Below are 72,089 nucleotides of genomic sequence, written 5' to 3' on the forward strand. Positions count from 1 at the left end.
AACAAGCCTATTTAATAGGCCTATTTCATAAGTCTAAGTTGATGAAATAAGCCTATTTAATAAGCCTATTTAATAGGCCTATTTAATAAGTCTAAGTTGCTGAAATAAGCCTATTTAATAAGCCTAAGTTGCTGAATGAGCCTATTTAATAAGCCTAAGTTGCTGAAATAAGCCTACTTAATGAGCCTAAGTTGCTGAATAAGCCTATTTAATAAGCCTAAGTTGCTGAATAAACCTATTTAATAAGTCTAAGTTGCTGAAATAAGCCTAATTAATAAGGCTATTTAATAAGCCTAAGTTGCTGAATAAGCCTATTTAATAAGTCTAAGTTGCTGAAATCAGGCTATTTAATAAGTCTAAGTTGCTGAAATAAGCCTTTTTAATCAGCGTAAGTTGCTGAAATAAGCCTATTTAATAAGCCAAAGTTGCTGAAATATGCCTACTTAATTAGGCTATTTAATAAGCCTAAGTTGCTGAAATAAGCCTATTTAATAAGCCTATTTAACAAGCCTATTTAATAGGCCTATTTCATAAGTCTAAGTTGATGAAATAAGCCTATTTAATAAGCCTATTTAATAGGCCTATTTAATAAGTCTAAGTTGCTGAAATAAGCCTATTTAATAAGCCTAAGTTGCTGAATGAGTCTATTTAATAAGCCTAAGTTGCTGAAATAAGCCTACTTAATGAGCCTAAGTTGCTGAATAAGCCTATTTAATAAGCCTAAGTTGCTGAATAAACCTATTTAATAAGTCTAAGTTGCTGAAATAAGCCTAATTAATAAGGCTATTTAATAAGCCTAAGTTGCTGAATAAGCCTATTTAATAAGTCTAAGTTGCTGAAATAAGGCTATTTAATAAGCCTAAGTTGATGAAATAAGGCTATTTAATAAGTTTAAGTTGCTGAAATAAGCCTGTTTAATAAGCCTAAGTTGCTGAAATAAGCCTATTTAGTAAGGCTATTTAATGAGCCTAAGTTGCTGAAATAAGCCTATTTAATAAGCCTAAGTTTCTGAACTAAGCCTATTTAATAAGCCTATTTAATAAGTCTAAGTTGCTGAAATAAACCTATTTAAAATGCTATTTAATAAGCCTAAGTTGGTGAAATAAACCTGTTTAATAAGGCTATTTAATAAGCATAAGTTGCTGAAATAAGCTTATTTAATAAGCCTAAGTTGCTGAAATAAGCCTATTTAATAAGGCTATTTAATAAGTCTAAGTTGCTGAAATAAACCTATTTAATAAGCCTAAGTTGCTAAAATAAGCCTATTTAATTAGCTATTTAATAAATCTATTTAATAAGCCTATTTAATAAGCCTATTTAATAAACCTATTTAATACGCCTATTTAATAAACATATTTAATAAGTATTTAATGAGCCTATTTAATACGTCTATTTAATAAGCCTTTTTAATAAGCCTATTTAATGTCTATTTAATAAGCCTATTTAATAAGTCTATTTAATAACTCTATTTAATAAGCCTATTTAATAAATATTTAATGAGCCTATTTAATAAGCCTATTTATTGAGCCTATTTAATAAGCCTATTTATTGAGCCTATTTAATAAGCCTATTTATTGAGCCTATTTAATAAGCCTATTTATTGAGCCTATTTAATAAGCCTATTTATTGAGCCTATTTAATAAGCCTATTTAATAAGTCTATTTAATAAGCCTATTTAATAACCCTATTTAATAAGCCTATTTATTGAGCCTATTTAATAAGCCTATTTAATAAGCCTATTTATTGAGCCTATTTAATAAGTCTATTTAATAAGCCTATTTAATAAGCCTATTTAATAAGTATTTAATGAGCCTATTTAATAAGTCTATTTAATAAGCCTATTTAATAGGCCTATTTAATAAGTCTAAGTTGCTGAAATAAGCCTATTTAATAAGCCTATTTAATAGGCCTATTTAATAAGTCTAAGTTGCAGAAATAAGCCTATTTAATATGCCTAAGTTGTTGAATAAGGCTATTTAATAAGCCTAAGTTGCTGAATAAACCTATTTAATAAGTCTAAGTTGCTGAAATAAGCCTATTTAATAAGGCTATTTAATAAGCCTAAGTTGCTGAAATAAGCCTATTTAATAAGGCTATTTAATGAGCCTAAGTTGCTGAAATAAGCCTATTTAATAAGCCTAAGTTTCTGAACTAAGCCTATTTAAAAAGGTGTATTTAATAAGTCTAAGTTGCTGAAATAAACATATTTAAAAATGCTATTTAATAAGCCTAAGTTGCTGAAATAAACCAGTTTAATAAGGCTATTTAATAAGCATAAGTTGATGAAATAAGCCTATTTTATAAGCCTAAGTTGCTGAAATAAGCCTATTTAATAAGCCTAAGTTGCTAAAATAAGCCTATTTAATGAGGCTATTTAATAAGTCTATTTAATAGGCCTATTTAATACGCCTATTTAATAAGTCTATTTAATAAGCATATTTAATAAGCCTATTTAATAAGCCTATTTATTGAGCCTATTTAATAAGCCTATTTAATAAGCCTATTTAATAAGCCTATTTAATAAGCCTATTTATTGAGCCTATTTAATAAGCCTATTTAATAAGTCTATTTAATATGCCTATTTAATAAGCCTAATTAATAAGACTATTTAATAAGCCTATTTATTGAGCCTATTTAATGAGTCTATTTAATAAGCCTGTTTAATAAGCCTATTTAATAAGTATTGAATGAGCCTATTTAATAAGCCTAAGTTGCTGAATAAGCCTATTTAATAAGCCTAAGTTGCTGAAATAAGCCTATTTAATAAGCCTATTTAATAAGCCTAAGTTGCTGAATAAGCCTATTTAATAAGCCTAAGTTGCTGAAATAAACCTGTTTAATAGGGCTATTTAATAAGCATAAGTTGCTGAAATAAGCTTATTTAATAAGCCTAAGTTGCTGAAATAAGCCTTTTTAAAAAGGCTATTTAATAAGTCTAAGTTGCTGAAATAAACCTATTTAATAAGCCTAAGTTGCTAAAATAAGCCTATTTAATGAGCCTATTTAATACGTCTTTTTAATAAGCCTATTTAATAGGCCTATTTAATAAGTCTAAGTTGCTGAAATAAGCCTATTTAATAAGCCTAAGTTGCTGAATAAGCCTATTTAATAAGCCTAAGTTGCTGAAATAAGCCTATTTAATAAGCCTAAGTTGCTTAAATAAGCCTATTTAATAAGGCTATTTAATAAGCCTAAGTTGCTGAATAAGCCTATTTAATAAGTCTAAGTTGCTGAAATAACGATATTTAATAAGCCTAAGTTGCTGAAATAAGCCTATTTAATAAGCCTAAGTTGCTAAAATAAGCCTATTTAATGAGGCTATTTAATAAGTCTATTTAATAAGCCTATTTAATAAGCCTATTTAATAAGCCTATTTAATACGCCTATTTAATAAACCTATTTAATAAGTATTTAATGAGCCTATTTAATAAGCCTATTTAATGAGCCTATTTAATAAGCCTATTTATTGCGCCTATTTAATAAGCCTATTCATTGAGCCTATTTATTGAGCCTATTTAATAAGCCTATTTAATAAGTCTATTTAATAAGCCTATTTAATAAGCCTAATTAATAAGCCTATTCAATAAGCCTATTTAATGAGCCTATTTAATGAGTCTATTTAATAAGCCTGTTTAATAAGGCTATTTAACAAGTATTGAATGAGCCTATTTAATAAGCCTAAGTTGCTGAAATAAGGCTATTTAATAAGCCTAAGTTGCTGAAATAAGCCTATTTAATAAGCATAAGTTGCTGAAATAAGGCTATTTAATAAGTCTAAGTTGCTGAAATAAGCCTATTTAATAAGCCTAAGTTGCTGAAATAAGTATATTTAATAAACATAAGTTGCTGAAATAAGCCTATTTAATAAGTCTAAGTTGCTGAAATAAGGCTATTTAATAAGTCTAAGTTGCTGAAATAAGCCTTTTTAATCAGCGTAAGTTGCTGAAATAAGCCTATTTAATAAGCCCAAGTTGCTGAAATAAGCCTACTTAATAAGGCTATTTAATAAGTCTAAGTTGCTGAAATAAGCCTATTTAATAAGCCCAAGTTGCTGAAATAAGCCTATTTAATAAGCCTAAGTTGCTGAAATAAGCATATTTAATAGGCCTATCTAATAAGTCTAGGTTGCAGAAATATGCATATTTCATAAGCATATTTGATGAGCCTAAGTTGCTGAAATGTCTATTTAATAAGTCGTTTTAATAAGTCTAAGTTGCTAAAATAAGCCTATTTAATAAGGCTATTTAATAAGCCTAAGTTGCTGAAATAAGCCTATTTAATAAGGCTATTTAATGAGCCTAAGTTGCTGAAATAAGCCTATTTAATAAGCCTAAGTTGCTGAACTAAGCCTATTTAAAAAGGTATATTTAATAAGTCTAAGTTGCTGAAATAAACATATTTAAAAATGCTATTTAATAAGCCTAAGTTGCTGAAATAAGCCTGTTTAATAAGGCTATTTAATAAGCATAAGTTGATGAAATAAGCCTATTTTATAAGCCTAAGTTGCTAAAATAAGCCTATTTAATGAGGCTATTTAATAAGTCTATTTAATAAGCCTATTTAATATGCCTATTTAATAAGTCTATTTAATAAGCATATTTAATGAGCCTATTTAATAAGCCTATTTATTGAGCCTATTTAATAAGCCTATTTAATAAGCCTATTAAATAAGCCTATTTAATAAGCCTATTTATTGAGCCTATTTAATATGCCTATTTAATAAGTCGATTTAATAAGCCTATTTAATAAGCCTAATTAATAAGCCTATTTAATAAGCCTATTTATTGAGCCTATTTAATGAGTCTATTTAATAAGCCTGTTTAATAAGCCTATTAAATAAGTATTGAATTAGCCTATTTAATAAGCCTAAGTTGCTGAATAAGCCTATTTAATAAGCCTAAGTTGCTGAAATAAGCCTATTTAATAAGCCTATTTAATAAGCCTAAGTTGCTGAATAAGCCTATTTAATAAGCCTAAGTTGCTGAAATAAGGCTATTTAATAAGTCTAAGTTGCTGAAATAAGCCTATTTAATAAGCCTAAGTTGCTGAAATAAGTATATTTAATAAGCATAAGTTGCTGAAATAAGCCTATTTAATAAGTCTAATTTGCTGAAATAAGGCTATTTAATAAGTCTAAGTTGCTGAAATAAGCCTTTTTAATCAGCGTAAGTTGCTGAAATAAGCCTATTTAATAAGCCAAAGTTGCTGAAATAAGCCTACTTAATTAGGCTATTTAATAAGCCTAAGTTGCTGAAATAAGCCTATTTAATAAGCCTATTTAACAAGCCTATTTAATAGGCCTATTTCATAAGTCTAAATTGATGAAATAAGCCTATTTAATAAGCCTATTTAATAGGCCTATTTAATAAGTCTAAGTTGCTGAAATAAGCCTATTTAATAAGCCTAAGTTGCTGAATGAGCCTATTTAATAAGCCTAAGTTGCTGAAATAAGCCTACTTAATGAGCCTAAGTTGCTGAATAAGCCTATTTAATAAGCCTAAGTTGCTGAATAAACCTATTTAATAAGTCTAAGTTGCTGAAATAAGCCTAATTAATAAGGCTATTTAATAAGCCTAAGTTGCTGAATAAGCCTATTTAATAAGTCTAAGTTGCTGAAATAAGGCTATTTAATAAGTCTAAGTTGCTGAAATAAGCCTTTTTAATCAGCGTAAGTTGCTGAAATAAGCCTATTTAATAAGCCAAAGTTGCTGAAATAAGCCTACTTAATTAGGCTATTTAATAAGCCTAAGTTGCTGAAATAAGCCTATTTAATAAGCCTATTTAACAAGCCTATTTAATAGGCCTATTTCATAAGTCTAAGTTGATGAAATAAGCCTATTTAATAAGCCTATTTAATAGGCCTATTTAATAAGTCTAAGTTGCTGAAATAAGCCTATTTAATAAGCCTAAGTTGCTGAATGAGCCTATTTAATAAGCCTAAGTTGCTGAAATAAGCCTACTTAATGAGCCTAAGTTGCTGAATAAGCCTATTTAATAAGCCTAAGTTGCTGAATAAACCTATTTAATAAGTCTAAGTTGTATTCTTAGTTTTTTCGGTAAAGTCACGTTGAAGAGAAACAACAAAATAACAAAATATATATATTTTGTTATTTTGTTGTTTCTCTTCAACGTGACTTTACCGAAAAAACTAAGAATATGAATTACTGCAGTCACGAAAGCTTTAAATCAAAATTTAAGTCTAAGTTGCTGAAATAAGCCTAATTAATAAGGCTATTTAATAAGCCTAAGTTGCTGAATAAGCCTATTTAATAAGTCTAAGTTGCTGAAATAAGGCTATTTAATAAGCCTAAGTTGATGAAATAAGGCTATTTAATAAGTTTAAGTTGCTGAAATAAGCCTGTTTAATAAGCCTAAGTTGCTGAAATAAGCCTATTTAGTAAGGCTATTTAATGAGCCTAAGTTGCTGAAATAAGCCTATTTAATAAGCCTAAGTTTCTGAACTAAGCCTATTTAATAAGCCTATTTAATAAGTCTAAGTTGCTGAAATAAACCTATTTAAAATGCTATTTAATAAGCCTAAGTTGGTGAAATAAACCTGTTTAATAAGGCTATTTAATAAGCATAAGTTGCTGAAATAAGCTTATTTAATAAGCCTAAGTTGCTGAAATAAGCCTATTTAATAAGGCTATTTAATAAGTCTAAGTTGCTGAAATAAACCTATTTAATAAGCCTAAGTTGCTAAAATAAGCCTATTTAATTAGCTATTTAATAAATCTATTTAATAAGCCTATTTAATAAGCCTATTTAATAAGCCTATTTAATAAACCTATTTAATACGCCTATTTAATAAACATATTTAATAAGTATTTAATGAGCCTATTTAATACGTCTATTTAATAAGCCTATTTAATAAGTCTATTTAATAACTCTATTTAATAAGCCTATTTAATAAATATTTAATGAGCCTATTTAATAAGCCTATTTATTGAGCCTATTTAATAAGCCTATTTATTGAGCCTATTTAATAAGCCTATTTATTGAGCCTATTTAATAAGCCTATTTAATAAGCCTATTTAATAAGCCTATTTATTGAGCCTATTTAATAAGTCTATTTAATAAGCCTATTTAATAAGCCTAAGTTGCTAAAATAAGCCTATTTAATGAGGCTATTTGATAAGTCTATTTAATAAGCCTATTTAATAAGCCTATTTAATAAGCCTATTTAATACACCTATTTAATAAACCTATTTAATAAGTATTTAATTAGCCTATTTAATAAGTCTATTTAATAAGCCTTTTTAATAAGCCTATTTAATAAACCTATTTAATAAGCCTATTTAATAAGTCTATTTAATAAGTCTATTTGTTAAGCCTATTTAATAAGTATTTAATGAGCCTATTTAATAAGCCTATTTATTGAGCCTATTTAATAAGCCTATTCATTGAGCCTATTTAATAAGCATATTTATTGAGCCTATTTAATAAGCCTATTTAATAAGTCTATTTAATAAGCCTATTTAATAAGCCTAATTAATAAGCCTATTTAATAAGCCTATTTAATGAGCCTATTTAATGAGTCTATTTGATAAGCCTGTTTAATAAACCTATTTAACAAGTATTGAATGAGCCTATTTAATAAGCCTAAGTTGCTGAAATAAGCCTATTTAATAAGTCTAAGTTGCTGAAATAAGGCTATTTAATAAGCCTAAGTTGCTGAAATAAGCCTATTTAATAAGCCTAAGTTGCTGAAATAAGGCTATTTAATAAGTCTAAGTTGCTGAAATAAGCCTATTTAATAAGCCTAAGTTGCTGAAATAAGTATATTTAATAAGCATAAGTTGCTGAAATAAGCCTATTTAATAAGTCTAAGTTGCTGAAATAAGGCTATTTAATAAGTCTAAGTTGCTGAAATAAGCCTATTTAATAAGCCCAAGTTGCTGAAATAAGCCTATTTAATAAGCCTAAGTTGCTGAAATAAGCCTTTTTAATCAGCGTAAGTTGCTGAAATAAGCCTATTTAATAAGCCCAAGTTGTTGAAATAAGCCTACTTAATAAGGCTATTTAATAAGCCTAAGTTGCTGAAATAAGCCTATTTAATAAGCGTAAGTTGCTGAAATAAGGCTATTTAATAAGTCTAAGTTGCTGAAATAAGCCTATTTAATAAGCCCAAGTTGCTGAAATAAGCCTATTTAATAAGCCTAAGTTGCTGAAATAAGCCTATTTAATAGGCCTATCTAATAAGTCTAAGTTGCAGAAATAAGCATATTTCATAAGCATATTTGATGAGCCTAAGTTGCTGAAATGTCTATTTAATAAGTCGTTTTAATAAGTCTAAGTTGCTAAAATAAGCCTATTTAATAAGGCTATTTAATAAGCCTAAGTTGCTGAAATAAGCCTATTTAATAAGGCTATTTAATGAGCCTAAGTTGCTGAAATAAGCCTATTTAATAAGCCTAAGTTTCTGAACTAAGCCTATTTAAAAAGGTATATTTAATAAGTCTAAGTTGCTGAAATAAACATATTTAAAAATGCTATTTAATAAGCCTAAGTTGCTGAAATAAACCTGTTTAATAAGGCTATTTAATAAGTCTAAGTTGCTGAAATAAGCCTATTTAATAAGCCTAAGTTGCTGAAATAAGTATATTTAATAAGCATAAGTTGCTGAAATAAGCCTATTTAATAAGTCTAAGTTGCTGAAATAAGGCTATTTAATAAGTCTAAGTTGCTGAAATAAGCCTATTTAATAAGCCCAAGTTGCTGAAATAAGCCTATTTAATAAGCCTAAGTTGCTGAAATAAGCCTTTTTAATCAGCGTAAGTTGCTGAAATAAGCCTATTTAATAAGCCCAAGTTGTTGAAATAAGCCTACTTAATAAGGCTATTTAATAAGCCTAAGTTGCTGAAATAAGCCTATTTAATAAGCGTAAGTTGCTAAAATAAGGCTATTTAATAAGTCTAAGTTGCTGAAATAAGCCTATTTAATAAGCCCAAGTTGCTGAAATAAGCCTATTTAATAAGCCTAAGTTGCTGAAATAAGCCTATTTAATAGGCCTATCTAATAAGTCTAAGTTGCAGAAATAAGCATATTTCATAAGCATATTTGATGAGCCTAAGTTGCTGAAATGTCTATTTAATAAGTCGTTTTAATAAGTCTAAGTTGCTAAAATAAGCCTATTTAATAAGGCTATTTAATAAGCCTAAGTTGCTGAAATAAGCCTATTTAATAAGGCTATTTAATGAGCCTAAGTTGCTGAAATAAGCCTATTTAATAAGCCTAAGTTTCTGAACTAAGCCTATTTAAAAAGGTATATTTAATAAGTCTAAGTTGCTGAAATAAACATATTTAAAAATGCTATTTAATAAGCCTAAGTTGCTGAAATAAACCTGTTTAATAAGGCTATTTAATAAGCATAAGTTGATGAAATAAGCCTATTTTATAAGCCTAAGTTGCTAAAATAAGCCTATTTAATGAGGCTATTTAATAAGTCTATTTAATAAGCCTATTTAATACGCCTATTTAATAAGTCTATTTAATAAGCATATTTAATAAGCCTATTTAATAAGCCTACTTATTGAGCCTATTTAATAAGCCTATTTAATAAGCCTATTTAATAAGCCTATTTAATAAGCCTATTTATTGAGCCTATTTAATGAGCCTATTTAATAAGTCTATTTAATAAGCCTATTTAATAAGCCTAATTAATAAGCCTATTTAATAAGCCTATTTATTGAGCCTATTTAATGAGTCTATTTAATAAGCCTGTTTAATAAGCCTATTTAATAAGTATTGAATCAGCCTATTTAATAAGCCTAAGTTGCTGAATAAGCCTATTTAATAAGCCTAAGTTGCTGAAATAAGCCTATTTAATAAGCCTATTTAATAAGCCTAAGTTGCTGAATAAGCATATTTAATAAGCCTAAGTTGCTGAAATAAGCCTATTTAATAAGTCTAAGTTGCTGAAATAAGCCTATTTAATAAGCCTAAGTTGCTGAATGAGCCTATTTAATAAGCCTAAGTTGCTGAAATAAGCCTACTTAATGAGCCTAAGTTGCTGAATAAGCCTATTTAATAAGCCTAAGTTGCTGAATAAACCTATTTAATAAGTCTAAGTTGCTGAAATAAGCCTAATTAATAAGGCTATTTAATAAGCCTAAGTTGCTGAATAAGCCTATTTAATAAGTCTAAGTTGCTGAAATAAGGCTATTTAATAAGTCTAAGTTGCTGAAATAAGCCTTTTTAATCAGCGTAAGTTGCTGAAATAAGCCTATTTAATAAGCCAAAGTTGCTGAAATAAGCCTACTTAATTAGGCTATTTAATAAGCCTAAGTTGCTGAAATAAGCCTATTTAATAAGCCTATTTAACAAGCCTATTTAATAGGCCTATTTCATAAGTCTAAGTTGATGAAATAAGCCTATTTAATAAGCCTATTTAATAGGCCTATTTAATAAGTCTAAGTTGCTGAAATAAGCCTATTTAATAAGCCTAAGTTGCTGAATGAGCCTATTTAATAAGCCTAAGTTGCTGAAATAAGCCTACTTAATGAGCCTAAGTTGCTGAATAAGCCTATTTAATAAGCCTAAGTTGCTGAATAAACCTATTTAATAAGTCTAAGTTGCTGAAATAAGCCTAATTAATAAGGCTATTTAATAAGCCTAAGTTGCTGAATAAGCCTATTTAATAAGTCTAAGTTGCTGAAATAAGGCTATTTAATAAGCCTAAGTTGATGAAATAAGGCTATTTAATAAGTTTAAGTTGCTGAAATAAGCCTGTTTAATAAGCCTAAGTTGCTGAAATAAGCCTATTTAGTAAGGCTATTTAATGAGCCTAAGTTGCTGAAATAAGCCTATTTAATAAGCCTAAGTTTCTGAACTAAGCCTATTTAATAAGCCTATTTAATAAGTCTAAGTTGCTGAAATAAACCTATTTAAAATGCTATTTAATAAGCCTAAGTTGGTGAAATAAACCTGTTTAATAAGGCTATTTAATAAGCATAAGTTGCTGAAATAAGCTTATTTAATAAGCCTAAGTTGCTGAAATAAGCCTATTTAATAAGGCTATTTAATAAGTCTAAGTTGCTGAAATAAACCTATTTAATAAGCCTAAGTTGCTAAAATAAGCCTATTTAATTAGCTATTTAATAAATCTATTTAATAAGCCTATTTAATAAGCCTATTTAATAAGCCTATTTAATAAACCTATTTAATACGCCTATTTAATAAACATATTTAATAAGTATTTAATGAGCCTATTTAATACGTCTATTTAATAAGCCTTTTTAATAAGCCTATTTAATAAGTCTATTTAATAAGCCTATTTAATAAGTCTATTTAATAACTCTATTTAATAAGCCTATTTGATAAATATTTAATGAGCCTATTTAATAAGCCTATTTATTGAGCCTATTTAATAAGCCTATTTATTGAGCCTATTTAATAAGTCTATTTAATAAGCCTATTTAATAAGCCTAAGTTGCTAAAATAAGCCTATTTAATGAGGCTATTTAATAAGTCTATTTAATAAGCCTATTTAATAAGCCTATTTAATAAGCCTATTTAATACGCCTATTTAATAAACCTATTTAATAAGTATTTAATTAGCCTATTTAATAAGTCTATTTAATAAGCCTTTTTAATAAGCCTATTTAATAAACCTATTTAATAAGCCTATTTAATAAGTCTATTTAATAAGTCTATTTGTTAAGCCTATTTAATAAGTATTTAATGAGCCTATTTAATAAGCCTATTTATTGAGCCTATTTAATAAGCCTATTCATTGAGCCTATTTAATAAGCCTATTTATTGAGCCTATTTAATAAGCCTATTTAATAAGTCTATTTAATAAGCCTATTTAATAAGCCTAATTAATAAGCCTATTTAATAAGCCTATTTAATGAGCCTATTTAATGAGTCTATTTGATAAGCCTGTTTAATAAACCTATTTAACAAGTATTGAATGAGCCTATTTAATAAGCCTAAGTTGCTGAAATAAGCCTATTTAATAAGTCTAAGTTGCTGAAATAAGGCTATTTAATAAGCCTAAGTTGCTGAAATAAGCCTATTTAATAAGCCTAAGTTGCTGAAATAAGGCTATTTAATAAGTCTAAGTTGCTGAAATAAGCCTATTTAATAAGCCTAAGTTGCTGAAATAAGTATATTTAATAAGCATAAGTTGCTGAAATAAGCCTATTTAATAAGTCTAAGTTGCTGAAATAAGGCTATTTAATAAGTCTAAGTTGCTGAAATAAGCCTATTTAATAAGCCCAAGTTGCTGAAATAAGCCTATTTAATAAGCCTAAGTTGCTGAAATAAGCCTTTTTAATCAGCGTAAGTTGCTGAAATAAGCCTATTTAATAAGCCCAAGTTGTTGAAATAAGCCTACTTAATAAGGCTATTTAATAAGCCTAAGTTGCTGAAATAAGCCTATTTAATAAGCGTAAGTTGCTGAAATAAGGCTATTTAATAAGTCTAAGTTGCTGAAATAAGCCTATTTAATAAGCCCAAGTTGCTGAAATAAGCCTATTTAATAAGCCTAAGTTGCTGAAATAAGCCTATTTAATAGGCCTATCTAATAAGTCTAAGTTGCAGAAATAAGCATATTTCATAAGCATATTTGATGAGCCTAAGTTGCTGAAATGTCTATTTAATAAGTCGTTTTAATAAGTCTAAGTTGCTAAAATAAGCCTATTTAATAAGGCTATTTAATAAGCCTAAGTTGCTGAAATAAGCCTATTTAATAAGGCTATTTAATGAGCCTAAGTTGCTGAAATAAGCCTATTTAATAAGCCTAAGTTTCTGAACTAAGCCTATTTAAAAAGGTATATTTAATAAGTCTAAGTTGCTGAAATAAACATATTTAAAAATGCTATTTAATAAGCCTAAGTTGCTGAAATAAACCTGTTTAATAAGGCTATTTAATAAGTCTAAGTTGCTGAAATAAGCCTATTTAATAAGCCTAAGTTGCTGAAATAAGTATATTTAATAAGCATAAGTTGCTGAAATAAGCCTATTTAATAAGTCTAAGTTGCTGAAATAAGGCTATTTAATAAGTCTAAGTTGCTGAAATAAGCCTATTTAATAAGCCCAAGTTGCTGAAATAAGCCTATTTAATAAGCCTAAGTTGCTGAAATAAGCCTTTTTAATCAGCGTAAGTTGCTGAAATAAGCCTATTTAATAAGCCCAAGTTGTTGAAATAAGCCTACTTAATAAGGCTATTTAATAAGCCTAAGTTGCTGAAATAAGCCTATTTAATAAGCGTAAGTTGCTGAAATAAGGCTATTTAATAAGTCTAAGTTGCTGAAATAAGCCTATTTAATAAGCCCAAGTTGCTGAAATAAGCCTATTTAATAAGCCTAAGTTGCTGAAATAAGCCTATTTAATAGGCCTATCTAATAAGTCTAAGTTGCAGAAATAAGCATATTTCATAAGCATATTTGATGAGCCTAAGTTGCTGAAATGTCTATTTAATAAGTCGTTTTAATAAGTCTAAGTTGCTAAAATAAGCCTATTTAATAAGGCTATTTAATAAGCCTAAGTTGCTGAAATAAGCCTATTTAATAAGGCTATTTAATGAGCCTAAGTTGCTGAAATAAGCCTATTTAATAAGGCTATTTAATGAGCCTAAGTTGCTGAAATAAGCCTATTTAATAAGCCTAAGTTTCTGAACTAAGCCTATTTAAAAAGGTATATTTAATAAGTCTAAGTTGCTGAAATAAACATATTTAAAAATGCTATTTAATAAGCCTAAGTTGCTGAAATAAACCTGTTTAATAAGGCTATTTAATAAGCATAAGTTGATGAAATAAGCCTATTTTATAAGCCTAAGTTGCTAAAATAAGCCTATTTAATGAGGCTATTTAATAAGTCTATTTAATAAGCCTATTTAATACGCCTATTTAATAAGTATATTTAATAAGCATATTTAATAAGCCTATTTAATAAGCCTACTTATTGAGCCTATTTAATAAGCCTATTTAATAAGCCTATTTAATAAGCCTATTTAATAAGCCTATTTATTGAGCCTATTTAATGAGCCTATTTAATAAGTCTATTTAATAAGCCTATTTAATAAGCCTAATTAATAAGCCTATTTAATAAGCCTATTTATTGAGCCTATTTAATGAGTCTATTTAATGAGCCTGTTTAATAAGCCTATTTAATAAGTATTGAATGAGCCTATTTAATAAGCCTAAGTTGCTGAAATAAGCCTATTTAATAAGTCTAAGTTGCTGAAATAAGGCTATTTAATAAGCCTAAGTTGCTGAAATAAGCCTATTTAATAAGCATAAGTTGCTGAAATAAGGCTATTTAATAAGTCTAAGTTGCTGAAATAAGCCTATTTAATAAGCCTAAGTTGCTGAAATAAGTATATTTAATAAGCATAAGTTGCTGAAATAAGCCTATTTAATAAGTCTAAGTTGCTGAAATAAGGCTATTTAATAAGTCTAAGTTGCTGAAATAAGCCTATTTAATAAGCCCAAGTTGCTGAAATAAGCCTATTTAATAAGCCTAAGTTGCTGAAATAAGCCTTTTTAATCAGCGTAAGTTGCTGAAATAAGCCTATTTAATAAGCCCAAGTTGTTGAAATAAGCCTACTTAATAAGGCTATTTAATAAGCCTAAGTTGCTGAAATAAGCCTATTTAATAAGCGTAAGTTGCTGAAATAAGGCTATTTAATAAGTCTAAGTTGCTGAAATAAGCCTATTTAATAAGCCCAAGTTGCTGAAATAAGCCTATTTAATAAGCCTAAGTTGCTGAAATAAGCCTATTTAATAGGCCTATCTAATAAGTCTAAGTTGCAGAAATAAGCATATTTCATAAGCATATTTGATGAGCCTAAGTTGCTGAAATGTCTATTTAATAAGTCGTTTTAATAAGTCTAAGTTGCTAAAATAAGCCTATTTAATAAGGCTATTTAATGAGCCTAAGTTGCTGAAATAAGCCTATTTAATAAGCCTAAGTTTCTGAACTAAGCCTATTTAAAAAGGTATATTTAATAAGTCTAAGTTGCTGAAATAAACATATTTAAAAATGCTATTTAATAAGCCTAAGTTGCTGAAATAAACCTGTTTAATAAGGCTATTTAATAAGCATAAGTTGATGAAATAAGCCTATTTTATAAGCCTAAGTTGCTAAAATAAGCCTATTTAATGAGGCTATTTAATAAGTCTATTTAATAAGCCTATTTAATACGCCTATTTAATAAGTCTATTTAATAAGCATATTTAATAAGCCTATTTAATAAGCCTACTTATTGAGCCTATTTAATAAGCCTATTTAATAAGCCTATTTAATAAGCCTATTTAATAAGCCTATTTATTGAGCCTATTTAATGAGCCTATTTAATAAGTCTATTTAATAAGCCTATTTAATAAGCCTAATTAATAAGCCTATTTAATAAGCCTATTTATTGAGCCTATTTAATGAGTCTATTTAATAAGCCTGTTCAATAAGCCTATTTAATAAGTATTGAATCAGCCTATTTAATAAGCCTAAGTTGCTGAATAAGCCTATTTAATAAGCCTAAGTTGCTGAAATAAGCCTATTTAATAAGCCTATTTAATAAGCCTAAGTTGCTGAATAAGCATATTTAATAAGCCTAAGTTGCTGAAATAAGCCTATTTAATAAGTCTAAGTTGCTGAAATAAGGCTATTTAATAAGCCTAAGTTGCTGAAATAAGCCTATTTAATAAGCCTAAGTTGCTGAAATAAGGCTATTTAATAAGTCTAAGTTGCTGAAATAAGCCTATTTAATAAGCCTAAGTTGCTGAAATAAGTATATTTAATAAGCATAAGTTGCTGATATAAGCCTATTTAATAAGTCTAATTTGCTGAAATAAGGCTATTTAATAAGTCTAAGTTGCTGAAATAAGCCTTTTTAATCAGCGTAAGTTGCTGAAATAAGCCTATTTAATAAGCCAAAGTTGCTGAAATAAGCCTACTTAATTAGGCTATTTAATAAGCCTAAGTTGCTGAAATAAGCCTATTTAATAAGCCTATTTAACAAGCCTATTTAATAGGCCTATTTAATACGCCTATTTAATAAACATATTTAATAAGTATTTAATGAGCCTATTTAATAAGTCTATTTAATAAGCCTTTTTAATAAGCCTATTTAATAAGTCTATTTAATAAGCCTATTTAATAAGTCTATTTGATAAGTCTATTTAATAAGCCTATTTAATAAGTATTTAATGAGCCTATTTAATATGCCTATTTATTGAGCCTATTTAATAAGCCTATTTATTGAGCCTATTTAATAAGCCTATTTATTGAGCCTATTTAATAAGCCTATTTAATAAGTCTATTTAATAAGCCTAAGTTGCTCAAATAAGCCTATTTAATGAGGCTATTTAATAAGTCTATTTAATAAGCCTATTTAATAAGCCTATTTAATAAGCCTATTTAATACGCCTATTTAATAAACCTATTTAATAAGTATTTAATGAGCCTATTTAATAAGTCTATTTAATAAGCCTTTTTAATAAGCCTATTTAATTAGCCTATTTAATAAGCCTATTTATTGAGCCTATTTAATAAGCCTATTTAATAAGTCTATTTAATAAGCCTATTTAATAAGCCTAATTAATAAGCCTATTTAATAAGCCTATTTAATGAGCCTATTTAATGAGTCTATTTAATAAGCCTGTTTAATAAGCCTATTTAACAAGTATTGAATGAGCCTATTTAATAAGCCTAAATTGCTGAAATAAGCCTATTTAATAAGTCTAAGTTGCTGAAATAAGGCTATTTAATAAGCCTAAGTTGCTGAAATAAGCCTATTTAATAAGCATAAGTTGCTGAAATAAGGCTATTTAATAAGTCTAAGTTGCTGAAATAAGCCTATTTAATAAGCCTAAGTTGCTGAAATAAGTATATTTAATAAGCATAAGTTGCTGAAATAATCCTATTTAATAAGTCTAAGTTGCTGAAATAAGGCTATTTAATAAGTCTAAGTTGCTGAAATAAGCCTATTTAATAAGCCCAAGTTGCTGAAATAAGCCTATTTAATAAGCCCAAGTTGCTGAAATAAGCCTACTTAATAAGGCTATTTAATAAGCCTAAGTTGCTGAAATAAGCCTATTTAATAAGCGTAAGTTGCTGAAATAAGGCTATTTAATAAGTCTAAGTTGCTGAAATAAGCCTATTTAATAAGCCCAAGTTGCTGAATTAAGCCTATTTAATAAGCCTAAGTTGCTGAAATAAGCCTATTTAATAGGCCTATCTAATAAGTCTAAGTTGCAGAAATAAGCATATTTCATAAGCATATTTGATGAGCCTAAGTTGCTGAAATGTCTATTTAATAAGTCGTTTTAATAAGTCTAAGTTGCTAAAATAAGCCTATTTAATAAGGCTATTTAATAAGCCTAAGTTGCTGAAATAAGCCTATTTAATAAGGCTATTTAATGAGCCTAAGTTGCTGAAAAAAGCCTATTTAATAAGCCTAAGTTTCTGAACTAAGCCTATTTAAAAAGGTATATTTAATAAGTCTAAGTTGCTGAAATAAACATATTTAAAAATGCTATTTAATAAGCCTAAGTTGCTGAAATAAACCTGTTTAATAAGGCTATTTAATAAGCATAAGTTGATGAAATAAGCCTATTTTATAAGCCTAAGTTGCTAAAATAAGACTATTTAATGAGGCTATTTAATAAGTCTATTTAATAAGCCTATTTAATACGCCTATTTAATAAGTCTATTTAATAAGCATATTTAATAAGCCTATTTAATAAGCCTATTTATTGAGCCTATTTAATAAGCCTATTTAATAAGCCTATTTAATAAGCCTATTTAATAAGTCTATTTAATAAGCCTATTTAATAAGCCTAATTAATAAGCCTATTTAATAAGCCTATTTATTGAGCCTATTTAATAAGTCTATTTAATAAGCCTGTTTAATAAGCCTATTTAATAAGTATTGAATGAGCCTATTTAATAAGCCTAAGTTGCTGAATAAGCCTATTTAATAAGCCTAAGTTGCTGAAATAAGCCTATTTAATAAGCCTATTTAATAAGCCTAAGTTGCTGAATAAGCCTATTTAATAAGCCTAAGTTGCTGAAATAAGCCTATTTAATAAGTCTAAGTTGCTGAAATAAGGCGATTTAATATGCCTAAGTTGCTGAAATAAGCCTATTTAATAAGCCTAAGTTGCTGAAATAAGGCTATTTAATAAGTCTAAGTTGCTGAAATAAGCCTATTTAATAAGCCTAAGTTGCTGAAATAAGTATATTTAATAAGCATAAGTTGCTGAAATAAGCCTACTTAATTAGGCTATTTAATAAGCCTAAGTTGCTGAAATAAGCCTATTTAATAAGCCTATTTAACAAGCCTATTTAATAGGCCTATTTAATAAGTCTAAGTTGATGAAATAAGCCTATTTAATAAGCCTATTTAATAGGCCTATTTAATAAGTCTAAGTTGCTGAAATAAGCCTATTTAATAAGCCTAAGTTGCTGAATGAGCCTATTTAATAAGCCTAAGTTGCTGAAATAAGCCTATTTAATGAGCCTAAGTTGCTGAATAAGCCTATTTAATAAGCCTAAGTTGCTGAATAAACCTATTTAATAAGTCTAAGTTGCTGAAATAAGCCTATTTAATAAGGCTATTTAATAAGCCTAAGTTGCTGAATAAGCCTATTTAATAAGTCTAAGTTGCTGAAATAAGGCTATTTAATAAGCCTAAGTTGATGAAATAAGGCTATTTAATACGTTTAAGTTGCTGAAATAAGCCTATTTAATAAGCCTAAGTTGCTGAAATAAGCCTATTTAGTAAGGCTATTTAATGAGCCTAAGTTGCTGAAATAAGCCTATTTAATATGCCTAAGTTTCTGAACTAAGCCTATTTAATAAGCCTATTTAATAAGTCTAAGTTGCTGAAATAAACCTATTTAAAATGCTATTTAATAAGCCTAAGTTGCTGAAATAAACCTGTTTAATAAGGCTATTTAATAAGCATAAGTTGCTGAAATAAGCTTATTTAATAAGCCTAAGTTGCTGAAATAAGCCTATTTAATAAGGCTATTTAATAAGTCTAAGTTGCTGAAATAAACCTATTTAATAATCCTAAGTTGCTAAAATAAGCCTATTTAATTAGGCTATTTAATAAGTCTATTTAATAAGCCTATTTAATAAGCCTATTTAATAAGCCTATTTAATAAGCCTATTTATTGAGCCTATTTAATAAGCCGATTTAATAAGTCTATTTAATAAGCCTATTTAATAAGCCGATTTATTGAGCCTATTTAATAAGTCTATTTAATAAGCCTATTTAATAAGTATTTAATGAGCCTCTTTAATAAGCCTATTTATTGAGCCTATTTAATAAGCCTATTTATTGAGCCTATTTAATGAGCCTATTTATTGAGCCTATTTAATAAGCCTATTTATTGAGCCTATTTAATAAGCCTATTTATTGAGCCTATTTAATAAGCCTATTTAATAAGCCTATTTATTGAGCCTATTTAATAAGTCTATTTAATAAGCCTATTTAATAAGCCTATTTAATAAGTCTATTTAATAAGCCCAAGTTGCTGAAATAAGCCTACTTAATAAGGCTATTTAATAAGCCTAAGTCGCTGAAATAAGACTATTTAATGAGGCTATTTAATAAGTCTATTTAATAAGCCTATTTAATACGCCTATTTAATAAGTCTATTTAATAAGCATATTTAATAAGCCTATTTAATAAGCCTATTTATTGAGCCTATTTAATAAGCCTATTTAATAAGCCTATTTAATAAGCCTATTTAATAAGTCTATTTAATAAGCCTATTTAATAAGCCTAATTAATAAGCCTATTTAATAAGCCTATTTATTGAGCCTATTTAATAAGTCTATTTAATAATCCTGTTTAATAAGCCTATTTAATAAGTATTGAATGAGCCTATTTAATAAGCCTAAGTTGCTGAATAAGCCTATTTAATAAGCCTAAGTTGCTGATATAAGCCTATTTAATAAGCCTATTTAATAAGCCTAAGTTGCTGAATAAGCCTATTTAATAAGCCTAAGTTGCTGAAATAAGCCTATTTAATAAGTCTAAGTTGCTGAAATAAGGCAATTTAATAAGCCTAAGTTGCTGAAATAAGCCTATTTAATAAGCCTAAGTTGCTGAAATAAGGCTATTTAATAAGTCTAAGTTGCTGAAATAAGCCTATTTAATAAGCCTAAGTTGCTGAAATAAGTATATTTAATAAGCATAATTTGCTGAAATAAGCCTATTTAATAAGTCTAATTTGCTGAAATAAGGCTATTTAATAAGTCTAAGTTGCTGAAATAAGCCTTTTTAATCAGCGTAAGTTGCTGAAATAAGCCTATTTAATAAGCCAAAGTTGCTGAAATAAGCCTACTTAATTAGGCTATTTAATAAGCCTAAGTTGCTGAAATAAGCCTATTTAATAAGCCTATTTAACAAGCCTATTTAATAAGCCTATTTAATAAGTCTAAGTTGATGAAATAAGCCTATTTAATAAGCCTATTTAATAGGCCTATTTAATAAGTCTAAGTTGCTGAAATAAGCCTATTTAATAAGCCTAAGTTGCTGAATGAGCCTATTTAATAAGCCTAAGTTGCTGAAACAAGCCTATTTAATGAGCCTAAGTTGCTGAATAAGCCTATTTAATGAGCCTAAGTTGCTGAATAAACCTATTTAATAAGTCTAAGTTGCTGAAATAAGCCTATTTAATAAGTCTAAGTTGCTGAAATAAGGCTATTTAATAAGCCTAAGTTGCTGAAATAAGCCTATTTAATAAGCATAAGTTGCTGAAATAAGGCTATTTAATAAGTCTAAGTTGCTGAAATAAGCCTATTTAATAAGCCTAAGTTGCTGAAATAAGTATATTTAATAAACATAAGTTGCTGAAATAAGCCTATTTAATAAGTCTAAGTTGCTGAAATAAGGCTATTTAATAAGTCTAAGTTGCTGAAATAAGCCTTTTTAATCAGCGTAAGTTGCTGAAATAAGCCTATTTAATAAGCCCAAGTTGCTGAAATAAGCCTACTTAATAAGGCTATTTAATAAGTCTAAGTTGCTGAAATAAGCCTATTTAATAAGCCCAAGTTGCTGAAATAAGCCTATTTAATAAGCCTAAGTTGCTGAAATAAGCATATTTAATAGGCCTATCTAATAAGTCTAAGTTGCAGAAATATGCATATTTCATAAGCATATTTGATGAGCCTAAGTTGCTGAAATGTCTATTTAATAAGTCGTTTTAATAAGTCTAAGTTGCTAAAATAAGCCTATTTAATAAGGCTATTTAATAAGCCTAAGTTGCTGAAATAAGCCTATTTAATAAGGCTATTTAATGAGCCTAAGTTGCTGAAATAAGCCTATTTAATAAGCCTAAGTTGCTGAACTAAGCCTATTTAAAAAGGTACATTTAATAAGTCTAAGTTGCTGAAATAAACATATTTAAAAATGCTATTTAATAAGCCTAAGTTGCTGAAATAAGCCTGTTTAATAAGGCTATTTAATAAGCATAAGTTGATGAAATAAGCCTATTTTATAAGCCTAAGTTGCTAAAATAAGCCTATTTAATGAGGCTATTTAATAAGTCTATTTAATAAGCCTATTTAATATGCCTATTTAATAAGTCTATTTAATAAGCATATTTAATGAGCCTATTTAATAAGCCTATTTATTGAGCCTATTTAATAAGCCTATTTAATAAGCCTATTAAATAAGCCTATTTAATAAGCCTATTTATTGAGCCTATTTAATATGCCTATTTAATAAGTCGATTTAATAAGCCTATTTAATAAGCCTAATTAATAAGCCTATTTAATAAGCCTATTTATTGAGCCTATTTAATGAGTCTATTTAATAAGCCTGTTTAATAAGCCTATTAAATAAGTATTGAATTAGCCTATTTAATAAGCCTAAGTTGCTGAATAAGCCTATTTAATAAGCCTAAGTTGCTGAAATAAGCCTATTTAATAAGCCTATTTAATAAGCCTAAGTTGCTGAATAAGCCTATTTAATAAGCCTAAGTTGCTGAAATAAGGCTATTTAATAAGTCTAAGTTGCTGAAATAAGCCTATTTAATAAGCCTAAGTTGCTGAAATAAGTATATTTAATAAGCATAAGTTGCTGAAATAAGCCTATTTAATAAGTCTAATTTGCTGAAATAAGGCTATTTAATAAGTCTAAGTTGCTGAAATAAGCCTTTTTAATCAGCGTAAGTTGCTGAAATAAGCCTATTTAATAAGCCAAAGTTGCTGAAATAAGCCTACTTAATTAGGCTATTTAATAAGCCTAAGTTGCTGAAAAAAGCCTATTTAATAAGCCTATTTAACAAGCCTATTTAATAGGCCTATTTCATAAGTCTAAGTTGATGAAATAAGCCTATTTAATAAGCCTATTTAATAGGCCTATTTAATAAGTCTAAGTTGCTGAAATAAGCCTATTTAATAAGCCTAAGTTGCTGAATGAGCCTATTTAATAAGCCTAAGTTGCTGAAATAAGCCTACTTAATGAGCCTAAGTTGCTGAATAAGCCTATTTAATAAGCCTAAGTTGCTGAATAAACCTATTTAATAAGTCTAAGTTGCTGAAATAAGCCTAATTAATAAGGCTATTTAATAAGCCTAAGTTGCTGAATAAGCCTATTTAATAAGTCTAAGTTGCTGAAATCAGGCTATTTAATAAGTCTAAGTTGCTGAAATAAGCCTTTTTAATCAGCGTAAGTTGCTGAAATAAGTATATTTAATAAGCATAAGTTGCTGAAATAAGCCTATTTAATAAGTCTAATTTGCTGAAATAAGGCTATTTAATAAGTCTAAGTTGCTGAAATAAGCCTTTTTAATCAGCGTAAGTTGCTGAAATAAGCCTATTTAATAAGCCAAAGTTGCTGAAATAAGCCTACTTAATTAGGCTATTTAATAAGCCTAAGTTGCTGAAAAAAGCCTATTTAATAAGCCTATTTAACAAGCCTATTTAATAGGCCTATTTCATAAGTCTAAGTTGATGAAATAAGCCTATTTAATAAGCCTATTTAATAGGCCTATTTAATAAGTCTAAGTTGCTGAAATAAGCCTATTTAATAAGCCTAAGTTGCTGAATGAGCCTATTTAATAAGCCTAAGTTGCTGAAATAAGCCTACTTAATGAGCCTAAGTTGCTGAATAAGCCTATTTAATAAGCCTAAGTTGCTGAATAAACCTATTTAATAAGTCTAAGTTGCTGAAATAAGCCTAATTAATAAGGCTATTTAATAAGCCTAAGTTGCTGAATAAGCCTATTTAATAAGTCTAAGTTGCTGAAATCAGGCTATTTAATAAGTCTAAGTTGCTGAAATAAGCCTTTTTAATCAGCGTAAGTTGCTGAAATAAGCCTATTTAATAAGCCAAAGTTGCTGAAATATGCCTACTTAATTAGGCTATTTAATAAGCCTAAGTTGCTGAAATAAGCCTATTTAATAAGCCTATTTAACAAGCCTATTTAATAGGCCTATTTCATAAGTCTAAGTTGATGAAATAAGCCTATTTAATAAGCCTATTTAATAGGCCTATTTAATAAGTCTAAGTTGCTGAAATAAGCCTATTTAATAAGCCTAAGTTGCTGAATGAGTCTATTTAATAAGCCTAAGTTGCTGAAATAAGCCTACTTAATGAGCCTAAGTTGCTGAATAAGCCTATTTAATAAGCCTAAGTTGCTGAATAAACCTATTTAATAAGTCTAAGTTGCTGAAATAAGCCTAATTAATAAGGCTATTTAATAAGCCTAAGTTGCTGAATAAGCCTATTTAATAAGTCTAAGTTGCTGAAATAAGGCTATTTAATAAGCCTAAGTTGATGAAATAAGGCTATTTAATAAGTTTAAGTTGCTGAAATAAGCCTGTTTAATAAGCCTAAGTTGCTGAAATAAGCCTATTTAGTAAGGCTATTTAATGAGCCTAAGTTGCTGAAATAAGCCTATTTAATAAGCCTAAGTTTCTGAACTAAGCCTATTTAATAAGCCTATTTAATAAGTCTAAGTTGCTGAAATAAACCTATTTAAAATGCTATTTAATAAGCCTAAGTTGGTGAAATAAACCTGTTTAATAAGGCTATTTAATAAGCATAAGTTGCTGAAATAAGCTTATTTAATAAGCCTAAGTTGCTGAAATAAGCCTATTTAATAAGGCTATTTAATAAGTCTAAGTTGCTGAAATAAACCTATTTAATAAGCCTAAGTTGCTAAAATAAGCCTATTTAATTAGCTATTTAATAAATCTATTTAATAAGCCTATTTAATAAGCCTATTTAATAAACCTATTTAATACGCCTATTTAATAAACATATTTAATAAGTATTTAATGAGCCTATTTAATACGTCTATTTAATAAGCCTTTTTAATAAGCCTATTTAATAAGTCTATTTAATAAGCCTATTTAATAAGTCTATTTAATAACTCTATTTAATAAGCCTATTTAATAAATATTTAATGAGCCTATTTAATAAGCCTATTTATTGAGCCTATTTAATAAGCCTATTTATTGAGCCTATTTAATAAGCCTATTTATTGAGCCTATTTAATAAGCCTATTTATTGAGCCTATTTAATAAGCCTATTTATTGAGCCTATTTAATAAGCCTATTTAATAAGTCTATTTAATAAGCCTATTTAATAACCCTATTTAATAAGCCTATTTATTGAGCCTATTTAATAAGCCTATTTAATAAGCCTATTTATTGAGCCTATTTAATAAGTCTATTTAATAAGCCTATTTAATAAGCCTATTTAATAAGTATTTAATGAGCCTATTTAATAAGTCTATTTAATAAGCCTATTTAATAGGCCTATTTAATAAGTCTAAGTTGCTGAAATAAGCCTATTTAATAAGCCTATTTAATAGGCCTATTTAATAAGTCTAAGTTGCAGAAATAAGCCTATTTAATATGCCTAAGTTGTTGAATAAGGCTATTTAATAAGCCTAAGTTGCTGAATAAACCTATTTAATAAGTCTAAGTTGCTGAAATAAGCCTATTTAATAAGGCTATTTAATAAGCCTAAGTTGCTGAAATAAGCCTATTTAATAAGGCTATTTAATGAGCCTAAGTTGCTGAAATAAGCCTATTTAATAAGCCTAAGTTTCTGAACTAAGCCTATTTAAAAAGGTGTATTTAATAAGTCTAAGTTGCTGAAATAAACATATTTAAAAATGCTATTTAATAAGCCTAAGTTGCTGAAATAAACCAGTTTAATAAGGCTATTTAATAAGCATAAGTTGATGAAATAAGCCTATTTTATAAGCCTAAGTTGCTGAAATAAGCCTATTTAATAAGCCTAAGTTGCTAAAATAAGCCTATTTAATGAGCCTAAGTTGCTGAATAAGGCTATTTAATAAGCCTAAGTTGCTGAATAAACCTATTTAATAAGTCTAAGTTGCTGAAATAAGCCTATTTAATAAGGCTATTTAATAAGCCTAAGTTGCTGAAATAAGCCTATTTAATAAGGCTATTTAATGAGCCTAAGTTGCTGAAATAAGCCTATTTAATAAGCCTAAGTTTCTGAACTAAGCCTATTTAAAAAGGTGTATTTAATAAGTCTAAGTTGCTGAAATAAACATATTTAAAAATGCTATTTAATAAGCCTAAGTTGCTGAAATAAACCAGTTTAATAAGGCTATTTAATAAGCATAAGTTGATGAAATAAGCCTATTTTATAAGCCTAAGTTGCTGAAATAAGCCTATTTAATAAGCCTAAGTTGCTAAAATAAGCCTATTTAATATGCCTAAGTTGTTGAATAAGGCTATTTAATAAGCCTAAGTTGCTGAATAAACCTATTTAATAAGTCTAAGTTGCTGAAATAAGCCTATTTAATAAGGCTATTTAATAAGCCTAAGTTGCTGAAATAAGCCTATTTAATAAGGCTATTTAATGAGCCTAAGTTGCTGAAATAAGCCTATTTAATAAGCCTAAGTTTCTGAACTAAGCCTATTTAAAAAGGTGTATTTAATAAGTCTAAGTTGCTGAAATAAACATATTTAAAAATGCTATTTAATAAGCCTAAGTTGCTGAAATAAACCAGTTTAATAAGGCTATTTAATAAGCATAAGTTGATGAAATAAGCCTATTTTATAAGCCTAAGTTGCTGAAATAAGCCTATTTAATAAGCCTAAGTTGCTAAAATAAGCCTATTTAATGAGGCTATTTAATAAGTCTATTTAATAGGCCTATTTAATACGCCTATTTAATAAGTCTATTTAATAAGCATATTTAATAAGCCTATTTAATAAGCCTATTTATTGAGCCTATTTAATAAGCCTATTTAATAAGCCTATTTAATAAGCCTATTTAATAAGCCTATTTATTGAGCCTATTTAATAAGCCTATTTAATAAGTCTATTTAATATGCCTATTTAATAAGCCTAATTAATAAGACTATTTAATAAGCCTATTTATTGAGCCTATTTAATGAGTCTATTTAATAAGCCTGTTTAATAAGCCTATTTAATAAGTATTGAATGAGCCTATTTAATAAGCCTAAGTTGCTGAATAAGCCTATTTAATAAGCCTAAGTTGCTGAAATAAGCCTATTTAATAAGCCTATTTAATAAGCCTAAGTTGCTGAATAAGCCTATTTAATAAGCCTAAGTTGCTGAAATAAACCTGTTTAATAGGGCTATTTAATAAGCATAAGTTGCTGAAATAAGCTTATTTAATAAGCCTAAGTTGCTGAAATAAGCCTTTTTAAAAAGGCTATTTAATAAGTCTAAGTTGCTGAAATAAACCTATTTAATAAGCCTAAGTTGCTAAAATAAGCCTATTTAATGAGCCTATTTAATACGTCTTTTTAATAAGCCTATTTAATAGGCCTATTTAATAAGTCTAAGTTGCTGAAATAAGCCTATTTAATAAGCCTAAGTTGCTGAATAAGCCTATTTAATAAGCCTAAGTTGCTGAAATAAGCCTATTTAATAAGCCTAAGTTGCTTAAATAAGCCTATTTAATAAGGCTATTTAATAAGCCTAAGTTGCTGAATAAGCCTATTTAATAAGTCTAAGTTGCTGAAATAACGATATTTAATAAGCCTAAGTTGCTGAAATAAGCCTATTTAATAAGCCTAAGTTGCTAAAATAAGCCTATTTAATGAGGCTATTTAATAAGTCTATTTAATAAGCCTATTTAATAAGCCTATTTAATAAGCCTATTTAATACGCCTATTTAATAAACCTATTTAATAAGTATTTAATGAGCCTATTTAATAAGCCTATTTAATGAGCCTATTTAATAAGCCTATTTATTGCGCCTATTTAATAAGCCTATTCATTGAGCCTATTTATTGAGCCTATTTAATAAGCCTATTTAATAAGTCTATTTAATAAGCCTATTTAATAAGCCTAATTAATAAGCCTATTCAATAAGCCTATTTAATGAGCCTATTTAATGAGTCTATTTAATAAGCCTGTTTAATAAGGCTATTTAACAAGTATTGAATGAGCCTATTTAATAAGCCTAAGTTGCTGAAATAAGGCTATTTAATAAGCCTAAGTTGCTGAAATAAGCCTATTTAATAAGCATAAGTTGCTGAAATAAGGCTATTTAATAAGTCTAAGTTGCTGAAATAAGCCTATTTAATAAGCCTAAGTTGCTGAAATAAGTATATTTAATAAACATAAGTTGCTGAAATAAGCCTATTTAATAAGTCTAAGTTGCTGAAATAAGGCTATTTAATAAGTCTAAGTTGCTGAAATAAGCCTTTTTAATCAGCGTAAGTTGCTGAAATAAGCCTATTTAATAAGCCCAAGTTGCTGAAATAAGCCTACTTAATAAGGCTATTTAATAAGTCTAAGTTGCTGAAATAAGCCTATTTAATAAGCCCAAGTTGCTGAAATAAGCCTATTTAATAAGCCTAAGTTGCTGAAATAAGCATATTTAATAGGCCTATCTAATAAGTCTAGGTTGCAGAAATATGCATATTTCATAAGCATATTTGATGAGCCTAAGTTGCTGAAATGTCTATTTAATAAGTCGTTTTAATAAGTCTAAGTTGCTAAAATAAGCCTATTTAATAAGGCTATTTAATAAGCCTAAGTTGCTGAAATAAGCCTATTTAATAAGGCTATTTAATGAGCCTAAGTTGCTGAAATAAGCCTATTTAATAAGCCTAAGTTGCTGAACTAAGCCTATTTAAAAAGGTATATTTAATAAGTCTAAGTTGCTGAAATAAACATATTTAAAAATGCTATTTAATAAGCCTAAGTTGCTGAAATAAGCCTGTTTAATAAGGCTATTTAATAAGCATAAGTTGATGAAATAAGCCTATTTTATAAGCCTAAGTTGCTAAAATAAGCCTATTTAATGAGGCTATTTAATAAGTCTATTTAATAAGCCTATTTAATATGCCTATTTAATAAGTCTATTTAATAAGCATATTTAATGAGCCTATTTAATAAGCCTATTTATTGAGCCTATTTAATAAGCCTATTTAATAAGCCTATTAAATAAGCCTATTTAATAAGCCTATTTATTGAGCCTATTTAATATGCCTATTTAATAAGTCGATTTAATAAGCCTATTTAATAAGCCTAATTAATAAGCCTATTTAATAAGCCTATTTATTGAGCCTATTTAATGAGTCTATTTAATAAGCCTGTTTAATAAGCCTATTAAATAAGTATTGAATTAGCCTATTTAATAAGCCTAAGTTGCTGAATAAGCCTATTTAATAAGCCTAAGTTGCTGAAATAAGCCTATTTAATAAGCCTATTTAATAAGCCTAAGTTGCTGAATAAGCCTATTTAATAAGCCTAAGTTGCTGAAATAAGGCTATTTAATAAGTCTAAGTTGCTGAAATAAGCCTATTTAATAAGCCTAAGTTGCTGAAATAAGTATATTTAATAAGCATAAGTTGCTGAAATAAGCCTATTTAATAAGTCTAATTTGCTGAAATAAGGCTATTTAATAAGTCTAAGTTGCTGAAATAAGCCTTTTTAATCAGCGTAAGTTGCTGAAATAAGCCTATTTAATAAGCCAAAGTTGCTGAAATAAGCCTACTTAATTAGGCTATTTAATAAGCCTAAGTTGCTGAAATAAGCCTATTTAATAAGCCTATTTAACAAGCCTATTTAATAGGCCTATTTCATAAGTCTAAATTGATGAAATAAGCCTATTTAATAAGCCTATTTAATAGGCCTATTTAATAAGTCTAAGTTGCTGAAATAAGCCTATTTAATAAGCCTAAGTTGCTGAATGAGCCTATTTAATAAGCCTAAGTTGCTGAAATAAGCCTACTTAATGAGCCTAAGTTGCTGAATAAGCCTATTTAATAAGCCTAAGTTGCTGAATAAACCTATTTAATAAGTCTAAGTTGCTGAAATAAGCCTAATTAATAAGGCTATTTAATAAGCCTAAGTTGCTGAATAAGCCTATTTAATAAGTCTAAGTTGCTGAAATAAGGCTATTTAATAAGTCTAAGTTGCTGAAATAAGCCTTTTTAATCAGCGTAAGTTGCTGAAATAAGCCTATTTAATAAGCCAAAGTTGCTGAAATAAGCCTACTTAATTAGGCTATTTAATAAGCCTAAGTTGCTGAAATAAGCCTATTTAATAAGCCTATTTAACAAGCCTATTTAATAGGCCTATTTCATAAGTCTAAGTTGATGAAATAAGCCTATTTAATAAGCCTATTTAATAGGCCTATTTAATAAGTCTAAGTTGCTGAAATAAGCCTATTTAATAAGCCTAAGTTGCTGAATGAGCCTATTTAATAAGCCTAAGTTGCTGAAATAAGCCTACTTAATGAGCCTAAGTTGCTGAATAAGCCTATTTAATAAGCCTAAGTTGCTGAATAAACCTATTTAATAAGTCTAAGTTGTATTCTTAGTTTTTTCGGTAAAGTCACGTTGAAGAGAAACAACAAAATAACAAAATATATATATTTTGTTATTTTGTTGTTTCTCTTCAACGTGACTTTACCGAAAAAACTAAGAATATGAATTACTGCAGTCACGAAAGCTTTAAATCAAAATTTAAGTCTAAGTTGCTGAAATAAGCCTAATTAATAAGGCTATTTAATAAGCCTAAGTTGCTGAATAAGCCTATTTAATAAGTCTAAGTTGCTGAAATAAGGCTATTTAATAAGCCTAAGTTGATGAAATAAGGCTATTTAATAAGTTTAAGTTGCTGAAATAAGCCTGTTTAATAAGCCTAAGTTGCTGAAATAAGCCTATTTAGTAAGGCTATTTAATGAGCCTAAGTTGCTGAAATAAGCCTATTTAATAAGCCTAAGTTTCTGAACTAAGCCTATTTAATAAGCCTATTTAATAAGTCTAAGTTGCTGAAATAAACCTATTTAAAATGCTATTTAATAAGCCTAAGTTGGTGAAATAAACCTGTTTAATAAGGCTATTTAATAAGCATAAGTTGCTGAAATAAGCTTATTTAATAAGCCTAAGTTGCTGAAATAAGCCTATTTAATAAGGCTATTTAATAAGTCTAAGTTGCTGAAATAAACCTATTTAATAAGCCTAAGTTGCTAAAATAAGCCTATTTAATTAGCTATTTAATAAATCTATTTAATAAGCCTATTTAATAAGCCTATTTAATAAGCCTATTTAATAAACCTATTTAATACGCCTATTTAATAAACATATTTAATAAGTATTTAATGAGCCTATTTAATACGTCTATTTAATAAGCCTATTTAATAAGTCTATTTAATAACTCTATTTAATAAGCCTATTTAATAAATATTTAATGAGCCTATTTAATAAGCCTATTTATTGAGCCTATTTAATAAGCCTATTTATTGAGCCTATTTAATAAGCCTATTTATTGAGCCTATTTAATAAGCCTATTTAATAAGCCTATTTAATAAGCCTATTTATTGAGCCTATTTAATAAGTCTATTTAATAAGCCTATTTAATAAGCCTAAGTTGCTAAAATAAGCCTATTTAATGAGGCTATTTGATAAGTCTATTTAATAAGCCTATTTAATAAGCCTATTTAATAAGCCTATTTAATACACCTATTTAATAAACCTATTTAATAAGTATTTAATTAGCCTATTTAATAAGTCTATTTAATAAGCCTTTTTAATAAGCCTATTTAATAAACCTATTTAATAAGCCTATTTAATAAGTCTATTTAATAAGTCTATTTGTTAAGCCTATTTAATAAGTATTTAATGAGCCTATTTAATAAGCCTATTTATTGAGCCTATTTAATAAGCCTATTCATTGAGCCTATTTAATAAGCATATTTATTGAGCCTATTTAATAAGCCTATTTAATAAGTCTATTTAATAAGCCTATTTAATAAGCCTAATTAATAAGCCTATTTAATAAGCCTATTTAATGAGCCTATTTAATGAGTCTATTTGATAAGCCTGTTTAATAAACCTATTTAACAAGTATTGAATGAGCCTATTTAATAAGCCTAAGTTGCTGAAATAAGCCTATTTAATAAGTCTAAGTTGCTGAAATAAGGCTATTTAATAAGCCTAAGTTGCTGAAATAAGCCTATTTAATAAGCCTAAGTTGCTGAAATAAGGCTATTTAATAAGTCTAAGTTGCTGAAATAAGCCTATTTAATAAGCCTAAGTTGCTGAAATAAGTATATTTAATAAGCATAAGTTGCTGAAATAAGCCTATTTAATAAGTCTAAGTTGCTGAAATAAGGCTATTTAATAAGTCTAAGTTGCTGAAATAAGCCTATTTAATAAGCCCAAGTTGCTGAAATAAGCCTATTTAATAAGCCTAAGTTGCTGAAATAAGCCTTTTTAATCAGCGTAAGTTGCTGAAATAAGCCTATTTAATAAGCCCAAGTTGTTGAAATAAGCCTACTTAATAAGGCTATTTAATAAGCCTAAGTTGCTGAAATAAGCCTATTTAATAAGCGTAAGTTGCTGAAATAAGGCTATTTAATAAGTCTAAGTTGCTGAAATAAGCCTATTTAATAAGCCCAAGTTGCTGAAATAAGCCTATTTAATAAGCCTAAGTTGCTGAAATAAGCCTATTTAATAGGCCTATCTAATAAGTCTAAGTTGCAGAAATAAGCATATTTCATAAGCATATTTGATGAGCCTAAGTTGCTGAAATGTCTATTTAATAAGTCGTTTTAATAAGTCTAAGTTGCTAAAATAAGCCTATTTAATAAGGCTATTTAATAAGCCTAAGTTGCTGAAATAAGCCTATTTAATAAGGCTATTTAATGAGCCTAAGTTGCTGAAATAAGCCTATTTAATAAGCCTAAGTTTCTGAACTAAGCCTATTTAAAAAGGTATATTTAATAAGTCTAAGTTGCTGAAATAAACATATTTAAAAATGCTATTTAATAAGCCTAAGTTGCTGAAATAAACCTGTTTAATAAGGCTATTTAATAAGTCTAAGTTGCTGAAATAAGCCTATTTAATAAGCCTAAGTTGCTGAAATAAGTATATTTAATAAGCATAAGTTGCTGAAATAAGCCTATTTAATAAGTCTAAGTTGCTGAAATAAGGCTATTTAATAAGTCTAAGTTGCTGAAATAAGCCTATTTAATAAGCCCAAGTTGCTGAAATAAGCCTATTTAATAAGCCTAAGTTGCTGAAATAAGCCTTTTTAATCAGCGTAAGTTGCTGAAATAAGCCTATTTAATAAGCCCAAGTTGTTGAAATAAGCCTACTTAATAAGGCTATTTAATAAGCCTAAGTTGCTGAAATAAGCCTATTTAATAAGCGTAAGTTGCTAAAATAAGGCTATTTAATAAGTCTAAGTTGCTGAAATAAGCCTATTTAATAAGCCCAAGTTGCTGAAATAAGCCTATTTAATAAGCCTAAGTTGCTGAAATAAGCCTATTTAATAGGCCTATCTAATAAGTCTAAGTTGCAGAAATAAGCATATTTCATAAGCATATTTGATGAGCCTAAGTTGCTGAAATGTCTATTTAATAAGTCGTTTTAATAAGTCTAAGTTGCTAAAATAAGCCTATTTAATAAGGCTATTTAATAAGCCTAAGTTGCTGAAATAAGCCTATTTAATAAGGCTATTTAATGAGCCTAAGTTGCTGAAATAAGCCTATTTAATAAGCCTAAGTTTCTGAACTAAGCCTATTTAAAAAGGTATATTTAATAAGTCTAAGTTGCTGAAATAAACATATTTAAAAATGCTATTTAATAAGCCTAAGTTGCTGAAATAAACCTGTTTAATAAGGCTATTTAATAAGCATAAGTTGATGAAATAAGCCTATTTTATAAGCCTAAGTTGCTAAAATAAGCCTATTTAATGAGGCTATTTAATAAGTCTATTTAATAAGCCTATTTAATACGCCTATTTAATAAGTCTATTTAATAAGCATATTTAATAAGCCTATTTAATAAGCCTACTTATTGAGCCTATTTAATAAGCCTATTTAATAAGCCTATTTAATAAGCCTATTTAATAAGCCTATTTATTGAGCCTATTTAATGAGCCTATTTAATAAGTCTATTTAATAAGCCTATTTAATAAGCCTAATTAATAAGCCTATTTAATAAGCCTATTTATTGAGCCTATTTAATGAGTCTATTTAATAAGCCTGTTTAATAAGCCTATTTAATAAGTATTGAATCAGCCTATTTAATAAGCCTAAGTTGCTGAATAAGCCTATTTAATAAGCCTAAGTTGCTGAAATAAGCCTATTTAATAAGCCTATTTAATAAGCCTAAGTTGCTGAATAAGCATATTTAATAAGCCTAAGTTGCTGAAATAAGCCTATTTAATAAGTCTAAGTTGCTGAAATAAGCCTATTTAATAAGCCTAAGTTGCTGAATGAGCCTATTTAATAAGCCTAAGTTGCTGAAATAAGCCTACTTAATGAGCCTAAGTTGCTGAATAAGCCTATTTAATAAGCCTAAGTTGCTGAATAAACCTATTTAATAAGTCTAAGTTGCTGAAATAAGCCTAATTAATAAGGCTATTTAATAAGCCTAAGTTGCTGAATAAGCCTATTTAATAAGTCTAAGTTGCTGAAATAAGGCTATTTAATAAGTCTAAGTTGCTGAAATAAGCCTTTTTAATCAGCGTAAGTTGCTGAAATAAGCCTATTTAATAAGCCAAAGTTGCTGAAATAAGCCTACTTAATTAGGCTATTTAATAAGCCTAAGTTGCTGAAATAAGCCTATTTAATAAGCCTATTTAACAAGCCTATTTAATAGGCCTATTTCATAAGTCTAAGTTGATGAAATAAGCCTATTTAATAAGCCTATTTAATAGGCCTATTTAATAAGTCTAAGTTGCTGAAATAAGCCTATTTAATAAGCCTAAGTTGCTGAATGAGCCTATTTAATAAGCCTAAGTTGCTGAAATAAGCCTACTTAATGAGCCTAAGTTGCTGAATAAGCCTATTTAATAAGCCTAAGTTGCTGAATAAACCTATTTAATAAGTCTAAGTTGCTGAAATAAGCCTAATTAATAAGGCTATTTAATAAGCCTAAGTTGCTGAATAAGCCTATTTAATAAGTCTAAGTTGCTGAAATAAGGCTATTTAATAAGCCTAAGTTGATGAAATAAGGCTATTTAATAAGTTTAAGTTGCTGAAATAAGCCTGTTTAATAAGCCTAAGTTGCTGAAATAAGCCTATTTAGTAAGGCTATTTAATGAGCCTAAGTTGCTGAAATAAGCCTATTTAATAAGCCTAAGTTTCTGAACTAAGCCTATTTAATAAGCCTATTTAATAAGTCTAAGTTGCTGAAATAAACCTATTTAAAATGCTATTTAATAAGCCTAAGTTGGTGAAATAAACCTGTTTAATAAGGCTATTTAATAAGCATAAGTTGCTGAAATAAGCTTATTTAATAAGCCTAAGTTGCTGAAATAAGCCTATTTAATAAGGCTATTTAATAAGTCTAAGTTGCTGAAATAAACCTATTTAATAAGCCTAAGTTGCTAAAATAAGCCTATTTAATTAGCTATTTAATAAATCTATTTAATAAGCCTATTTAATAAGCCTATTTAATAAGCCTATTTAATAAACCTATTTAATACGCCTATTTAATAAACATATTTAATAAGTATTTAATGAGCCTATTTAATACGTCTATTTAATAAGCCTTTTTAATAAGCCTATTTAATAAGTCTATTTAATAAGCCTATTTAATAAGTCTATTTAATAACTCTATTTAATAAGCCTATTTGATAAATATTTAATGAGCCTATTTAATAAGCCTATTTATTGAGCCTATTTAATAAGCCTATTTATTGAGCCTATTTAATAAGTCTATTTAATAAGCCTATTTAATAAGCCTAAGTTGCTAAAATAAGCCTATTTAATGAGGCTATTTAATAAGTCTATTTAATAAGCCTATTTAATAAGCCTATTTAATAAGCCTATTTAATACGCCTATTTAATAAACCTATTTAATAAGTATTTAATTAGCCTATTTAATAAGTCTATTTAATAAGCCTTTTTAATAAGCCTATTTAATAAACCTATTTAATAAGCCTATTTAATAAGTCTATTTAATAAGTCTATTTGTTAAGCCTATTTAATAAGTATTTAATGAGCCTATTTAATAAGCCTATTTATTGAGCCTATTTAATAAGCCTATTCATTGAGCCTATTTAATAAGCCTATTTATTGAGCCTATTTAATAAGCCTATTTAATAAGTCTATTTAATAAGCCTATTTAATAAGCCTAATTAATAAGCCTATTTAATAAGCCTATTTAATGAGCCTATTTAATGAGTCTATTTGATAAGCCTGTTTAATAAACCTATTTAACAAGTATTGAATGAGCCTATTTAATAAGCCTAAGTTGCTGAAATAAGCCTATTTAATAAGTCTAAGTTGCTGAAATAAGGCTATTTAATAAGCCTAAGTTGCTGAAATAAGCCTATTTAATAAGCCTAAGTTGCTGAAATAAGGCTATTTAATAAGTCTAAGTTGCTGAAATAAGCCTATTTAATAAGCCTAAGTTGCTGAAATAAGTATATTTAATAAGCATAAGTTGCTGAAATAAGCCTATTTAATAAGTCTAAGTTGCTGAAATAAGGCTATTTAATAAGTCTAAGTTGCTGAAATAAGCCTATTTAATAAGCCCAAGTTGCTGAAATAAGCCTATTTAATAAGCCTAAGTTGCTGAAATAAGCCTTTTTAATCAGCGTAAGTTGCTGAAATAAGCCTATTTAATAAGCCCAAGTTGTTGAAATAAGCCTACTTAATAAGGCTATTTAATAAGCCTAAGTTGCTGAAATAAGCCTATTTAATAAGCGTAAGTTGCTGAAATAAGGCTATTTAATAAGTCTAAGTTGCTGAAATAAGCCTATTTAATAAGCCCAAGTTGCTGAAATAAGCCTATTTAATAAGCCTAAGTTGCTGAAATAAGCCTATTTAATAGGCCTATCTAATAAGTCTAAGTTGCAGAAATAAGCATATTTCATAAGCATATTTGATGAGCCTAAGTTGCTGAAATGTCTATTTAATAAGTCGTTTTAATAAGTCTAAGTTGCTAAAATAAGCCTATTTAATAAGGCTATTTAATAAGCCTAAGTTGCTGAAATAAGCCTATTTAATAAGGCTATTTAATGAGCCTAAGTTGCTGAAATAAGCCTATTTAATAAGCCTAAGTTTCTGAACTAAGCCTATTTAAAAAGGTATATTTAATAAGTCTAAGTTGCTGAAATAAACATATTTAAAAATGCTATTTAATAAGCCTAAGTTGCTGAAATAAACCTGTTTAATAAGGCTATTTAATAAGTCTAAGTTGCTGAAATAAGCCTATTTAATAAGCCTAAGTTGCTGAAATAAGTATATTTAATAAGCATAAGTTGCTGAAATAAGCCTATTTAATAAGTCTAAGTTGCTGAAATAAGGCTATTTAATAAGTCTAAGTTGCTGAAATAAGCCTATTTAATAAGCCCAAGTTGCTGAAATAAGCCTATTTAATAAGCCTAAGTTGCTGAAATAAGCCTTTTTAATCAGCGTAAGTTGCTGAAATAAGCCTATTTAATAAGCCCAAGTTGTTGAAATAAGCCTACTTAATAAGGCTATTTAATAAGCCTAAGTTGCTGAAATAAGCCTATTTAATAAGCGTAAGTTGCTGAAATAAGGCTATTTAATAAGTCTAAGTTGCTGAAATAAGCCTATTTAATAAGCCCAAGTTGCTGAAATAAGCCTATTTAATAAGCCTAAGTTGCTGAAATAAGCCTATTTAATAGGCCTATCTAATAAGTCTAAGTTGCAGAAATAAGCATATTTCATAAGCATATTTGATGAGCCTAAGTTGCTGAAATGTCTATTTAATAAGTCGTTTTAATAAGTCTAAGTTGCTAAAATAAGCCTATTTAATAAGGCTATTTAATAAGCCTAAGTTGCTGAAATAAGCCTATTTAATAAGGCTATTTAATGAGCCTAAGTTGCTGAAATAAGCCTATTTAATAAGGCTATTTAATGAGCCTAAGTTGCTGAAATAAGCCTATTTAATAAGCCTAAGTTTCTGAACTAAGCCTATTTAAAAAGGTATATTTAATAAGTCTAAGTTGCTGAAATAAACATATTTAAAAATGCTATTTAATAAGCCTAAGTTGCTGAAATAAACCTGTTTAATAAGGCTATTTAATAAGCATAAGTTGATGAAATAAGCCTATTTTATAAGCCTAAGTTGCTAAAATAAGCCTATTTAATGAGGCTATTTAATAAGTCTATTTAATAAGCCTATTTAATACGCCTATTTAATAAGTATATTTAATAAGCATATTTAATAAGCCTATTTAATAAGCCTACTTATTGAGCCTATTTAATAAGCCTATTTAATAAGCCTATTTAATAAGCCTATTTAATAAGCCTATTTATTGAGCCTATTTAATGAGCCTATTTAATAAGTCTATTTAATAAGCCTATTTAATAAGCCTAATTAATAAGCCTATTTAATAAGCCTATTTATTGAGCCTATTTAATGAGTCTATTTAATGAGCCTGTTTAATAAGCCTATTTAATAAGTATTGAATGAGCCTATTTAATAAGCCTAAGTTGCTGAAATAAGCCTATTTAATAAGTCTAAGTTGCTGAAATAAGGCTATTTAATAAGCCTAAGTTGCTGAAATAAGCCTATTTAATAAGCATAAGTTGCTGAAATAAGGCTATTTAATAAGTCTAAGTTGCTGAAATAAGCCTATTTAATAAGCCTAAGTTGCTGAAATAAGTATATTTAATAAGCATAAGTTGCTGAAATAAGCCTATTTAATAAGTCTAAGTTGCTGAAATAAGGCTATTTAATAAGTCTAAGTTGCTGAAATAAGCCTATTTAATAAGCCCAAGTTGCTGAAATAAGCCTATTTAATAAGCCTAAGTTGCTGAAATAAGCCTTTTTAATCAGCGTAAGTTGCTGAAATAAGCCTATTTAATAAGCCCAAGTTGTTGAAATAAGCCTACTTAATAAGGCTATTTAATAAGCCTAAGTTGCTGAAATAAGCCTATTTAATAAGCGTAAGTTGCTGAAATAAGGCTATTTAATAAGTCTAAGTTGCTGAAATAAGCCTATTTAATAAGCCCAAGTTGCTGAAATAAGCCTATTTAATAAGCCTAAGTTGCTGAAATAAGCCTATTTAATAGGCCTATCTAATAAGTCTAAGTTGCAGAAATAAGCATATTTCATAAGCATATTTGATGAGCCTAAGTTGCTGAAATGTCTATTTAATAAGTCGTTTTAATAAGTCTAAGTTGCTAAAATAAGCCTATTTAATAAGGCTATTTAATGAGCCTAAGTTGCTGAAATAAGCCTATTTAATAAGCCTAAGTTTCTGAACTAAGCCTATTTAAAAAGGTATATTTAATAAGTCTAAGTTGCTGAAATAAACATATTTAAAAATGCTATTTAATAAGCCTAAGTTGCTGAAATAAACCTGTTTAATAAGGCTATTTAATAAGCATAAGTTGATGAAATAAGCCTATTTTATAAGCCTAAGTTGCTAAAATAAGCCTATTTAATGAGGCTATTTAATAAGTCTATTTAATAAGCCTATTTAATACGCCTATTTAATAAGTCTATTTAATAAGCATATTTAATAAGCCTATTTAATAAGCCTACTTATTGAGCCTATTTAATAAGCCTATTTAATAAGCCTATTTAATAAGCCTATTTAATAAGCCTATTTATTGAGCCTATTTAATGAGCCTATTTAATAAGTCTATTTAATAAGCCTATTTAATAAGCCTAATTAATAAGCCTATTTAATAAGCCTATTTATTGAGCCTATTTAATGAGTCTATTTAATAAGCCTGTTCAATAAGCCTATTTAATAAGTATTGAATCAGCCTATTTAATAAGCCTAAGTTGCTGAATAAGCCTATTTAATAAGCCTAAGTTGCTGAAATAAGCCTATTTAATAAGCCTATTTAATAAGCCTAAGTTGCTGAATAAGCATATTTAATAAGCCTAAGTTGCTGAAATAAGCCTATTTAATAAGTCTAAGTTGCTGAAATAAGGCTATTTAATAAGCCTAAGTTGCTGAAATAAGCCTATTTAATAAGCCTAAGTTGCTGAAATAAGGCTATTTAATAAGTCTAAGTTGCTGAAATAAGCCTATTTAATAAGCCTAAGTTGCTGAAATAAGTATATTTAATAAGCATAAGTTGCTGATATAAGCCTATTTAATAAGTCTAATTTGCTGAAATAAGGCTATTTAATAAGTCTAAGTTGCTGAAATAAGCCTTTTTAATCAGCGTAAGTTGCTGAAATAAGCCTATTTAATAAGCCAAAGTTGCTGAAATAAGCCTACTTAATTAGGCTATTTAATAAGCCTAAGTTGCTGAAATAAGCCTATTTAATAAGCCTATTTAACAAGCCTATTTAATAGGCCTATTTAATACGCCTATTTAATAAACATATTTAATAAGTATTTAATGAGCCTATTTAATAAGTCTATTTAATAAGCCTTTTTAATAAGCCTATTTAATAAGTCTATTTAATAAGCCTATTTAATAAGTCTATTTGATAAGTCTATTTAATAAGCCTATTTAATAAGTATTTAATGAGCCTATTTAATATGCCTATTTATTGAGCCTATTTAATAAGCCTATTTATTGAGCCTATTTAATAAGCCTATTTATTGAGCCTATTTAATAAGCCTATTTAATAAGTCTATTTAATAAGCCTAAGTTGCTCAAATAAGCCTATTTAATGAGGCTATTTAATAAGTCTATTTAATAAGCCTATTTAATAAGCCTATTTAATAAGCCTATTTAATACGCCTATTTAATAAACCTATTTAATAAGTATTTAATGAGCCTATTTAATAAGTCTATTTAATAAGCCTTTTTAATAAGCCTATTTAATTAGCCTATTTAATAAGCCTATTTATTGAGCCTATTTAATAAGCCTATTTAATAAGTCTATTTAATAAGCCTATTTAATAAGCCTAATTAATAAGCCTATTTAATAAGCCTATTTAATGAGCCTATTTAATGAGTCTATTTAATAAGCCTGTTTAATAAGCCTATTTAACAAGTATTGAATGAGCCTATTTAATAAGCCTAAATTGCTGAAATAAGCCTATTTAATAAGTCTAAGTTGCTGAAATAAGGCTATTTAATAAGCCTAAGTTGCTGAAATAAGCCTATTTAATAAGCATAAGTTGCTGAAATAAGGCTATTTAATAAGTCTAAGTTGCTGAAATAAGCCTATTTAATAAGCCTAAGTTGCTGAAATAAGTATATTTAATAAGCATAAGTTGCTGAAATAATCCTATTTAATAAGTCTAAGTTGCTGAAATAAGGCTATTTAATAAGTCTAAGTTGCTGAAATAAGCCTATTTAATAAGCCCAAGTTGCTGAAATAAGCCTATTTAATAAGCCCAAGTTGCTGAAATAAGCCTACTTAATAAGGCTATTTAATAAGCCTAAGTTGCTGAAATAAGCCTATTTAATAAGCGTAAGTTGCTGAAATAAGGCTATTTAATAAGTCTAAGTTGCTGAAATAAGCCTATTTAATAAGCCCAAGTTGCTGAATTAAGCCTATTTAATAAGCCTAAGTTGCTGAAATAAGCCTATTTAATAGGCCTATCTAATAAGTCTAAGTTGCAGAAATAAGCATATTTCATAAGCATATTTGATGAGCCTAAGTTGCTGAAATGTCTATTTAATAAGTCGTTTTAATAAGTCTAAGTTGCTAAAATAAGCCTATTTAATAAGGCTATTTAATAAGCCTAAGTTGCTGAAATAAGCCTATTTAATAAGGCTATTTAATGAGCCTAAGTTGCTGAAAAAAGCCTATTTAATAAGCCTAAGTTTCTGAACTAAGCCTATTTAAAAAGGTATATTTAATAAGTCTAAGTTGCTGAAATAAACATATTTAAAAATGCTATTTAATAAGCCTAAGTTGCTGAAATAAACCTGTTTAATAAGGCTATTTAATAAGCATAAGTTGATGAAATAAGCCTATTTTATAAGCCTAAGTTGCTAAAATAAGACTATTTAATGAGGCTATTTAATAAGTCTATTTAATAAGCCTATTTAATACGCCTATTTAATAAGTCTATTTAATAAGCATATTTAATAAGCCTATTTAATAAGCCTATTTATTGAGCCTATTTAATAAGCCTATTTAATAAGCCTATTTAATAAGCCTATTTAATAAGTCTATTTAATAAGCCTATTTAATAAGCCTAATTAATAAGCCTATTTAATAAGCCTATTTATTGAGCCTATTTAATAAGTCTATTTAATAAGCCTGTTTAATAAGCCTATTTAATAAGTATTGAATGAGCCTATTTAATAAGCCTAAGTTGCTGAATAAGCCTATTTAATAAGCCTAAGTTGCTGAAATAAGCCTATTTAATAAGCCTATTTAATAAGCCTAAGTTGCTGAATAAGCCTATTTAATAAGCCTAAGTTGCTGAAATAAGCCTATTTAATAAGTCTAAGTTGCTGAAATAAGGCGATTTAATATGCCTAAGTTGCTGAAATAAGCCTATTTAATAAGCCTAAGTTGCTGAAATAAGGCTATTTAATAAGTCTAAGTTGCTGAAATAAGCCTATTTAATAAGCCTAAGTTGCTGAAATAAGTATATTTAATAAGCATAAGTTGCTGAAATAAGCCTACTTAATTAGGCTATTTAATAAGCCTAAGTTGCTGAAATAAGCCTATTTAATAAGCCTATTTAACAAGCCTATTTAATAGGCCTATTTAATAAGTCTAAGTTGATGAAATAAGCCTATTTAATAAGCCTATTTAATAGGCCTATTTAATAAGTCTAAGTTGCTGAAATAAGCCTATTTAATAAGCCTAAGTTGCTGAATGAGCCTATTTAATAAGCCTAAGTTGCTGAAATAAGCCTATTTAATGAGCCTAAGTTGCTGAATAAGCCTATTTAATAAGCCTAAGTTGCTGAATAAACCTATTTAATAAGTCTAAGTTGCTGAAATAAGCCTATTTAATAAGGCTATTTAATAAGCCTAAGTTGCTGAATAAGCCTATTTAATAAGTCTAAGTTGCTGAAATAAGGCTATTTAATAAGCCTAAGTTGATGAAATAAGGCTATTTAATACGTTTAAGTTGCTGAAATAAGCCTATTTAATAAGCCTAAGTTGCTGAAATAAGCCTATTTAGTAAGGCTATTTAATGAGCCTAAGTTGCTGAAATAAGCCTATTTAATATGCCTAAGTTTCTGAACTAAGCCTATTTAATAAGCCTATTTAATAAGTCTAAGTTGCTGAAATAAACCTATTTAAAATGCTATTTAATAAGCCTAAGTTGCTGAAATAAACCTGTTTAATAAGGCTATTTAATAAGCATAAGTTGCTGAAATAAGCTTATTTAATAAGCCTAAGTTGCTGAAATAAGCCTATTTAATAAGGCTATTTAATAAGTCTAAGTTGCTGAAATAAACCTATTTAATAATCCTAAGTTGCTAAAATAAGCCTATTTAATTAGGCTATTTAATAAGTCTATTTAATAAGCCTATTTAATAAGCCTATTTAATAAGCCTATTTAATAAGCCTATTTATTGAGCCTATTTAATAAGCCGATTTAATAAGTCTATTTAATAAGCCTATTTAATAAGCCGATTTATTGAGCCTATTTAATAAGTCTATTTAATAAGCCTATTTAATAAGTATTTAATGAGCCTCTTTAATAAGCCTATTTATTGAGCCTATTTAATAAGCCTATTTATTGAGCCTATTTAATGAGCCTATTTATTGAGCCTATTTAATAAGCCTATTTATTGAGCCTATTTAATAAGCCTATTTATTGAGCCTATTTAATAAGCCTATTTAATAAGCCTATTTATTGAGCCTATTTAATAAGTCTATTTAATAAGCCTATTTAATAAGCCTATTTAATAAGTCTATTTAATAAGCCCAAGTTGCTGAAATAAGCCTACTTAATAAGGCTATTTAATAAGCCTAAGTCGCTGAAATAAGACTATTTAATGAGGCTATTTAATAAGTCTATTTAATAAGCCTATTTAATACGCCTATTTAATAAGTCTATTTAATAAGCATATTTAATAAGCCTATTTAATAAGCCTATTTATTGAGCCTATTTAATAAGCCTATTTAATAAGCCTATTTAATAAGCCTATTTAATAAGTCTATTTAATAAGCCTATTTAATAAGCCTAATTAATAAGCCTATTTAATAAGCCTATTTATTGAGCCTATTTAATAAGTCTATTTAATAATCCTGTTTAATAAGCCTATTTAATAAGTATTGAATGAGCCTATTTAATAAGCCTAAGTTGCTGAATAAGCCTATTTAATAAGCCTAAGTTGCTGATATAAGCCTATTTAATAAGCCTATTTAATAAGCCTAAGTTGCTGAATAAGCCTATTTAATAAGCCTAAGTTGCTGAAATAAGCCTATTTAATAAGTCTAAGTTGCTGAAATAAGGCAATTTAATAAGCCTAAGTTGCTGAAATAAGCCTATTTAATAAGCCTAAGTTGCTGAAATAAGGCTATTTAATAAGTCTAAGTTGCTGAAATAAGCCTATTTAATAAGCCTAAGTTGCTGAAATAAGTATATTTAATAAGCATAATTTGCTGAAATAAGCCTATTTAATAAGTCTAATTTGCTGAAATAAGGCTATTTAATAAGTCTAAGTTGCTGAAATAAGCCTTTTTAATCAGCGTAAGTTGCTGAAATAAGCCTATTTAATAAGCCAAAGTTGCTGAAATAAGCCTACTTAATTAGGCTATTTAATAAGCCTAAGTTGCTGAAATAAGCCTATTTAATAAGCCTATTTAACAAGCCTATTTAATAAGCCTATTTAATAAGTCTAAGTTGATGAAATAAGCCTATTTAATAAGCCTATTTAATAGGCCTATTTAATAAGTCTAAGTTGCTGAAATAAGCCTATTTAATAAGCCTAAGTTGCTGAATGAGCCTATTTAATAAGCCTAAGTTGCTGAAACAAGCCTATTTAATGAGCCTAAGTTGCTGAATAAGCCTATTTAATGAGCCTAAGTTGCTGAATAAACCTATTTAATAAGTCTAAGTTGCTGAAATAAGCCTATTTAATAAGTCTAAGTTGCTGAAATAAGGCTATTTAATAAGCCTAAGTTGCTGAAATAAGCCTATTTAATAAGCATAAGTTGCAGAAATAAGGCTATTTAATAAGTCTAAGTTGCTGAAATAAGCCTATTTAATAAGCCTAAGTTGCTGAAATAAGTATATTTAATAAACATAAGTTGCTGAAATAAGCCTATTTAATAAGTCTAAGTTGCTGAAATAAGGCTATTTAATAAGTCTAAGTTGCTGAAATAAGCCTTTTTAATCAGCGTAAGTTGCTGAAATAAGCCTATTTAATAAGCCCAAGTTGCTGAAATAAGCCTACTTAATAAGGCTATTTAATAAGTCTAAGTTGCTGAAATAAGCCTATTTAATAAGCCCAAGTTGCTGAAATAAGCCTATTTAATAAGCCTAAGTTGCTGAAATAAGCATATTTAATAGGCCTATCTAATAAGTCTAAGTTGCAGAAATATGCATATTTCATAAGCATATTTGATGAGCCTAAGTTGCTGAAATGTCTATTTAATAAGTCGTTTTAATAAGTCTAAGTTGCTAAAATAAGCCTATTTAATAAGGCTATTTAATAAGCCTAAGTTGCTGAAATAAGCCTATTTAATAAGGCTATTTAATGAGCCTAAGTTGCTGAAATAAGCCTATTTAATAAGCCTAAGTTGCTGAACTAAGCCTATTTAAAAAGGTACATTTAATAAGTCTAAGTTGCTGAAATAAACATATTTAAAAATGCTATTTAATAAGCCTAAGTTGCTGAAATAAGCCTGTTTAATAAGGCTATTTAATAAGCATAAGTTGATGAAATAAGCCTATTTTATAAGCCTAAGTTGCTAAAATAAGCCTATTTAATGAGGCTATTTAATAAGTCTATTTAATAAGCCTATTTAATATGCCTATTTAATAAGTCTATTTAATAAGCATATTTAATGAGCCTATTTAATAAGCCTATTTATTGAGCCTATTTAATAAGCCTATTTAATAAGCCTATTAAATAAGCCTATTTAATAAGCCTATTTATTGAGCCTATTTAATATGCCTATTTAATAAGTCGATTTAATAAGCCTATTTAATAAGCCTAATTAATAAGCCTATTTAATAAGCCTATTTATTGAGCCTATTTAATGAGTCTATTTAATAAGCCTGTTTAATAAGCCTATTAAATAAGTATTGAATTAGCCTATTTAATAAGCCTAAGTTGCTGAATAAGCCTATTTAATAAGCCTAAGTTGCTGAAATAAGCCTATTTAATAAGCCTATTTAATAAGCCTAAGTTGCTGAATAAGCCTATTTAATAAGCCTAAGTTGCTGAAATAAGGCTATTTAATAAGTCTAAGTTGCTGAAATAAGCCTATTTAATAAGCCTAAGTTGCTGAAATAAGTATATTTAATAAGCATAAGTTGCTGAAATAAGCCTATTTAATAAGTCTAATTTGCTGAAATAAGGCTATTTAATAAGTCTAAGTTGCTGAAATAAGCCTTTTTAATCAGCGTAAGTTGCTGAAATAAGCCTATTTAATAAGCCAAAGTTGCTGAAATAAGCCTACTTAATTAGGCTATTTAATAAGCCTAAGTTGCTGAAAAAAGCCTATTTAATAAGCCTATTTAACAAGCCTATTTAATAGGCCTATTTCATAAGTCTAAGTTGATGAAATAAGCCTATTTAATAAGCCTATTTAATAGGCCTATTTAATAAGTCTAAGTTGCTGAAATAAGCCTATTTAATAAGCCTAAGTTGCTGAATGAGCCTATTTAATAAGCCTAAGTTGCTGAAATAAGCCTACTTAATGAGCCTAAGTTGCTGAATAAGCCTATTTAATAAGCCTAAGTTGCTGAATAAACCTATTTAATAAGTCTAAGTTGCTGAAATAAGCCTAATTAATAAGGCTATTTAATAAGCCTAAGTTGCTGAATAAGCCTATTTAATAAGTCTAAGTTGCTGAAATCAGGCTATTTAATAAGTCTAAGTTGCTGAAATAAGCCTTTTTAATCAGCGTAAGTTGCTGAAATAAGTATATTTAATAAGCATAAGTTGCTGAAATAAGCCTATTTAATAAGTCTAATTTGCTGAAATAAGGCTATTTAATAAGTCTAAGTTGCTGAAATAAGCCTTTTTAATCAGCGTAAGTTGCTGAAATAAGCCTATTTAATAAGCCAAAGTTGCTGAAATAAGCCTACTTAATTAGGCTATTTAATAAGCCTAAGTTGCTGAAAAAAGCCTATTTAATAAGCCTATTTAACAAGCCTATTTAATAGGCCTATTTCATAAGTCTAAGTTGATGAAATAAGCCTATTTAATAAGCCTATTTAATAGGCCTATTTAATAAGTCTAAGTTGCTGAAATAAGCCTATTTAATAAGCCTAAGTTGCTGAATGAGCCTATTTAATAAGCCTAAGTTGCTGAAATAAGCCTACTTAATGAGCCTAAGTTGCTGAATAAGCCTATTTAATAAGCCTAAGTTGCTGAATAAACCTATTTAATAAGTCTAAGTTGCTGAAATAAGCCTAATTAATAAGGCTATTTAATAAGCCTAAGTTGCTGAATAAGCCTATTTAATAAGTCTAAGTTGCTGAAATCAGGCTATTTAATAAGTCTAAGTTGCTGAAATAAGCCTTTTTAATCAGCGTAAGTTGCTGAAATAAGCCTATTTAATAAGCCAAAGTTGCTGAAATATGCCTACTTAATTAGGCTATTTAATAAGCCTAAGTTGCTGAAATAAGCCTATTTAATAAGCCTATTTAACAAGCCTATTTAATAGGCCTATTTCATAAGTCTAAGTTGATGAAATAAGCCTATTTAATAAGCCTATTTAATAGGCCTATTTAATAAGTCTAAGTTGCTGAAATAAGCCTATTTAATAAGCCTAAGTTGCTGAATGAGTCTATTTAATAAGCCTAAGTTGCTGAAATAAGCCTACTTAATGAGCCTAAGTTGCTGAATAAGCCTATTTAATAAGCCTAAGTTGCTGAATAAACCTATTTAATAAGTCTAAGTTGCTGAAATAAGCCTAATTAATAAGGCTATTTAATAAGCCTAAGTTGCTGAATAAGCCTATTTAATAAGTCTAAGTTGCTGAAATAAGGCTATTTAATAAGCCTAAGTTGATGAAATAAGGCTATTTAATAAGTTTAAGTTGCTGAAATAAGCCTGTTTAATAAGCCTAAGTTGCTGAAATAAGCCTATTTAGTAAGGCTATTTAATGAGCCTAAGTTGCTGAAATAAGCCTATTTAATAAGCCTAAGTTTCTGAACTAAGCCTATTTAATAAGCCTATTTAATAAGTCTAAGTTGCTGAAATAAACCTATTTAAAATGCTATTTAATAAGCCTAAGTTGGTGAAATAAACCTGTTTAATAAGGCTATTTAATAAGCATAAGTTGCTGAAATAAGCTTATTTAATAAGCCTAAGTTGCTGAAATAAGCCTATTTAATAAGGCTATTTAATAAGTCTAAGTTGCTGAAATAAACCTATTTAATAAGCCTAAGTTGCTAAAATAAGCCTATTTAATTAGCTATTTAATAAATCTATTTAATAAGCCTATTTAATAAGCCTATTTAATAAACCTATTTAATACGCCTATTTAATAAACATATTTAATAAGTATTTAATGAGCCTATTTAATACGTCTATTTAATAAGCCTTTTTAATAAGCCTATTTAATAAGTCTATTTAATAAGCCTATTTAATAAGTCTATTTAATAACTCTATTTAATAAGCCTATTTAATAAATATTTAATGAGCCTATTTAATAAGCCTATTTATTGAGCCTATTTAATAAGCCTATTTATTGAGCCTATTTAATAAGCCTATTTATTGAGCCTATTTAATAAGCCTATTTATTGAGCCTATTTAATAAGCCTATTTATTGAGCCTATTTAATAAGCCTATTTAATAAGTCTATTTAATAAGCCTATTTAATAACCCTATTTAATAAGCCTATTTATTGAGCCTATTTAATAAGCCTATTTAATAAGCCTATTTATTGAGCCTATTTAATAAGTCTATTTAATAAGCCTATTTAATAAGCCTATTTAATAAGTATTTAATGAGCCTATTTAATAAGTCTATTTAATAAGCCTATTTAATAGGCCTATTTAATAAGTCTAAGTTGCTGAAATAAGCCTATTTAATAAGCCTATTTAATAGGCCTATTTAATAAGTCTAAGTTGCAGAAATAAGCCTATTTAATATGCCTAAGTTGTTGAATAAGGCTATTTAATAAGCCTAAGTTGCTGAATAAACCTATTTAATAAGTCTAAGTTGCTGAAATAAGCCTATTTAATAAGGCTATTTAATAAGCCTAAGTTGCTGAAATAAGCCTATTTAATAAGGCTATTTAATGAGCCTAAGTTGCTGAAATAAGCCTATTTAATAAGCCTAAGTTTCTGAACTAAGCCTATTTAAAAAGGTGTATTTAATAAGTCTAAGTTGCTGAAATAAACATATTTAAAAATGCTATTTAATAAGCCTAAGTTGCTGAAATAAACCAGTTTAATAAGGCTATTTAATAAGCATAAGTTGATGAAATAAGCCTATTTTATAAGCCTAAGTTGCTGAAATAAGCCTATTTAATAAGCCTAAGTTGCTAAAATAAGCCTATTTAATGAGCCTAAGTTGCTGAATAAGGCTATTTAATAAGCCTAAGTTGCTGAATAAACCTATTTAATAAGTCTAAGTTGCTGAAATAAGCCTATTTAATAAGGCTATTTAATAAGCCTAAGTTGCTGAAATAAGCCTATTTAATAAGGCTATTTAATGAGCCTAAGTTGCTGAAATAAGCCTATTTAATAAGCCTAAGTTTCTGAACTAAGCCTATTTAAAAAGGTGTATTTAATAAGTCTAAGTTGCTGAAATAAACATATTTAAAAATGCTATTTAATAAGCCTAAGTTGCTGAAATAAACCAGTTTAATAAGGCTATTTAATAAGCATAAGTTGATGAAATAAGCCTATTTTATAAGCCTAAGTTGCTGAAATAAGCCTATTTAATAAGCCTAAGTTGCTAAAATAAGCCTATTTAATATGCCTAAGTTGTTGAATAAGGCTATTTAATAAGCCTAAGTTGCTGAATAAACCTATTTAATAAGTCTAAGTTGCTGAAATAAGCCTATTTAATAAGGCTATTTAATAAGCCTAAGTTGCTGAAATAAGCCTATTTAATAAGGCTATTTAATGAGCCTAAGTTGCTGAAATAAGCCTATTTAATAAGCCTAAGTTTCTGAACTAAGCCTATTTAAAAAGGTGTATTTAATAAGTCTAAGTTGCTGAAATAAACATATTTAAAAATGCTATTTAATAAGCCTAAGTTGCTGAAATAAACCAGTTTAATAAGGCTATTTAATAAGCATAAGTTGATGAAATAAGCCTATTTTATAAGCCTAAGTTGCTGAAATAAGCCTATTTAATAAGCCTAAGTTGCTAAAATAAGCCTATTTAATGAGGCTATTTAATAAGTCTATTTAATAGGCCTATTTAATACGCCTATTTAATAAGTCTATTTAATAAGCATATTTAATAAGCCTATTTAATAAGCCTATTTATTGAGCCTATTTAATAAGCCTATTTAATAAGCCTATTTAATAAGCCTATTTAATAAGCCTATTTATTGAGCCTATTTAATAAGCCTATTTAATAAGTCTATTTAATATGCCTATTTAATAAGCCTAATTAATAAGACTATTTAATAAGCCTATTTATTGAGCCTATTTAATGAGTCTATTTAATAAGCCTGTTTAATAAGCCTATTTAATAAGTATTGAATGAGCCTATTTAATAAGCCTAAGTTGCTGAATAAGCCTATTTAATAAGCCTAAGTTGCTGAAATAAGCCTATTTAATAAGCCTATTTAATAAGCCTAAGTTGCTGAATAAGCCTATTTAATAAGCCTAAGTTGCTGAAATAAACCTGTTTAATAGGGCTATTTAATAAGCATAAGTTGCTGAAATAAGCTTATTTAATAAGCCTAAGTTGCTGAAATAAGCCTTTTTAAAAAGGCTATTTAATAAGTCTAAGTTGCTGAAATAAACCTATTTAATAAGCCTAAGTTGCTAAAATAAGCCTATTTAATGAGCCTATTTAATACGTCTTTTTAATAAGCCTATTTAATAGGCCTATTTAATAAGTCTAAGTTGCTGAAATAAGCCTATTTAATAAGCCTAAGTTGCTGAATAAGCCTATTTAATAAGCCTAAGTTGCTGAAATAAGCCTATTTAATAAGCCTAAGTTGCTTAAATAAGCCTATTTAATAAGGCTATTTAATAAGCCTAAGTTGCTGAATAAGCCTATTTAATAAGTCTAAGTTGCTGAAATAACGATATTTAATAAGCCTAAGTTGCTGAAATAAGCCTATTTAATAAGCCTAAGTTGCTAAAATAAGCCTATTTAATGAGGCTATTTAATAAGTCTATTTAATAAGCCTATTTAATAAGCCTATTTAATAAGCCTATTTAATACGCCTATTTAATAAACCTATTTAATAAGTATTTAATGAGCCTATTTAATAAGCCTATTTAATGAGCCTATTTAATAAGCCTATTTATTGCGCCTATTTAATAAGCCTATTCATTGAGCCTATTTATTGAGCCTATTTAATAAGCCTATTTAATAAGTCTATTTAATAAGCCTATTTAATAAGCCTAATTAATAAGCCTATTCAATAAGCCTATTTAATGAGCCTATTTAATGAGTCTATTTAATAAGCCTGTTTAATAAGGCTATTTAACAAGTATTGAATGAGCCTATTTAATAAGCCTAAGTTGCTGAAATAAGGCTATTTAATAAGCCTAAGTTGCTGAAATAAGCCTATTTAATAAGCATAAGTTGCTGAAATAAGGCTATTTAATAAGTCTAAGTTGCTGAAATAAGCCTATTTAATAAGCCTAAGTTGCTGAAATAAGTATATTTAATAAACATAAGTTGCTGAAATAAGCCTATTTAATAAGTCTAAGTTGCTGAAATAAGGCTATTTAATAAGTCTAAGTTGCTGAAATAAGCCTTTTTAATCAGCGTAAGTTGCTGAAATAAGCCTATTTAATAAGCCCAAGTTGCTGAAATAAGCCTACTTAATAAGGCTATTTAATAAGTCTAAGTTGCTGAAATAAGCCTATTTAATAAGCCCAAGTTGCTGAAATAAGCCTATTTAATAAGCCTAAGTTGCTGAAATAAGCATATTTAATAGGCCTATCTAATAAGTCTAGGTTGCAGAAATATGCATATTTCATAAGCATATTTGATGAGCCTAAGTTGCTGAAATGTCTATTTAATAAGTCGTTTTAATAAGTCTAAGTTGCTAAAATAAGCCTATTTAATAAGGCTATTTAATAAGCCTAAGTTGCTGAAATAAGCCTATTTAATAAGGCTATTTAATGAGCCTAAGTTGCTGAAATAAGCCTATTTAATAAGCCTAAGTTGCTGAACTAAGCCTATTTAAAAAGGTATATTTAATAAGTCTAAGTTGCTGAAATAAACATATTTAAAAATGCTATTTAATAAGCCTAAGTTGCTGAAATAAGCCTGTTTAATAAGGCTATTTAATAAGCATAAGTTGATGAAATAAGCCTATTTTATAAGCCTAAGTTGCTAAAATAAGCCTATTTAATGAGGCTATTTAATAAGTCTATTTAATAAGCCTATTTAATATGCCTATTTAATAAGTCTATTTAATAAGCATATTTAATGAGCCTATTTAATAAGCCTATTTATTGAGCCTATTTAATAAGCCTATTTAATAAGCCTATTAAATAAGCCTATTTAATAAGCCTATTTATTGAGCCTATTTAATATGCCTATTTAATAAGTCGATTTAATAAGCCTATTTAATAAGCCTAATTAATAAGCCTATTTAATAAGCCTATTTATTGAGCCTATTTAATGAGTCTATTTAATAAGCCTGTTTAATAAGCCTATTAAATAAGTATTGAATTAGCCTATTTAATAAGCCTAAGTTGCTGAATAAGCCTATTTAATAAGCCTAAGTTGCTGAAATAAGCCTATTTAATAAGCCTATTTAATAAGCCTAAGTTGCTGAATAAGCCTATTTAATAAGCCTAAGTTGCTGAAATAAGGCTATTTAATAAGTCTAAGTTGCTGAAATAAGCCTATTTAATAAGCCTAAGTTGCTGAAATAAGTATATTTAATAAGCATAAGTTGCTGAAATAAGCCTATTTAATAAGTCTAATTTGCTGAAATAAGGCTATTTAATAAGTCTAAGTTGCTGAAATAAGCCTTTTTAATCAGCGTAAGTTGCTGAAATAAGCCTATTTAATAAGCCAAAGTTGCTGAAATAAGCCTACTTAATTAGGCTATTTAATAAGCCTAAGTTGCTGAAATAAGCCTATTTAATAAGCCTATTTAACAAGCCTATTTAATAGGCCTATTTCATAAGTCTAAATTGATGAAATAAGCCTATTTAATAAGCCTATTTAATAGGCCTATTTAATAAGTCTAAGTTGCTGAAATAAGCCTATTTAATAAGCCTAAGTTGCTGAATGAGCCTATTTAATAAGCCTAAGTTGCTGAAATAAGCCTACTTAATGAGCCTAAGTTGCTGAATAAGCCTATTTAATAAGCCTAAGTTGCTGAATAAACCTATTTAATAAGTCTAAGTTGCTGAAATAAGCCTAATTAATAAGGCTATTTAATAAGCCTAAGTTGCTGAATAAGCCTATTTAATAAGTCTAAGTTGCTGAAATAAGGCTATTTAATAAGTCTAAGTTGCTGAAATAAGCCTTTTTAATCAGCGTAAGTTGCTGAAATAAGCCTATTTAATAAGCCAAAGTTGCTGAAATAAGCCTACTTAATTAGGCTATTTAATAAGCCTAAGTTGCTGAAATAAGCCTATTTAATAAGCCTATTTAACAAGCCTATTTAATAGGCCTATTTCATAAGTCTAAGTTGATGAAATAAGCCTATTTAATAAGCCTATTTAATAGGCCTATTTAATAAGTCTAAGTTGCTGAAATAAGCCTATTTAATAAGCCTAAGTTGCTGAATGAGCCTATTTAATAAGCCTAAGTTGCTGAAATAAGCCTACTTAATGAGCCTAAGTTGCTGAATAAGCCTATTTAATAAGCCTAAGTTGCTGAATAAACCTATTTAATAAGTCTAAGTTGTATTCTTAGTTTTTTCGGTAAAGTCACGTTGAAGAGAAACAACAAAATAACAAAATATATATATTTTGTTATTTTGTTGTTTCTCTTCAACGTGACTTTACCGAAAAAACTAAGAATATGAATTACTGCAGTCACGAAAGCTTTAAATCAAAATTTAAGTCTAAGTTGCTGAAATAAGCCTAATTAATAAGGCTATTTAATAAGCCTAAGTTGCTGAATAAGCCTATTTAATAAGTCTAAGTTGCTGAAATAAGGCTATTTAATAAGCCTAAGTTGATGAAATAAGGCTATTTAATAAGTTTAAGTTGCTGAAATAAGCCTGTTTAATAAGCCTAAGTTGCTGAAATAAGCCTATTTAGTAAGGCTATTTAATGAGCCTAAGTTGCTGAAATAAGCCTATTTAATAAGCCTAAGTTTCTGAACTAAGCCTATTTAATAAGCCTATTTAATAAGTCTAAGTTGCTGAAATAAACCTATTTAAAATGCTATTTAATAAGCCTAAGTTGGTGAAATAAACCTGTTTAATAAGGCTATTTAATAAGCATAAGTTGCTGAAATAAGCTTATTTAATAAGCCTAAGTTGCTGAAATAAGCCTATTTAATAAGGCTATTTAATAAGTCTAAGTTGCTGAAATAAACCTATTTAATAAGCCTAAGTTGCTAAAATAAGCCTATTTAATTAGCTATTTAATAAATCTATTTAATAAGCCTATTTAATAAGCCTATTTAATAAGCCTATTTAATAAACCTATTTAATACGCCTATTTAATAAACATATTTAATAAGTATTTAATGAGCCTATTTAATACGTCTATTTAATAAGCCTATTTAATAAGTCTATTTAATAACTCTATTTAATAAGCCTATTTAATAAATATTTAATGAGCCTATTTAATAAGCCTATTTATTGAGCCTATTTAATAAGCCTATTTATTGAGCCTATTTAATAAGCCTATTTATTGAGCCTATTTAATAAGCCTATTTAATAAGCCTATTTAATAAGCCTATTTATTGAGCCTATTTAATAAGTCTATTTAATAAGCCTATTTAATAAGCCTAAGTTGCTAAAATAAGCCTATTTAATGAGGCTATTTGATAAGTCTATTTAATAAGCCTATTTAATAAGCCTATTTAATAAGCCTATTTAATACACCTATTTAATAAACCTATTTAATAAGTATTTAATTAGCCTATTTAATAAGTCTATTTAATAAGCCTTTTTAATAAGCCTATTTAATAAACCTATTTAATAAGCCTATTTAATAAGTCTATTTAATAAGTCTATTTGTTAAGCCTATTTAATAAGTATTTAATGAGCCTATTTAATAAGCCTATTTATTGAGCCTATTTAATAAGCCTATTCATTGAGCCTATTTAATAAGCATATTTATTGAGCCTATTTAATAAGCCTATTTAATAAGTCTATTTAATAAGCCTATTTAATAAGCCTAATTAATAAGCCTATTTAATAAGCCTATTTAATGAGCCTATTTAATGAGTCTATTTGATAAGCCTGTTTAATAAACCTATTTAACAAGTATTGAATGAGCCTATTTAATAAGCCTAAGTTGCTGAAATAAGCCTATTTAATAAGTCTAAGTTGCTGAAATAAGGCTATTTAATAAGCCTAAGTTGCTGAAATAAGCCTATTTAATAAGCCTAAGTTGCTGAAATAAGGCTATTTAATAAGTCTAAGTTGCTGAAATAAGCCTATTTAATAAGCCTAAGTTGCTGAAATAAGTATATTTAATAAGCATAAGTTGCTGAAATAAGCCTATTTAATAAGTCTAAGTTGCTGAAATAAGGCTATTTAATAAGTCTAAGTTGCTGAAATAAGCCTATTTAATAAGCCCAAGTTGCTGAAATAAGCCTATTTAATAAGCCTAAGTTGCTGAAATAAGCCTTTTTAATCAGCGTAAGTTGCTGAAATAAGCCTATTTAATAAGCCCAAGTTGTTGAAATAAGCCTACTTAATAAGGCTATTTAATAAGCCTAAGTTGCTGAAATAAGCCTATTTAATAAGCGTAAGTTGCTGAAATAAGGCTATTTAATAAGTCTAAGTTGCTGAAATAAGCCTATTTAATAAGCCCAAGTTGCTGAAATAAGCCTATTTAATAAGCCTAAGTTGCTGAAATAAGCCTATTTAATAGGCCTATCTAATAAGTCTAAGTTGCAGAAATAAGCATATTTCATAAGCATATTTGATGAGCCTAAGTTGCTGAAATGTCTATTTAATAAGTCGTTTTAATAAGTCTAAGTTGCTAAAATAAGCCTATTTAATAAGGCTATTTAATAAGCCTAAGTTGCTGAAATAAGCCTATTTAATAAGGCTATTTAATGAGCCTAAGTTGCTGAAATAAGCCTATTTAATAAGCCTAAGTTTCTGAACTAAGCCTATTTAAAAAGGTATATTTAATAAGTCTAAGTTGCTGAAATAAACATATTTAAAAATGCTATTTAATAAGCCTAAGTTGCTGAAATAAACCTGTTTAATAAGGCTATTTAATAAGTCTAAGTTGCTGAAATAAGCCTATTTAATAAGCCTAAGTTGCTGAAATAAGTATATTTAATAAGCATAAGTTGCTGAAATAAGCCTATTTAATAAGTCTAAGTTGCTGAAATAAGGCTATTTAATAAGTCTAAGTTGCTGAAATAAGCCTATTTAATAAGCCCAAGTTGCTGAAATAAGCCTATTTAATAAGCCTAAGTTGCTGAAATAAGCCTTTTTAATCAGCGTAAGTTGCTGAAATAAGCCTATTTAATAAGCCCAAGTTGTTGAAATAAGCCTACTTAATAAGGCTATTTAATAAGCCTAAGTTGCTGAAATAAGCCTATTTAATAAGCGTAAGTTGCTAAAATAAGGCTATTTAATAAGTCTAAGTTGCTGAAATAAGCCTATTTAATAAGCCCAAGTTGCTGAAATAAGCCTATTTAATAAGCCTAAGTTGCTGAAATAAGCCTATTTAATAGGCCTATCTAATAAGTCTAAGTTGCAGAAATAAGCATATTTCATAAGCATATTTGATGAGCCTAAGTTGCTGAAATGTCTATTTAATAAGTCGTTTTAATAAGTCTAAGTTGCTAAAATAAGCCTATTTAATAAGGCTATTTAATAAGCCTAAGTTGCTGAAATAAGCCTATTTAATAAGGCTATTTAATGAGCCTAAGTTGCTGAAATAAGCCTATTTAATAAGCCTAAGTTTCTGAACTAAGCCTATTTAAAAAGGTATATTTAATAAGTCTAAGTTGCTGAAATAAACATATTTAAAAATGCTATTTAATAAGCCTAAGTTGCTGAAATAAACCTGTTTAATAAGGCTATTTAATAAGCATAAGTTGATGAAATAAGCCTATTTTATAAGCCTAAGTTGCTAAAATAAGCCTATTTAATGAGGCTATTTAATAAGTCTATTTAATAAGCCTATTTAATACGCCTATTTAATAAGTCTATTTAATAAGCATATTTAATAAGCCTATTTAATAAGCCTACTTATTGAGCCTATTTAATAAGCCTATTTAATAAGCCTATTTAATAAGCCTATTTAATAAGCCTATTTATTGAGCCTATTTAATGAGCCTATTTAATAAGTCTATTTAATAAGCCTATTTAATAAGCCTAATTAATAAGCCTATTTAATAAGCCTATTTATTGAGCCTATTTAATGAGTCTATTTAATAAGCCTGTTTAATAAGCCTATTTAATAAGTATTGAATCAGCCTATTTAATAAGCCTAAGTTGCTGAATAAGCCTATTTAATAAGCCTAAGTTGCTGAAATAAGCCTATTTAATAAGCCTATTTAATAAGCCTAAGTTGCTGAATAAGCATATTTAATAAGCCTAAGTTGCTGAAATAAGCCTATTTAATAAGTCTAAGTTGCTGAAATAAGCCTATTTAATAAGCCTAAGTTGCTGAATGAGCCTATTTAATAAGCCTAAGTTGCTGAAATAAGCCTACTTAATGAGCCTAAGTTGCTGAATAAGCCTATTTAATAAGCCTAAGTTGCTGAATAAACCTATTTAATAAGTCTAAGTTGCTGAAATAAGCCTAATTAATAAGGCTATTTAATAAGCCTAAGTTGCTGAATAAGCCTATTTAATAAGTCTAAGTTGCTGAAATAAGGCTATTTAATAAGTCTAAGTTGCTGAAATAAGCCTTTTTAATCAGCGTAAGTTGCTGAAATAAGCCTATTTAATAAGCCAAAGTTGCTGAAATAAGCCTACTTAATTAGGCTATTTAATAAGCCTAAGTTGCTGAAATAAGCCTATTTAATAAGCCTATTTAACAAGCCTATTTAATAGGCCTATTTCATAAGTCTAAGTTGATGAAATAAGCCTATTTAATAAGCCTATTTAATAGGCCTATTTAATAAGTCTAAGTTGCTGAAATAAGCCTATTTAATAAGCCTAAGTTGCTGAATGAGCCTATTTAATAAGCCTAAGTTGCTGAAATAAGCCTACTTAATGAGCCTAAGTTGCTGAATAAGCCTATTTAATAAGCCTAAGTTGCTGAATAAACCTATTTAATAAGTCTAAGTTGCTGAAATAAGCCTAATTAATAAGGCTATTTAATAAGCCTAAGTTGCTGAATAAGCCTATTTAATAAGTCTAAGTTGCTGAAATAAGGCTATTTAATAAGCCTAAGTTGATGAAATAAGGCTATTTAATAAGTTTAAGTTGCTGAAATAAGCCTGTTTAATAAGCCTAAGTTGCTGAAATAAGCCTATTTAGTAAGGCTATTTAATGAGCCTAAGTTGCTGAAATAAGCCTATTTAATAAGCCTAAGTTTCTGAACTAAGCCTATTTAATAAGCCTATTTAATAAGTCTAAGTTGCTGAAATAAACCTATTTAAAATGCTATTTAATAAGCCTAAGTTGGTGAAATAAACCTGTTTAATAAGGCTATTTAATAAGCATAAGTTGCTGAAATAAGCTTATTTAATAAGCCTAAGTTGCTGAAATAAGCCTATTTAATAAGGCTATTTAATAAGTCTAAGTTGCTGAAATAAACCTATTTAATAAGCCTAAGTTGCTAAAATAAGCCTATTTAATTAGCTATTTAATAAATCTATTTAATAAGCCTATTTAATAAGCCTATTTAATAAGCCTATTTAATAAACCTATTTAATACGCCTATTTAATAAACATATTTAATAAGTATTTAATGAGCCTATTTAATACGTCTATTTAATAAGCCTTTTTAATAAGCCTATTTAATAAGTCTATTTAATAAGCCTATTTAATAAGTCTATTTAATAACTCTATTTAATAAGCCTATTTGATAAATATTTAATGAGCCTATTTAATAAGCCTATTTATTGAGCCTATTTAATAAGCCTATTTATTGAGCCTATTTAATAAGTCTATTTAATAAGCCTATTTAATAAGCCTAAGTTGCTAAAATAAGCCTATTTAATGAGGCTATTTAATAAGTCTATTTAATAAGCCTATTTAATAAGCCTATTTAATAAGCCTATTTAATACGCCTATTTAATAAACCTATTTAATAAGTATTTAATTAGCCTATTTAATAAGTCTATTTAATAAGCCTTTTTAATAAGCCTATTTAATAAACCTATTTAATAAGCCTATTTAATAAGTCTATTTAATAAGTCTATTTGTTAAGCCTATTTAATAAGTATTTAATGAGCCTATTTAATAAGCCTATTTATTGAGCCTATTTAATAAGCCTATTCATTGAGCCTATTTAATAAGCCTATTTATTGAGCCTATTTAATAAGCCTATTTAATAAGTCTATTTAATAAGCCTATTTAATAAGCCTAATTAATAAGCCTATTTAATAAGCCTATTTAATGAGCCTATTTAATGAGTCTATTTGATAAGCCTGTTTAATAAACCTATTTAACAAGTATTGAATGAGCCTATTTAATAAGCCTAAGTTGCTGAAATAAGCCTATTTAATAAGTCTAAGTTGCTGAAATAAGGCTATTTAATAAGCCTAAGTTGCTGAAATAAGCCTATTTAATAAGCCTAAGTTGCTGAAATAAGGCTATTTAATAAGTCTAAGTTGCTGAAATAAGCCTATTTAATAAGCCTAAGTTGCTGAAATAAGTATATTTAATAAGCATAAGTTGCTGAAATAAGCCTATTTAATAAGTCTAAGTTGCTGAAATAAGGCTATTTAATAAGTCTAAGTTGCTGAAATAAGCCTATTTAATAAGCCCAAGTTGCTGAAATAAGCCTATTTAATAAGCCTAAGTTGCTGAAATAAGCCTTTTTAATCAGCGTAAGTTGCTGAAATAAGCCTATTTAATAAGCCCAAGTTGTTGAAATAAGCCTACTTAATAAGGCTATTTAATAAGCCTAAGTTGCTGAAATAAGCCTATTTAATAAGCGTAAGTTGCTGAAATAAGGCTATTTAATAAGTCTAAGTTGCTGAAATAAGCCTATTTAATAAGCCCAAGTTGCTGAAATAAGCCTATTTAATAAGCCTAAGTTGCTGAAATAAGCCTATTTAATAGGCCTATCTAATAAGTCTAAGTTGCAGAAATAAGCATATTTCATAAGCATATTTGATGAGCCTAAGTTGCTGAAATGTCTATTTAATAAGTCGTTTTAATAAGTCTAAGTTGCTAAAATAAGCCTATTTAATAAGGCTATTTAATAAGCCTAAGTTGCTGAAATAAGCCTATTTAATAAGGCTATTTAATGAGCCTAAGTTGCTGAAATAAGCCTATTTAATAAGCCTAAGTTTCTGAACTAAGCCTATTTAAAAAGGTATATTTAATAAGTCTAAGTTGCTGAAATAAACATATTTAAAAATGCTATTTAATAAGCCTAAGTTGCTGAAATAAACCTGTTTAATAAGGCTATTTAATAAGTCTAAGTTGCTGAAATAAGCCTATTTAATAAGCCTAAGTTGCTGAAATAAGTATATTTAATAAGCATAAGTTGCTGAAATAAGCCTATTTAATAAGTCTAAGTTGCTGAAATAAGGCTATTTAATAAGTCTAAGTTGCTGAAATAAGCCTATTTAATAAGCCCAAGTTGCTGAAATAAGCCTATTTAATAAGCCTAAGTTGCTGAAATAAGCCTTTTTAATCAGCGTAAGTTGCTGAAATAAGCCTATTTAATAAGCCCAAGTTGTTGAAATAAGCCTACTTAATAAGGCTATTTAATAAGCCTAAGTTGCTGAAATAAGCCTATTTAATAAGCGTAAGTTGCTGAAATAAGGCTATTTAATAAGTCTAAGTTGCTGAAATAAGCCTATTTAATAAGCCCAAGTTGCTGAAATAAGCCTATTTAATAAGCCTAAGTTGCTGAAATAAGCCTATTTAATAGGCCTATCTAATAAGTCTAAGTTGCAGAAATAAGCATATTTCATAAGCATATTTGATGAGCCTAAGTTGCTGAAATGTCTATTTAATAAGTCGTTTTAATAAGTCTAAGTTGCTAAAATAAGCCTATTTAATAAGGCTATTTAATAAGCCTAAGTTGCTGAAATAAGCCTATTTAATAAGGCTATTTAATGAGCCTAAGTTGCTGAAATAAGCCTATTTAATAAGGCTATTTAATGAGCCTAAGTTGCTGAAATAAGCCTATTTAATAAGCCTAAGTTTCTGAACTAAGCCTATTTAAAAAGGTATATTTAATAAGTCTAAGTTGCTGAAATAAACATATTTAAAAATGCTATTTAATAAGCCTAAGTTGCTGAAATAAACCTGTTTAATAAGGCTATTTAATAAGCATAAGTTGATGAAATAAGCCTATTTTATAAGCCTAAGTTGCTAAAATAAGCCTATTTAATGAGGCTATTTAATAAGTCTATTTAATAAGCCTATTTAATACGCCTATTTAATAAGTATATTTAATAAGCATATTTAATAAGCCTATTTAATAAGCCTACTTATTGAGCCTATTTAATAAGCCTATTTAATAAGCCTATTTAATAAGCCTATTTAATAAGCCTATTTATTGAGCCTATTTAATGAGCCTATTTAATAAGTCTATTTAATAAGCCTATTTAATAAGCCTAATTAATAAGCCTATTTAATAAGCCTATTTATTGAGCCTATTTAATGAGTCTATTTAATGAGCCTGTTTAATAAGCCTATTTAATAAGTATTGAATGAGCCTATTTAATAAGCCTAAGTTGCTGAAATAAGCCTATTTAATAAGTCTAAGTTGCTGAAATAAGGCTATTTAATAAGCCTAAGTTGCTGAAATAAGCCTATTTAATAAGCATAAGTTGCTGAAATAAGGCTATTTAATAAGTCTAAGTTGCTGAAATAAGCCTATTTAATAAGCCTAAGTTGCTGAAATAAGTATATTTAATAAGCATAAGTTGCTGAAATAAGCCTATTTAATAAGTCTAAGTTGCTGAAATAAGGCTATTTAATAAGTCTAAGTTGCTGAAATAAGCCTATTTAATAAGCCCAAGTTGCTGAAATAAGCCTATTTAATAAGCCTAAGTTGCTGAAATAAGCCTTTTTAATCAGCGTAAGTTGCTGAAATAAGCCTATTTAATAAGCCCAAGTTGTTGAAATAAGCCTACTTAATAAGGCTATTTAATAAGCCTAAGTTGCTGAAATAAGCCTATTTAATAAGCGTAAGTTGCTGAAATAAGGCTATTTAATAAGTCTAAGTTGCTGAAATAAGCCTATTTAATAAGCCCAAGTTGCTGAAATAAGCCTATTTAATAAGCCTAAGTTGCTGAAATAAGCCTATTTAATAGGCCTATCTAATAAGTCTAAGTTGCAGAAATAAGCATATTTCATAAGCATATTTGATGAGCCTAAGTTGCTGAAATGTCTATTTAATAAGTCGTTTTAATAAGTCTAAGTTGCTAAAATAAGCCTATTTAATAAGGCTATTTAATGAGCCTAAGTTGCTGAAATAAGCCTATTTAATAAGCCTAAGTTTCTGAACTAAGCCTATTTAAAAAGGTATATTTAATAAGTCTAAGTTGCTGAAATAAACATATTTAAAAATGCTATTTAATAAGCCTAAGTTGCTGAAATAAACCTGTTTAATAAGGCTATTTAATAAGCATAAGTTGATGAAATAAGCCTATTTTATAAGCCTAAGTTGCTAAAATAAGCCTATTTAATGAGGCTATTTAATAAGTCTATTTAATAAGCCTATTTAATACGCCTATTTAATAAGTCTATTTAATAAGCATATTTAATAAGCCTATTTAATAAGCCTACTTATTGAGCCTATTTAATAAGCCTATTTAATAAGCCTATTTAATAAGCCTATTTAATAAGCCTATTTATTGAGCCTATTTAATGAGCCTATTTAATAAGTCTATTTAATAAGCCTATTTAATAAGCCTAATTAATAAGCCTATTTAATAAGCCTATTTATTGAGCCTATTTAATGAGTCTATTTAATAAGCCTGTTCAATAAGCCTATTTAATAAGTATTGAATCAGCCTATTTAATAAGCCTAAGTTGCTGAATAAGCCTATTTAATAAGCCTAAGTTGCTGAAATAAGCCTATTTAATAAGCCTATTTAATAAGCCTAAGTTGCTGAATAAGCATATTTAATAAGCCTAAGTTGCTGAAATAAGCCTATTTAATAAGTCTAAGTTGCTGAAATAAGGCTATTTAATAAGCCTAAGTTGCTGAAATAAGCCTATTTAATAAGCCTAAGTTGCTGAAATAAGGCTATTTAATAAGTCTAAGTTGCTGAAATAAGCCTATTTAATAAGCCTAAGTTGCTGAAATAAGTATATTTAATAAGCATAAGTTGCTGATATAAGCCTATTTAATAAGTCTAATTTGCTGAAATAAGGCTATTTAATAAGTCTAAGTTGCTGAAATAAGCCTTTTTAATCAGCGTAAGTTGCTGAAATAAGCCTATTTAATAAGCCAAAGTTGCTGAAATAAGCCTACTTAATTAGGCTATTTAATAAGCCTAAGTTGCTGAAATAAGCCTATTTAATAAGCCTATTTAACAAGCCTATTTAATAGGCCTATTTAATACGCCTATTTAATAAACATATTTAATAAGTATTTAATGAGCCTATTTAATAAGTCTATTTAATAAGCCTTTTTAATAAGCCTATTTAATAAGTCTATTTAATAAGCCTATTTAATAAGTCTATTTGATAAGTCTATTTAATAAGCCTATTTAATAAGTATTTAATGAGCCTATTTAATATGCCTATTTATTGAGCCTATTTAATAAGCCTATTTATTGAGCCTATTTAATAAGCCTATTTATTGAGCCTATTTAATAAGCCTATTTAATAAGTCTATTTAATAAGCCTAAGTTGCTCAAATAAGCCTATTTAATGAGGCTATTTAATAAGTCTATTTAATAAGCCTATTTAATAAGCCTATTTAATAAGCCTATTTAATACGCCTATTTAATAAACCTATTTAATAAGTATTTAATGAGCCTATTTAATAAGTCTATTTAATAAGCCTTTTTAATAAGCCTATTTAATTAGCCTATTTAATAAGCCTATTTATTGAGCCTATTTAATAAGCCTATTTAATAAGTCTATTTAATAAGCCTATTTAATAAGCCTAATTAATAAGCCTATTTAATAAGCCTATTTAATGAGCCTATTTAATGAGTCTATTTAATAAGCCTGTTTAATAAGCCTATTTAACAAGTATTGAATGAGCCTATTTAATAAGCCTAAATTGCTGAAATAAGCCTATTTAATAAGTCTAAGTTGCTGAAATAAGGCTATTTAATAAGCCTAAGTTGCTGAAATAAGCCTATTTAATAAGCATAAGTTGCTGAAATAAGGCTATTTAATAAGTCTAAGTTGCTGAAATAAGCCTATTTAATAAGCCTAAGTTGCTGAAATAAGTATATTTAATAAGCATAAGTTGCTGAAATAATCCTATTTAATAAGTCTAAGTTGCTGAAATAAGGCTATTTAATAAGTCTAAGTTGCTGAAATAAGCCTATTTAATAAGCCCAAGTTGCTGAAATAAGCCTATTTAATAAGCCCAAGTTGCTGAAATAAGCCTACTTAATAAGGCTATTTAATAAGCCTAAGTTGCTGAAATAAGCCTATTTAATAAGCGTAAGTTGCTGAAATAAGGCTATTTAATAAGTCTAAGTTGCTGAAATAAGCCTATTTAATAAGCCCAAGTTGCTGAATTAAGCCTATTTAATAAGCCTAAGTTGCTGAAATAAGCCTATTTAATAGGCCTATCTAATAAGTCTAAGTTGCAGAAATAAGCATATTTCATAAGCATATTTGATGAGCCTAAGTTGCTGAAATGTCTATTTAATAAGTCGTTTTAATAAGTCTAAGTTGCTAAAATAAGCCTATTTAATAAGGCTATTTAATAAGCCTAAGTTGCTGAAATAAGCCTATTTAATAAGGCTATTTAATGAGCCTAAGTTGCTGAAAAAAGCCTATTTAATAAGCCTAAGTTTCTGAACTAAGCCTATTTAAAAAGGTATATTTAATAAGTCTAAGTTGCTGAAATAAACATATTTAAAAATGCTATTTAATAAGCCTAAGTTGCTGAAATAAACCTGTTTAATAAGGCTATTTAATAAGCATAAGTTGATGAAATAAGCCTATTTTATAAGCCTAAGTTGCTAAAATAAGACTATTTAATGAGGCTATTTAATAAGTCTATTTAATAAGCCTATTTAATACGCCTATTTAATAAGTCTATTTAATAAGCATATTTAATAAGCCTATTTAATAAGCCTATTTATTGAGCCTATTTAATAAGCCTATTTAATAAGCCTATTTAATAAGCCTATTTAATAAGTCTATTTAATAAGCCTATTTAATAAGCCTAATTAATAAGCCTATTTAATAAGCCTATTTATTGAGCCTATTTAATAAGTCTATTTAATAAGCCTGTTTAATAAGCCTATTTAATAAGTATTGAATGAGCCTATTTAATAAGCCTAAGTTGCTGAATAAGCCTATTTAATAAGCCTAAGTTGCTGAAATAAGCCTATTTAATAAGCCTATTTAATAAGCCTAAGTTGCTGAATAAGCCTATTTAATAAGCCTAAGTTGCTGAAATAAGCCTATTTAATAAGTCTAAGTTGCTGAAATAAGGCGATTTAATATGCCTAAGTTGCTGAAATAAGCCTATTTAATAAGCCTAAGTTGCTGAAATAAGGCTATTTAATAAGTCTAAGTTGCTGAAATAAGCCTATTTAATAAGCCTAAGTTGCTGAAATAAGTATATTTAATAAGCATAAGTTGCTGAAATAAGCCTACTTAATTAGGCTATTTAATAAGCCTAAGTTGCTGAAATAAGCCTATTTAATAAGCCTATTTAACAAGCCTATTTAATAGGCCTATTTAATAAGTCTAAGTTGATGAAATAAGCCTATTTAATAAGCCTATTTAATAGGCCTATTTAATAAGTCTAAGTTGCTGAAATAAGCCTATTTAATAAGCCTAAGTTGCTGAATGAGCCTATTTAATAAGCCTAAGTTGCTGAAATAAGCCTATTTAATGAGCCTAAGTTGCTGAATAAGCCTATTTAATAAGCCTAAGTTGCTGAATAAACCTATTTAATAAGTCTAAGTTGCTGAAATAAGCCTATTTAATAAGGCTATTTAATAAGCCTAAGTTGCTGAATAAGCCTATTTAATAAGTCTAAGTTGCTGAAATAAGGCTATTTAATAAGCCTAAGTTGATGAAATAAGGCTATTTAATACGTTTAAGTTGCTGAAATAAGCCTATTTAATAAGCCTAAGTTGCTGAAATAAGCCTATTTAGTAAGGCTATTTAATGAGCCTAAGTTGCTGAAATAAGCCTATTTAATATGCCTAAGTTTCTGAACTAAGCCTATTTAATAAGCCTATTTAATAAGTCTAAGTTGCTGAAATAAACCTATTTAAAATGCTATTTAATAAGCCTAAGTTGCTGAAATAAACCTGTTTAATAAGGCTATTTAATAAGCATAAGTTGCTGAAATAAGCTTATTTAATAAGCCTAAGTTGCTGAAATAAGCCTATTTAATAAGGCTATTTAATAAGTCTAAGTTGCTGAAATAAACCTATTTAATAATCCTAAGTTGCTAAAATAAGCCTATTTAATTAGGCTATTTAATAAGTCTATTTAATAAGCCTATTTAATAAGCCTATTTAATAAGCCTATTTAATAAGCCTATTTATTGAGCCTATTTAATAAGCCGATTTAATAAGTCTATTTAATAAGCCTATTTAATAAGCCGATTTATTGAGCCTATTTAATAAGTCTATTTAATAAGCCTATTTAATAAGTATTTAATGAGCCTCTTTAATAAGCCTATTTATTGAGCCTATTTAATAAGCCTATTTATTGAGCCTATTTAATGAGCCTATTTATTGAGCCTATTTAATAAGCCTATTTATTGAGCCTATTTAATAAGCCTATTTATTGAGCCTATTTAATAAGCCTATTTAATAAGCCTATTTATTGAGCCTATTTAATAAGTCTATTTAATAAGCCTATTTAATAAGCCTATTTAATAAGTCTATTTAATAAGCCCAAGTTGCTGAAATAAGCCTACTTAATAAGGCTATTTAATAAGCCTAAGTCGCTGAAATAAGCCTATTTAATAAGCGTAAGTTGCTGAAATAAGGCTATTTAATAAGTCTAAGTTGCTGAAATAAGCCTATTTAATAAGCCCAAGTTGCTGAAATAAGCCTATTTAATAAGCCTAAGTTGCTGAAATAAGCCTATTTAATAGGCCTATCTAATAAGTCTAAGTTGCAGAAATAAGCATATTTCATAAGCATATTTGATGAGCCTAAGTTGCTGAAATGTCTATTTAATAAGTCGTTTTAATAAGTCTAAGTTGCTAAAATAAGCCTATTTAATAAGGCTATTTAATAAGCCTAAGTTGCTGAAATAAGCCTATTTAATAAGGCTATTTAATGAACCTAAGTTGCTGAAAAAAGCCTATTTAATAAGCCTAAGTTTCTGAACTAAGCCTATTTAAAAAGGTATATTTAATAAGTCTAAGTTGCTGAAATAAACATATTTAAAAATGATATTTAATAAGCCTAAGTTGCTGAAATAAACCTGTTTAATAAGGCTATTTAATAAGCATAAGTTGATGAAATAAGCCTATTTTATAAGCCTAAGTTGCTAAAATAAGACTATTTAATGAGGCTATTTAATAAGTCTATTTAATAAGCCTATTTAATACGCCTATTTAATAAGTCTATTTAATAAGCATATTTAATAAGCCTATTTAATAAGCCTATTTATTGAGCCTATTTAATAAGCCTATTTAATAAGCCTATTTAATAAGCCTATTTAATAAGTCTATTTAATAAGCCTATTTAATAAGCCTAATTAATAAGCCTATTTAATAAGCCTATTTATTGAGCCTATTTAATAAGTCTATTTAATAATCCTGTTTAATAAGCCTATTTAATAAGTATTGAATGAGCCTATTTAATAAGCCTAAGTTGCTGAATAAGCCTATTTAATAAGCCTAAGTTGCTGAAATAAGCCTATTTAATAAGCCTATTTAATAAGCCTAAGTTGCTGAATAAGCCTATTTAATAAGCCTAAGTTGCTGAAATAAGCCTATTTAATAAGTCTAAGTTGCTGAAATAAGGCAATTTAATAAGCCTAAGTTGCTGAAATAAGCCTATTTAATAAGCCTAAGTTGCTGAAATAAGGCTATTTAATAAGTCTAAGTTGCTGAAATAAGCCTATTTAATAAGCCTAAGTTGCTGAAATAAGTATATTTAATAAGCATAATTTGCTGAAATAAGCCTATTTAATAAGTCTAATTTGCTGAAATAAGGCTATTTAATAAGTCTAAGTTGCTGAAATAAGCCTTTTTAATCAGCGTAAGTTGCTGAAATAAGCCTATTTAATAAGCCAAAGTTGCTGAAATAAGCCTACTTAATTAGGCTATTTAATAAGCCTAAGTTGCTGAAATAAGCCTATTTAATAAGCCTATTTAACAAGCCTATTTAATAAGCCTATTTAATAAGTCTAAGTTGATGAAATAAGCCTATTTAATAAGCCTATTTAATAGGCCTATTTAATAAGTCTAAGTTGCTGAAATAAGCCTATTTAATAAGCCTAAGTTGCTGAATGAGCCTATTTAATAAGCCTAAGTTGCTGAAACAAGCCTATTTAATGAGCCTAAGTTGCTGAATAAGCCTATTTAATGAGCCTAAGTTGCTGAATAAACCTATTTAATAAGTCTAAGTTGCTGAAATAAGCCTATTTAATAAGGCTATTTAATAAGCCTAAGTTGCTGAATAAGCCTATTTAATAAGTCTAAGTTGCTGAAATAAGGCTATTTAATAAGCCTAAGTTGATGAAATAAGGCTATTTAATACGTTTAAGTTGCTGAAATAAGCCTATTTAATAAGCCTAAGTTGCTGAAATAAGCCTATTTAGTAAGGCTATTTAATGAGCCTAAGTTGCTGAAATAAGCCTATTTAATAAGCCTAAGTTTCTGAACTAAGCCTATTTAATAAGCCTATTTAATAAGTCTAAGTTGCTGAAATAAACCTATTTAAAATGCTATTTAATAAGCCTAAGTTGCTGAAATAAACCTGTTTAATAAGGCTATTTAATAAGCATAAGTTGCTGAAATAAGCTTATTTAATAAGCCTAAGTTGCTGAAATAAGCCTATTTAATAAGGCTATTTAATAAGTCTAAGTTGCTGAAATAAACCTATTTAATAAGCCTAAGTTGCTAAAATAAGCCTATTTAATTAGGCTATTTAATAAGTCTATTTAATAAGCCTATTTAATAAGCCTATTTAATAAGCCTATTTAATAAGCCTATTTATTGAGCCTATTTAATAAGCCGATTTAATAAGTCTATTTAATAAGCCTATTTAATAAGCCGATTTATTGAGCCTATTTAATAAGTCTATTTAATAAGCCTATTTAATAAGCCTATTTATTGAGCCTATTTAATAAGTCTATTTAATAAGCCTATTTAATAAGTATTTAATGAGCCTCTTTAATAAGCCTATTTATTGAGCCTATTTAATAAGCCTATTTATTGAGCCTATTTAATGAGCCTATTTATTGAGCCTATTTAATAAGCCTATTTATTGAGCCTATTTAATAAGCCTATTTATTGAGCCTATTTAATAAGCCTATTTAATAAGCCTATTTATTGAGCCTATTTAATAAGTCTATTTAATAAGCCTATTTAATAAGCCTATTTAATAAGTCTATTTAATAAGCCTATTTAATAAGTATTTAATGAGCCTATTTAATAAGCCTATTTATTGAGCCTATTTAATAAGCCTATTTATTGAGCCTATTTAATGAGCCTATTTATTGAGCCTATTTAATAAGCCTATTTAATAAGCCTATTTAATAAGCCTATTTATTGAGCCTATTTAATAAGCCTATTTAATAAGCCTATTTATTGAGCCTATTTAATAAGTCTATTTAATAAGCCTATTTAATAAGCCTATTTAATAAGTATTTAATGAGCCTATTTAATAAGTCTATTTAATAAGCCTATTTAGTAGGCCTATTTAATAAGTCTAAGTTGCTGAAATAAGCCTATTTAATAAGCCTATTTAATAAGCCTAAGTTGCTGAATAAGCCTATTTAATAAGCCTAAGTTGCTGAATAAACCTATTTAATAAGTCTAAGTTGCTGAAATAAGCCTATTTAATAAGGCTATTTAATAAGCCTAAGTTGCTGAAATAAGCCTATTTAATAAGGCTATTTAATGAGCCTAAGTTGCTGAAATAAGACTATTTAATAAGCCTAAGTTTCTGAACTAAGCCTATTTAAAAAGGTATATTTAATACGTCTAAGTTGCTGAAATAAACCTATTTAAAAATGCTATTTAATAAGCCTAAGTTGCTGAAATAAACCTGTTTAATAAGGCTATTTAATAAGCATAAGTTGCTGAAATAAGCTTATTTAATAAGCCTAAGTTGCTGAAATAAGCCTATTTAATAAGGCTCTTTAATAAGTCTAAGTTGCTGAAATAAACCTATTTAATAAGCTTAAGTTGCTAAAATAAGCCTATTTCATGAGGCTATTTAATAAGTCTATTTAATAAGTCTATTTAATAAGTCTATTTAATAAGTCTATTTAATAAGTCTATTTAATAAGCCTATTTAATAACACTATTTAATAAGTCTATTTAATAAGCCTATTTATTGCGCCTATTTAATAAGCCTATTTATTGAGCCTATTTAATAAGCATATTTATTGAGCCTATTTAATAAGCCTATTTATTGAGCCTATTTAATAAGCCGATTTAATAAGTCTATTTAATAAGCCTATTTAATAAGCCGATTTATTGAGCCTATTTAATAAGTCTATTTAATAAGCCTATTTAATAAGCCTATTTATTGAGCCTATTTAATAAGTCTATTTAATAAGCCTATTTAATAAGCCTATTTAATAAGTATTTAATGAGCCTATTTAATAAGTCTATTCAATACGCCTATTTAATAGGCCTTTTTTTAATAAATCTAAGTTGCTGAAATAAGCCTATTTAATAAGCCTATTTAATAGGCCTATTTAATAAGTCTAAGTTGCTGAAATAAGCCTATTTAATAAGCCTAAGTTTCTGAATGAGCCTATTTAATAAGCCTAAGTTGCTGAAATAAGCCTATTTAATGAGCCTAAGTTGCTGAATAAGGCTATTTAATAAGCCTAAGTTGCTGAAATAAGGCTATTTAATAAGTTTAAGTTGCTGAAATAAGCCTGTTTAATAAGCCTAAGTTGCTGAAATAAGCCTATTTAATAAGGCTATTTAATGAGCCTAAGTTGCTGAAATAAGCCTATTTAATAAGCCTAAGTTTCTGAACTAAGCCTATTTAATAAGCCTATTTAATAAGTCTAAGTTGCTGAAATAAACCTATTTAAAATGCTATTTAATAAGCCTAAGTTGCTGAAATAAACCTGTTTAATAAGGCTATTTAATAAGCATAAGTTGCTGAAATAAGCTTATTTAATAAGCCTAAGTTGCTGAAATAAGCCTATTTAATAAGGCTATTTAATAAGTCTAAGTTGCTGAAATAAACCTATTAAATAAGCCTAAGTTGCTAAAATAAGCTTATTTAATTAGGCTATTTAATAAGTCTATTTAATAAGCCTATTTAATAAGCCTATTTAATAAGCCTATTTAATAAGCCTATTTAATACGCCTATTTAATAAACATATTTAATAAGTATTTAATGAGCCTATTTAATGTCTATTTAATACGCCTTTTTAATAAGCCTATTTAATAAGTCTATTTAATAAGCCTATTTAATAAGTCTATTTAATAAGTCTATTTAATAAGCCTATTTAATAAGTATTTAATGAGCCTATTTAATAAGCCTATTTATTGAGCCTATTTAATAAGCCTATTTATTGAGCCTATTTAATAAGCATATTTATTGAGCCTATTTAATAATCCTATTTATTGAGCCTATTTAATAAGCCTATTTAATAAGTCTATTTAATAAGCATATTTAATAAGCCTATTTAATAAGCCTATTTATTGAGCTTATTTAATAAGCCTATTTAATAAGCCTATTTATTGAGCCTATTTAATAAGTATATTTAATAAGCATATTTAATAAGCCTATTTAATAAGTATTTAATGAGCCTATTTAATAAGTCTATTTAATAAGCCTATTTAATAGGCCTATTTAATAAGTCTAAGTTGCTGAAATAAGCCTATTTAATAAGCCTATTTAATAGGCCTATTTAATAAGTCTAAGTTGCTGAA

Source organism: Petromyzon marinus, unplaced genomic scaffold, assembly GCF_048934315.1.
Source record: "Petromyzon marinus isolate PM22_M1 ecotype Great Lakes invasive population unplaced genomic scaffold, UKy_Petmar_22M1.pri1.0 PM_G_Scaffold_1, whole genome shotgun sequence".
NCBI lineage: Eukaryota > Metazoa > Chordata > Hyperoartia > Petromyzontiformes > Petromyzontidae > Petromyzon > Petromyzon marinus.